This window comes from Schistocerca piceifrons, chromosome 1 (genome assembly GCF_021461385.2).
Source record: "Schistocerca piceifrons isolate TAMUIC-IGC-003096 chromosome 1, iqSchPice1.1, whole genome shotgun sequence".
NCBI classification, from domain to species: domain Eukaryota; kingdom Metazoa; phylum Arthropoda; class Insecta; order Orthoptera; family Acrididae; genus Schistocerca; species Schistocerca piceifrons.
Window position 1 is genome coordinate 80,415,609 of NC_060138.1, and position 72,089 is coordinate 80,487,697.

Genomic DNA, 72,089 nt, shown 5'->3' on the forward strand with positions numbered 1-72,089 from the left:
CCCCATGTTATCTTTTCAGGGATGCATTCGGCCTTGACTCCATTTTGTGGATGACAACGTGCGAAAGGATCGAACAGCGCAAGTGGAGGAGCCCTTGGAACAAGAAGATATTCGGCGATTGCACTGTTCTACCCGTTTCCCCTACTCAAATCCCATCGAGCGCGCAAAGGATGCGGTGGGGAGACGTGTTGACCCAGCGACCATCCACGAGTTGTCACCAGCACTGGTGGAGGAATGAAACGTCCTACCAAAAGATCCGGAACCGCCTGACAGCTACGGTCGCAGGTTCGAATCCCGCCTCGGGCATGGATGTGTGTGAGGTCCTTAGGTTAGTTAGGTTTAAGTAGCTCTAAGTTCTAGGGTACTGATGACCTCAGATGTTGTCCCATAGTGCTCAGAGCCATTTGAGCCTACCAAAAGAACTCCTTACCAACCTCTTGACGAGCATGGAAGCAAATCGCACGGTTAGCATTGCTGTCCGTAGAGATATGACATCCTATTAAACAGCATGCCACACATTTTGTAATGCCTCGGGGACAATCACAAACATCAGTGACTTCGGTATAACTATTATCTTCGAATAAATTTGAATTTCTGTTCGTCTCATTGCGATTGTCCTTCAATTACCTTTTCTACAACACCGCAGCAGGTCCTTCTATGTATGGTCCCAGTTTCATCTATACATGTTACTAGGAAGTTAAACTGCTAGGGGAAGATGACTGGATGGTTTCTCTGATTCTCCTAAATGGGTGGCGGTCGGACGTGCCGAGGCCGATTTTAAGGGCAAGGTTTTGCCACAAACACACACAGTGTTGAATGCCTGCAAAGCAATAAAGGAAGGTGCGTAGGGCAGAGAAGGGACGCACTGTAAATACTCGTATTATGGAAAGTTAATGTCGCCCTTATATTTTGCAGGTCCGTGTTATAAGTTGACAGTCACATCTGCACACAGTTTCCGTCAGTTACGTTAAAAAATGTAATGTAGCAGAATCTTTTATTTTTTAGTGTCCTTCACCAACCGAGGTGAATTCATTCGTTTTACACTAAATTTCAAATGCTTCCTGGAGCCTCATGGAAGCCTGGACTACCCGCTATTGTAGTCGCGTCAAGCAGGTTTCGGCTGCCAGGGGAAGATGACTGGATGGTTTTCTCTGATTCTCCTAAATGGGTGGCGGTCGGAGTTGCCAAGGCCGATTTGGCTGCCGAGTTGCTACCACAAACAAACACAGTGTTGAATGCCTGCAAAGCAATAAGGAATTGTGCATAGGGCAGACAAGCGGCGCATTGTAGATATTTGTATTACGGAAGAACTTGAAATTCACACTCCAAAAATCCTGGGAATGGACTGACCGATCAGAATAGTTTCTCCCAGAGTTCTTTTTTCAATGTTTTCGACGATCTGATCCTCCAATGAAACAAAGACGGATATGGTGAGAAGTGGCAGATGACAGAGCGGAGCGACTATATGGAACATCGTGGCACTTGCTTATTGCACACAACTGAAAACACGGAAATAAACACAGCTACAGCTCAGGCACGAGAGCATCGTTATCAAACCTCCCAGTATAGGAAGCTGTTACCCTCATGTCAATCAATTCCCAGTTTTTAAGAAGGGACGTCGAACAGATGTGCAAAACTATAGACCAATATCTCTAACGCCGATCAGTTGTAGAATTTTGGAACACGTATTATGTTCGAGTATAATGACTTTTCTGGAGACTAGAAATCTACTCTGTAGGAATCAGCATGAGTTTCGAAAAAGACAATTGTGTGAAACCCAGCTCGCGCTATTCGTCCACGAGGGCGATAGACACGGGTTCACAGGTAGGTGCTGTGTTTCTTGACTTCCGCAAGGCGTTCGATACAGTTCCCCACAGTCGTTTAATGAACAAAGTAAGAGCATATGGACTATCAGACCAATTGTGTGATTGGATTGAAGAGTTCCTAGATAACAGAATGCAGCATGTCATTCTCAATGGAGAGAAGTCTGCCAGAGTAAGAGTGATTTCAGGTGTGCCGCAGGGGAGTGTCGTAGGACCGTTGCTATTCACAATATACATAAATGACCTTGTGGATGACATCGGAAGTTCACTGAGGCTTTTTGCGGATGATGCTGTGGTATATCGAGAGATTGTAACATTGGAAAATTGTACTGAAATGCAGGAGGATCTGCAGTGAATTGACGCATGGTGCAGGGATTGGCAATTGAATCTCAATGTAGACAAGTGTAATGTGCTGCGAATACATAGAAAGAAAGATCCCTTATCATTTACCTACAATATAGCAGGTCAGCAGCTGGAAGCAGTTACTTCCATAAATTATCTGAGAGTACGCATTAGGAGTGATTTAAAATGGAATGATCATATAAAGTTGATCGTTGGTACAGCAGATGCCAGACTGAGATTCATTGGAAGAATCCTAAGGAAATGCAATCCGAAAACAAAGGAAGTAGGTTACAGTACGCTTGTTCGCCCACTGCTTGAATACAGCTCAGCAGTGTGGGACCCGTACCAGATAGGGTTGATAGATGAGATAGAGAAGATCCAACGGAGAGCAGCGCGCTTCGTTACAGGATCATTTAGTAATCGCGAAAGCGTTACGGAGATGATAGATAAACTCCAGTGGAAGACTCTGCAGGAGAGACGCGCAGTAGCTTGGTACGGGCTTTTGTTGAAGTTTCGAGAACATACCTTCACCGAAGAGTCAAGCAGTATATTGCTCCCTCCTATGTATATCTCGCGAAGAGACCATGTGGATAAAATCAATTAGAGCCCACACAGAAGCGTACCGACAATCCTTCTTTCCACGAACAATACGACACTGGAATAGAAGGGAGAACCGATAGAGGTACTCAAGGTACCCTCCGCCACACACCGTCAGGTGGCTTGCGGAGTATGGATGTAGATGTAGATAAGAATTTGATTTCATCCGTTCTAATAACATTTTGTTGCACTACTACTTTTTAGTAATGACTTACTTTTGCCGCAATTTTGCATTAATGTTAATTAATGGTTCTGACTTACCTTCTGATTTGCTCTCTTAAGCCCTTCCAGTACTTGCTGAAGATTATCTGCACTAGATCCAAAACAACGTTGACACAATAACGAATTAGGCCAGATATGTTCCGTCAAACATGTATTCCAACTCCTATGGTATCCACCTCCTACGGTAACCCAGCCATTCCCGTGCTGTGCGGCATCTTTGTTAGTAATAGTAAAATTTAGAACTCCACCACAGAATATTGACGGACCATGGAGAACAACTTGAGCACCTACATAGTTAGAGGTAGTAATGGAAACCGTAAGGATCCCAAAACTTCGTCCTAGACTGCTGACAATACCTTTCGATGAAACGGAAGCACTTTACCTGATTCCTCCTCTGTCAGTCCTAGATTTCTGATTATAATGATTACGTATAATGGCAGCTGAAGGACTGAAGTATATTTTCTTCAGTACTGACGCGCCTTCCTTCTCAAGGACTGCTTGCTTGGAAATCTTGGAAATTGATCCGAAAGCTTCCTCGAACTTTATCAGCCCCACGAAAAGCTATTACCCATACTCATACGTATTGGTCTATTTTATAATTTTGTGGACTGCTTTAAAAAATATTTACGGTGACGTATACATTTTTGAAACAAGCTTCTTCCTTTGTGCGACTGAAATCCAGTTAGTTCTTTAGCTGCTGATTATTCCACTGAATATCTTCTACATAGCAAAGAGGAGTCAGACTGTTCGGTAGTTTTTGTTATTTTGTCTGTCTCTTTTTTGCGAAGCAGAATAATTATAGTATCGTTCCAGCCTTGGAGAATTTCCTAAACTCTGAAAACAAATTTATGTGTTCTCTTTTTATTATATTACCCACATCTTTAACCATATCTTTCAACCACCATCATCTCTCGGCACATCTTCTCCTTTCATACCTCGAATATCTTTATTTGTCTCATCCGGAGTTACATCCGGTTTAGTTATAATCATCATTAACTACCGTTGTTTCGAAAACATTCCCTGGCATACACAGCCACTGCAACAATCCTTCGAATATATATCCCGTTTTCAGTTTACTAAATATTAAATATTTGCAGAAAAAGGAAGTCGCTTCTATGCCACGTGTAACGCCTGTCAGTGAATTTAAAAGCTACAACAGGCTGGACTGCCAGAACACAGTAATACGCATGTGATGCATCTTGAACAAAGCCCATGGAGCGTACCGGAGGGCAATGATTCATCGCTGGGATAGTTTCAAAGTCTCGGGTAACTCCGAAGTCTCGTAGCTAGTGGCCAGATTAAGGGCATTGGCCGTGACTGGAAGGCGTGAAATCCCCATTCCTTCCAGCAACCTCACTCAGCAAGCTTCTTGAGCATTTCTTCCTTTCTTTTGTAGAGGCTGTCTCAAGTATCGTGAACACATTGCTTCCACTTAGCCGTTCACGGTACAGTGTTCTCCGTTCCTATTGCAAGTGACGCGTATTGTGCGGTGTTCTTCGTGCAATGAGAAGAAACCAAAGAGCTTTAGATAGTGATGGCGTCTCTAATTAGTTGTGTCTAAATGACAGTTCTGTTTTTCTTCTTATCGTGGAAGATAAAGTAAACAGAAATATTTGAACCGAGTTTCGTTGGATCAACAAAGAAACCGTGGCACCTTAATGAAACTGTGTCAACTGTAAAAGGCCTTTTGTGAATTATTATTGAACGATACCATGTGTGATTAACTCTCGCCTGTTTGCAGATAGTACTGTTAAATACGTTTGTTACTCTACAAGTAGCTTTCTAAAGCGCTGCTGCATTGAACGCCTTCAAATGACGTGAGAAATGGAGAAACAACTAATTTCGATATTTGTGAGCTGTAGAGAGAAAGGGAAAGTTGTAGAGTTGTATGACAAGACGGGAAATAAACCATATTACATTAAGTAGCAAGTTAAGTGTCTTAGAAAATGAAAGCTGTACAGAGAGACACAAAATGAGAACACATTTAACATGCATTCTTATATAAACGGCAAGGAAGTTCAAAGGAAATGAGGCCGTTGTTAAAGAGGAGGCCAGAGTTTCAGTCAATCTGTAATGAAAGCATGACAGAATTCGCCGAATTACATGAAACTATTCTAAAATCTCATTGGAAGAAAGTAAAAAATAACAAATTTTCGTAAGAGATAAAATTGCAAACAAAAGTGTGAAGCAAATAAAACAGAAAGTTTTGATGAATACACTTCACATTTTTATCTATTAAAATGACAAATAACGCAGTGACGGTCAACACAAAGAATATGGCACGAGCGTTCAAGAATACCTATAAAGAAATAATACAATCCTCCAAAAAATATTAGTTAACAAAAGCGAACAGACAAGAAATAAAAATTATGATTGTTCCCCAACCGCATAGCCAAAACGTTACACGCTAATCACGAGACGGAATGCATTAGCTTTAGAAACACAAAATATCATTTGTGAATCGTGAAATCATAGAACGAAACGAGGAGTGTAAATAACCACTGACTGGTATTCATAAGCTTTGGAAAAAAAATGTTTCAGCCAAATATGTATTGGCAGCTTTGAGGTGAAATGTGTTACAGCAACCCATGTTAGTATGCTACAGCTTCCATCAGACGTCATCAGCAAAGAGACAAATTCAGAATTGAAAAACGATTCAGGTAGAAGTTTTCATATCGACAACGCTATATTCACCAGTCGTATTTGTCATGCCGTATTAGTTAGCTACTGCCTTTCGTTGGTGAAGTGTGCGGCTACGATGCGACAAATGCCTAAACATCCGTAGGTCCACTGTTTCCGATGTGATAGTGAAGTGGAAACGTGAAGGGACACGTACAGCACAAAAGCGTACAGGCCGACCTCATCTGTTGACTGACAGAGACCGCCGACAGATGAAGAGGGTCGTAATGTGTAATAGGCAGACACCTATCCAGATCATCACACAAGAATTCCAAGCTGCATCAGGATACACTGCAAGTACTATATCAGTTAGGCGGGAGGTGAGAAAACATGGGTTTCATGGTCGAGTGGCTGCTCATAAGCCACTCATCACACCAGTAAATGCCAAATGACGCCTCGCTTGGTGTAAGGAGCGTAAACATTGGACGATTTAACAGTGAAAAAACGTTGTGTGGGGTTACGAATCACGGCACACAATGTGACGATGTGATGGCAGGATGTGCGTATGGGAATGGCAGGTGATTGTCATCTGCCAGAGTGTGTAGTGCCAATAGTAAAATTCGGAGGCGGTGGTGTTATGGTGTGGTCGTGGTTTTCATGGTGAGGGCTTGCAACCCTTGTTGTTATGCGTGGCACTATCGCAGCACATACCTACATTGCTGTTTTAAGCACCTTCTTGCCTCCCAATATTGAAGAGAAATTCGGGGATGGTGATTGCATCTTTCGACACGATCGAGCACCTGTGCATAATCCACGGCCTGTGGCGGAGTGGTTGTACGACAATAACATCGCTGTAATGGACTAGCCTGCACAGAGTCCTGACCTGAATCCTATGGAACACCTTTGGAATGTTTTGAAACGACGTCTTCGTGCCAGGCCTCACCGACCGACATCGATACCTCTCCTCAGTCCAGCACTCCGTAAAGAATGGGCTGCCGTACCCCAAGAAACCTTCCAGCACCTGATTGAACGTGTACCTGCGAGAGTGGAAGCTGTCATTAAGGCTAAGGGTGGTCCAACACCATATTGAATTCCAGAATTACCGATTGAGGGCGCCACGAACTTGTAAGTCATTTTCAGCCAGGTGTCCGGATACTTTTGATCACATAGTGTAAGGAGTTACGAAGTAGAAGGAAGTTGGCATCCTACTGTATTCCAGTATTATTTTTATCCTTCTCATATGTAAAAGATTCTATGACATCCATATTCATTTAACAGTAATATGTTTTGCGATATACGATGCTTTAATATATAAGACTTTGTTCGAATCCTGCCCCGGGAATGGATGTGTGTGATGTCCTTAGGTTAGTTAGGTTTACGTAGTTTTTAGTTCTAGGGGACTGATGACCTCCCATAGTGCTCAGAGCCATTTGAACCATTTGAGTGCCACCAAATTTGTACTATAAGTTCTCCTACTCTCTTATAATGCAAAATATTTTTGCAACTATTATATTACCACGAAACAGCTTCTCGCTCTTCGAATACATTTATACGAGCTTCAAGGTGGATTAAATATTTATCAGATTTAGTGTCGGTAGAAAGTCCTGTGAATTAAATACTTCTATAAACTACGCATATTTCTCTTAACACAGATGGTTAATTCTTTAAGAAGCTCATATGAGAAGCGGTGGTAATGGAAGAACTGTGTCCATCATTAGTACGTTCTAGATCACATGAAGTGAACTTCAGACCAAACGTTGCAATCGAGAAGGTGATTTCTGTTTCAGGTGCAGTTGCTACTGAACGTACTTCACAACTCATTCTATAGCAAGTGATGAACTTTTGTTCAAGTTTTATTAACAGTATTTCTCTCATTATTGGCTATGGTCTCAGGGGACAGATCACGCGTCACACCTGATACGTGGATGCTTCCATTTATTGTTTTCTGAAGTTATCTAATTTACGAGGGTGAGTCAAATTAAAACTTTAAATTTGTAATCACAAATCGAAATTTCGCTCCGTTATCCCGTAAGTTGGTAAGCGTGCAACAAACAGCGTGCAGAATGGCCTGTAGGTCGGCAGCATAGTGCAGATGCACACATACCGTCGCAGTATCAGTATAAAGATGGCCGCCCCACTTGCGACTTGCACCAGGGAAGAACAGCGTGTATGTGTGAAACCTATTGAAATTCATCGACGAATGAAGGTACAGTACGGTGATGCATGTTTGTCACAGAAGCAAGTCTAAGAGTGGAGTAGGAAGTTCGCAAATGGTGTGACTTCAGTGGAAGATGCTCCTCGTCCAGGTCGGGCACGAGTTGTGGTTCCACAGAAAATTGCAGCAGTTGAAGCCATAGTGAAGGAAAACCGCCGAGTGACACTGAATGACACTGAAGCATGTGTACAGATTATTCATGGGTCAGCACACCACATCGTGCATGATGTGCTCCAGTTTCACAATGTGTCTGCAAGGTGGGTGCCATGGCAGCGGACTCCTGAAATGAGAGAACGACGTGTTGATGCTTGTGAAGAACTTCTTGGGCGCTTTGAACGAGAAGGTGATGGCTTCCTTGCAAGAATCGTTACTGGGGACGAAACCTGGGTTCGCTTCCACCAACCGGAAACGAAGAGAGCGGGCGAGGAATGGCAACATTCCTCATCACCAAAACCAAAACCAAAGTTTGGAATATAACCATCAGCAGGGAAAGTTATGCTGACTCTCTTTTGGGATGAAAAATGCATCATTTTGAAGCATTACATGCCTAGAGGGACCACTGTCACCCGTGCATCGTACACAGATCTAAAAAATCATCTGCGGCCTGCAATCAAATCAAAGCGACGTGCACTGCTGTCAGCAGGTGTCCTTTTGCAACATGACAATGCAAGGCCCCACACTGCCCGTACAACAGTTGCAACAGTCACAGGCACGCATTTTGAGTGTCTTCCTCATCCAACATACTCACCAGACCTTTCCCCAAGTGATTTCCATATGTTTAGGCCACTCAAAGACGCAATGGGAGGAAAGAAGTTCCGTTCTGATGAAGAGGTACGCCACGTGGTGCATGAGTGGTTGCGCTGACTACCAACAGAATTCTTTTCTAAAGGAATTTATGCACTCTGTAAGCGCTGGAGGACTTGCATTGAGAGTGTGGGAGATTATGTGGAAAAATAATACAGCTTTGCACCACTTCTGCACAATAAATAGTATTTAGGTTTTCATTCGACTCACGTTCATACATTGGTAAAAGGTTGCAAATACGGAATAAGTTATTCTAACAAAAGTGTGGTAGCCTTGAATCTGTGCCGGCCGGAGTGGCCGTGCGGTTCTAGGCGCTACAGTCTGGAACCGAGAGACCGCTACGGTCGCAGGTTCGAATCCTGCCTCGGGCATGGATGTGTGTGATGTCCTTAGGTTAGTTAGGTTTAATTAGTTCTAAGTTCTAGGCGACTGATGACCTCAGAAGTTAAGTCGCATAGTGCTCAGAGCCTTGAATCAGTGAACTTCTGCTGGTACCATGTAAATGTATTTACAGTTTTGCTGCTTACAAAGTGGAGGAGGTGACCAGGCAAAAGGGGTTGGGTTGGGTTGTTTGGAGAAGACCAGACAGCGAGGTCATCGGTCTCATCGAATTAGGGAAGGACGGGAAAGGAAGTCGGCCGTGCCCTTTCAAAGGAACCATCCCGGCATTTGCCTGGAGCGATTTAAGGGCCAGGCAAGATATCATATGTTCTAGTGCGTGAAAGAATGTCATATTTGGTAGTGTCTGGATATTCTGGGCTGAACATGAAACAGTTTATTGATATCCAGGTCACATAACTCATTGCGACTTAGAAGCGTTGTGTAATCAGATCTCGATTAATTCAGCCTACGCCTCGCGGGAAAAGTTCCTAGTATTATGCGACTCTCTCAGTTGGTTCACACGTCGACGTATGTAAAAATGGGCTTCAGGGATTTAGGGTTTCCAAGCTTGACATTTTTATCAAAGCATTAGTTCGCGACACAGGAGTTAACTCTTCTAGAAGCTACGTAAGGCGTATCTTAATACTTAACCATAGAACCATACTACTCATTTTCAGTGTCGTGCTGAACGTAATCTCTATCTCTACCTCTCGACCACGATCGTTACTTGTTTGAATCTTACTTCGTCTGTAAATACATGAAGACTTGTCCAACTGCAAACATGATCTTTAACTTCCTGATATTCGGACGTCTGTAAAATCTATTTTTTCCCCGCAATAATTTGTTGGTAAAACCTTGCATGCATTCACGATTTTTCTCTGAGCGTTACTTCATCAGTATGCTTGTTAATGAACGTCTTTTTTCACTTGTTGTCTTTGTGAACTGACCATACAAAGTGCCAGGACCATAGAGAGGATAGTGTAAATACAAGTGGATGTGACAGGGATGTTCTAGAAGGTTGGAGAAATTAGGTGGTCAGAAAAAAAACAACATAAAATTAGCTCGTTTCTGATAAATGTAACTAAAGACGGCCGAGGAGGACATAGGCGCACAGCGTGCTTCAGTCCATTGACTGCAGCCAGCAGAGGAGCGAAGCTTCACACAACGCAGACACAGAAATCGTACAATATTGTGACACACCTATAAAGCATGAAAGCGTTAACAGAGGAATTAATAAATTAAATGGAACGTATATCCTAATACCTCCACTTCATACTAAGTGTTCATCGCGTAGGATTCGTGTCGAAATCCGTATTTCAGTGTGAAAAAAAGGGTTATTTTCTGTGTATCTCAACGACGAACTACGCGTCTTAGTGTTACTCCTGTTTTGTCAACTACGAGTGGCCGGAGAGGTGTGCTTCCAAACACAGCACAGCCGTCCGGAAACAGGTTTCCCACAGCCGCACTAAATCAGTCGCAGCGAGGTCTGCTATCATTCATCATCCGAGACAATGGCCAGTTGCCTCGAAAGCATCGTTGAAAGCTGACCTCGTAGCTCACGCTAATGGCCTACACGTCGACAAGGCGTTAGGCATTTATCAGACGGCTGCAGTTCTACTTCAAGAAATAGCCTCGGTTTACTTGACGTATAGCTCCCCTCAGAGTATTCTGAAGAGTTTTCAACGGCGAAAAACAGCTACCTCGAGATTATTGGATTTAACGAGACGAAGTGCAGCTGTAGTGCTAGCAGCCGTTTAAAATACCCTCATTTGTTTTATGCCCCTCATTTAGGCCGGGATACTCAGATTATAAAGTGGATTATATCCACATCTACATTTACATAAGAAGGAGTACTCAGCAAAGTGCATCGTGCCGATATTATCAGCTTGCTTGTATAGAGCGAAGTAAAAACGACTTCCTGCATTATTCTACACCCTATGTAATTTCTGTTATCTTTCTCTCGCGACTACTACACGTGTTACACGTTTCTGGCAGAATAATGATCTTAAAACCGTTTTAAAATGCAGATTCTCTAAATGTGTCCAACAGGGTTTCGAGAGAATGTAATCGTTTATGTACCAAGTTTAAGTTCCTTCGCATTCTCGCTAAGCTTTCACACGTGCTATACACCTAACTGTCACGTTCCTACTGCCACTTACATGAATTATATCTGGTCATTCCTACTTGATAAGGACTCCAACGTTTGGATGAATATTCCGGAAATGGTCGCACTAACATTTTGTATCCGGCTGCCTTTAAGATGAAACCCGCTTCCCAAGACCTGGCAACAAATCTGAGACGGGGATTTTGCCCATAATTCTAATGTATGCAGGGCTTGGCCAGAAATGGAAGTAACAGATTTTAAAGCTCCAGATGACCAAGCGTTTAGAAAAAAAAATAGCATTTTTGGTGCTGGTCGGGTGGCGTTCGAGCCAATTGTATTGCCTCAGTTAGCACTAGGTGACCCGGGATTAAATTAATTGTAAGCCCGACAAGAGTCGATAAAATTAGGGTGACCTCCAAAGTAATGAATGAGGAAGGTTATTACTATTGAATTAGATACGAATCACAGTTACTTTGATTTAAGGCGATGAAAATTATTGACAAAACAAATGACAAATAGTGGCAACATTAATACACTAGCGGCCATTAAAATTGCTACACACGAAGATGACGTGCTACAGACTCGAAATTTAACCGACAGGAAGAAGACGGTGTGATACGAAAATGATTAGCTTTTCAGAGCCTTCACACAAGGTTGGCGCCGGTGGCGACACCTACAACGTGCTGACATGAGCAAAGTTTCCAACCGATTTCTCATACACAAACAGCAGTTGACCGGCGTTGCTTGGTGAAACGTTGTTGTGATGCCTCGTGTAAGGAGGAGAAATGCGTACCAAGTACCGTCACGTTTCGGACTTTGATAAAGGTCGGATTGTAGCCTATCGTGATTGCGGTTTATCGTATCGCGACATTGTTGCTCGCGTTGGTCGAGATCCTATGACTGTTAGCAGAATATGGAATCGGTGGGTTCAGGAGGGTAATACGGAACGCCGTGCTGGATCCAAACGGCTTCGTATCACTAGCAGTCGAGATGACAGGCAACTTATCCCATGGCTGTAAGGATCGTGCAGCCACGTCTCGACCCCTGAGTCAATTGGCTGCGGTTACCCTTGACGCTGCATCACCGACAGGAGCGCCTGCAATGGTGTACTCAACGACGAACCTGGGTGCACGAATTGCAAAACGTCATTTTTTTCCGATGAATCCAGGTTCTGTTTACAGCATCATGATGGTCGCATCCGTGTTTGGCGACATCGTGGTGAACGCACGTTGGAAGAGTGTATTCGTCATCGCCATACTGACGTATCACCCGACGTGATGGTATGGCGTGCCATTGGTTACACGTCTCGGTCACCTCTTGTTCGCATTTCAGCAGGAAATGCACGACCGCATGTTGCAGGTCCTGTACGGGCCTTTCTGGATACAGAAAATGTTCGACTGCTGCCTTGGCCAGCACATTCTCCAGATCTCTCACCAAATGAAAACGTCTGGTCAATGGTGGCCGAGCAACTGGCTCGTCACAATACGCCAGTCACTACTCTTGATGAACTGTGGTATCGTGTTGAAGCTGCATGGGCAGCTGTACCTGTACACGCCATCCAAGCTCTGTTTGACCCAATGCCCAGGGGTATCAAGGCCGTTATTTCGACCAGAGTTGGTTGTTCTGGGTACTGATTTCTCAGGATCTATGCACCCAAATTGAGTCAAAATGTAATAACATGTCAGTTCTAGTACAATATATTTGTCCAATGAATACCCGGATCTTCCAAGTGCCAAACAATAGAATTGCTCCTTAGAACACACTAGCACCTTTTCCTGGGCTGTCCTCTTTTGATTAACCAATAACATTCGTCTTACTGTCTTGCACAGAAAACAATCACTTGACTCTCTCTGTATCTCCTTTTGTGACCCATGACTTGCTCTTTGTCGCCACAGCCAAACTTCCCTGTCGAACCTGTATTTTATTTAAGTGAGCCAGTTCTTGCGATTCTTATGTCGTATAAACTTTTGTTTTTTGCAGCGTCAATACGTTCGGTAATGTCTCACATCTTCAAAGGTCCAAAACTGTCCCCAGTCCAAATTCGACATCTTTACCTGTAGCGTAAAGTGCCGACCAGAGAATAACGATGCGTTCTACATTTGTGCACAACAGCGCTGTCTGTTAAAACATTTCTCTCTTTCCAGGCTGTGAAATGGTGGCGGCCGGACCTCACCCCACAGGAGGTGCAACCTGTGTGTCCACAAAGCCTTAAATGCCCCAGGGTAGCTTCACAAAGAACTGCCTCGCTATATGCTATTGACCATCGCCTCACCCTTGAGAGACTCTGTGAAGTGGTTCTAACGGTGGTGGCCAACTCTTACTGTTCTTGCACCGTCCAGAATGCTTCAGTATTCTCTCATTTCTACAGGGCATGCAAATCTGAATCAGGAGTAAATGAAGAGCAAGGTTTCGATAGTCAGTTGCTGATAAGCACTGGTACTGCTGTGGTGGCTCTCGTGATCTCGATAATCCTTGACCAGCAGGTAGTGGCTGGACGTCGTCAATATTCATGTCTTTCTGATCTCGGAACAGGGCAATAGTTAACTTTTTTGCTAGGGGACGCTACAATTTACTGTCTTTAAAATTCATCGCAAAACAGGATTCGTAGTGTAACTGATTATTGCGTAGTGTCTTTCTCTCTTTAACTTTGATGGATTAATCAATGAATAAAGACGATAATCTTTAAGCACGTCTGTTGCAAGTAAGTTAAATTCACGTCAAAAGTTATTTTTGCAAGTTGTTATAAAGTCAATGCTCATTAATCATGTAAATCAAAGATCCTATGCCTGTGTTAACCTTCGTTCGATCTGATGAAAAAATGACTATGGCTGTGCAGCAATGTGTAACTTAGTGATCGAAAATAAAATAAAGTTCTCACAGTTTCAGCTATGAATTAATTCCTGTCCACTGAAACTCCCTATCTCACTTCCCTGAGTTCATCTTAAAAATTTCTTATCAGTTCTCTTTAATAAGAAAACATGTTTCCATCACAAAGATAATTACTTCCTGAAAAAATGAACGGCACTTCCGAAATTTAAGTTTTGAATACTTCAACAAAATATATTATCACAATAAGCGCTTACACAAGCTAACACAATACAGACAACGTGGCCGGCCAGAGTGGCCGTGCGGTTCTAGGCGCTACAGTCTGGAACAGAGCGACCGCTATGGTCGCAGGGTCGAATCCTGCCTCGGGCATGGATGTGTGTGATGTCCTTAGGTTTGATTAGTTCTAAGTTCTAGGCGACTGATGACCTCAGAAGTTAAGTCACATAGTGCTCAGAGCCATTTGAACCATTTTTGAACAGACAACGTGAGACAAGATGAGCTGAGACAAAATGACAAATGAGAGCGAGACGCTATTGTCTCGACTATTTATAGACTTATACAAAAGTTGACGTAACTATAACTTCTTACGCGTAGAAGTTCTTAGTACAATACTTGTTCTTTTGAAATGGTTATTCTCAAATACTTCAGACTTATACAAAAAATTACTGAAATTATTTAAAACCATGGGTTACGGACGTAAAAGAATGGCTTCACTGCCCTTTATGCTACACCTCAGTGTCAATTAAATATTCCGATGGAACGGGTCTTTCATTATGATTCTGAATACGTTAAATTACTGATTCCATAAAAAAGGTTTATAACACAAGCAGGCAGTGCTCACGCAGTGTTAAGAGTAAAGAACGAGATTCTGAGGGTCGCGGGATCGAGTCTTTTTGCAGTAACTTTTTTTCATTTTCAATTTTTACATTACTTTGCAAATAAAGCGAAATAATTCTCAAAATATTGCATTCATTAACATTATCATAAAAGGCATGAACATGAAAGGCAAAAGAAAATTTGGTGTTGTAAATAAATTGCCAGGATGGGATAGTAAGATAAATATGAGACATTCGTATACAAAATTAGATATTGTTGTTATTTTACAGCTGATGATTTATACGCATTTGCTGATATTTATCATAAAGTAGGGATTGCAGCAACTGTCTCAGGATCTTGCACGCATTGTAAACAACGCGTTTTTACATTAACATAGTTGCTTTATGGTTTCTATACAAAAACAAATTTGACTTACATTTCTAAAAGTTTCCCTCTTATCATACAGTTTGGCAGCAACACCACGAGTAATGAATTACTTCGCTAAATATTGGCAAGGACGGCTTGTGATCTGTAATGGAACGTATTTTTATGCAGTCTTCTCGGGATGTGATCTCACTTTCTCTCTCGATGTGCTGATTTTATTTGCAACGAGAATCTATTGTTCGCTTGCGGCTGCGGAAGGCTGGTTGAACGACATGATGGAACTAAAGGAATATGAATTCCTGTACAGTTTCATTACAGTCTGTTCTTGGAACGCTATTTGCAATGACCTCGTAGATGCTGTAAGTACAATCCTGTCTTGAAAATCTATTCGCAGTCCCAAATTTCCTCTGCCTCTCCTTTTCATGAAAATTTGATAAATACAGTACACTGCACATTATTTCGGTTTATTTTCATTATAAATAACGTAAAAATTGGAAACAAAAAATAGTCTCTGCATAGAGACACGACCATATAATCCTCAGCTTACCATTCTGTACACTTTCTGCTGCATCAGCCGCTGCCTGGTAAATGTCCTAATATACACTGAAGCGCCAAAGAAACTGTCGTAGACATATTCAAATACAGAGATATGTAAACAGGCAGAATACGGCGCTGGTGCTGGCAAAGCCTATATAAGACAAGCGTCTGGCATAGTTGTTAGATCGCTTAATGCTGCTACAATGGCGGGTTATCAAGATTTAAGTGAGTTAGAACGTGGTGTTACAGTCGGCGCACGAGCGATGGGACACAGTATCTCCGAGGTAGCCATGAAGTGGGAATTCTCCCATACGACGATTTCGCGAGTGTACCGTGAAATCAGAAATCTGCTAAAACATCAAATCTCCGACATCGCTGCGACCGGAAAAAGATGAACGACGACCGAAGACAATCGTTGAACATGACAGAAGTGCAACCCTTCCGCAAATTGCTGCATATTTCAGTTCTGGGCCATCATCAAGTGTCAGCTTGCGAACCATTCAACATAAGATCATCGATACAGGCTTTCGGAGCCGAAGAACCACTCTTGTACCCTTTATGACTGCACGAAACAAAGCTTTACGCCTCACCTGGGCTCGTCAATGACTGGAAACATGTTGCCTGGTCGGACTAGTCTCGTTTCAAATCGTATCGAGCGGAGTGAGTGTACGGGTATGGAGACAACCGCATCAGTCCATAGACCCTGCATGTCACCGAGGGACTGTTCAAGCTGTTGGAGCCTCTGTAATGGTGTGCATTTTGAGTCATATGGGACCCACGATACGTCTAGATACGACTCTGACAGGTGACACTTACGTAAGCATCCTGTATGATCACCTGCAGCCACTAAAGTCCATTGTGTATTCCGACGGACTTGGGCAGGACAATTCGACACCCCACACGTCGAGAATTGCTACAGAGTGGCTCCAGGAACACTCTTCTGAGCGCTGAACACATCCGCTGGCCACAAAATTCCCCAGACATGGACATTATTGATCTAGGATGCCTTGCAACGTGCTGTCCAGATGTGATCTCGGCCCCCTGGTGCTGTTACGGATTTATGGACAGCTCTGCTAGATTCATGGTGTCAGATCCCTCCAGCACTACTTCAGACATTAGTCAATGCTACGTCGTGTTGCGGCACTTCTACTTGCTCGCGGGGGTCCTACACGGTATTAGGCAGGTTTGCCAGTTTCTTTGGCTCTTCAGTGTAAGTTGCTCATGGCTGCCCCTACCTGCGCCGAAGGCTATTTCTTCCAAACGCTTGACCATCTGGAGCTCTCACTGCTGTCAGTTTCATTTCTGGCCAACCTCAGAGTGTATTACAAATCTGGACGAAGTCGATGAGTAGATGCGGTCCCATTGTCAGTTTTTCATTTCGTGTCGCTACTCAGTATTATCACTAAATACTTATATGAAGTCAGGTGGTCAAGATTTTCTCCACTAATCTCGTAATCAAATACTATCGTGTTATTTCTCTTTATTACAGACATCCTCTCAGTTTTGGTCACACTTAAAGATAAGTCTGCATTTCTGCACTATTATACCAGTTGGAAATTTCGTCCAAGTTTTTCTACAGTGCGTTACGATCCTCCAACGATAAAACTTTGTCTCACACAACTGCATGATCTACGAACACAGACGCCGATTAATCCCCTGTTGCCGGCCGGTGTCGCCGAGTGGTTCTAGACGCTACAGTCTGGAACAGTGCGACCGCTACGGTCGCAGGTTCGAATCCTGCCTCGGGGAATGGATGTGTGTTTAAGTAGTCCTAAGTTCTAGGGGAGTGATGACCTCAGAAGTTGTCACATAGTGCTCAGAGCCATTTGAACCAATCCCCTGTTCGGCCGCTGAAGTGCGCCTTAGGGCGTGGGCACCATACATCGCGGATCGAGGGGAGACGGGATAAAAGTTGGCCTTGCTTCCTCAGAAGGCTATTTCGTCAGTGCACCCGACGATGGTGACACATCTGACAGCCCAAATATTGTACCTGTTCGACTTTATAAACCGGCAGTACGTGTGTGGCTCAGCTAAAAATGCCGAGGGAATATGTAGCATCTGTAATTACGATTAATCAGGACCATAAAAACTTAATCTCTATGAGTAGTGAATCTGCTTGATTGACGATTTTTCTCACGTAATAATAAACATAACAAGACTATTACAAAGACACATCAAAGCATAAAAGAGCTCAAACTTGTAGGGGAAGACAGAGTTTGGGACACATCTAACAAATAACTGAGGATATAGGGTGCGAGTGCTGGTCTGAGAAGAAGAGGATGGCCCAAGAGAGGGATTCTCGTGACGGACTATATCAAAGAAGTCAGATGACTAATGACTCAAAAAACATGAGGCAGTGGAGACATTAAAAAATACATCAGTACAATGTATGTTGTGATGGTACATATGGTATTTGAAAACTGAATCAAACTCTAAAACCATTTATTATAAATTACGAAGAAAGTTAAAGCAAAATACACTTTTTCCAAAATCCTAAACATTTCTTTGCAGCGCTTAGCAAAACCAAAATTTTATCCAATATTTTGCCTGTCAGTCGGTTTCTTTGTTGATACAAAATCTGCACGTCTGTGAAAATACTCTGCTGAGATGGAAGTGACGTGGCAATATACCATAGTATAATATTTAAAGGAGATTTGATTACAGTTTGGAAATGGCAAATGTCGTGTGACTAGGGCTTCCCTGCGCGGAGAAAATCTCCGTCCCAGCCGGGAATCGAACCCGGGCCCCTAGGATCGACATTCTGTCGCGATGGCCACTCAGCTACCGGGGGCGGATAGTTTGGAAATCTTGTTCAGTGATCTACCTAACTTTCCTACGAATCTTCGTTCTTTCTACAGGAGTTCTCACATAAATAAAAGATACATCAAATGTATTACGTTTCAGATTTAGATGCACTACTTTATGACGATCACACTTTGAGGAGACGAACAGGATTTAAGAAAAAAAGAAAAGGATAAGGAAGTAGGTTCGCCAAATCGATCTATCGGACGAGAGGAATATCAGCGAATCGATTATATGGTGGCGTTAGGAGTACGTCAGTACGAATGCTCCAGCCTAACGTCTGTCGTGTATCGGCGAGCAGTGCAAAGGGGGGAACGGTAGGCTTACACCACTCCATCCTCTGCTGGTAAGTGGTACGAGCATCAGGATGCTCTGTGATTGTGTTTTTAGGACCAATGCCCTCGCTGTAGTACTCCTAAAATACCAGCCGAGAAAAGCCACAAAATTTTTTTGTACAAAAGCGGCCAAAAGAAAGCGAGCTTTCCCACTTCTGCTTGCGCCACACACAATTTCCTTTACGAAGGTGAAACCTGGCTGAAACCAGCATGTCGCTATAGGTCACCAGTCTCGACAAAATTCATCTTATCTAGCACACCTATTTGCGACAGCACGCGCCGGCGATAGAGCCAGAATGAAACATCCACAACACATCGGTTTGAGATACCGGAATGTGATTTTGGCGAACGTCAGTACACACATGTTTTTACCACATGGTTAGTATGGAAAACTTTGTTGCCTACCACGTTATTCTACTAACTACAGACCATTTCGATGAAAAAATGTAATTTTTAAGGGCTATTGGTAACTGGTGAAACGAGAGACTGTGCGTTTTGGAACAACATAACTAAAGCTATTACTCGCGTACTTTTGTGCCGAGGATGGTCTTTTCCATAAGCTTTGACCTTACTTTTTCCAGTTCCTCACTTAATAAACCACTGCCGAACGGGGTAGCCGTGGGATCTGAAGCGCCTTGTCACGGTTCGCGCGGCTGCCCCCGTCGGAGGTTCGAGTCCTCCCCTCGGCATGGGAGTGTGTGTTGTCCTTAGCGTAAGTTAGTTTAAATTAGATTAAGTAATGTGTAAGCTTTGGTACCATGGAACTTACTACAAATTTAATTTTTTTTCAGAATTCTCTTTCTGTGGCGTCTGTGCAACATGGTAGTGAGGTGACGCTGTGTAAACTCCATTGTTTTTCACTAAAAGAATCAAATTTTAACATGACAATAAGAGAAACGTAGGTTTCATTCAAAATCTGCCACTAATTACGCTTAAGTTAAAAATGGTTAATAAGCCAGGCAAATATAAATTGCTGCGTTCGTTGAATTTTCAGCGGAATTATTTTTCGGTAGTAACCAAACCAGATAAGACAGTAGATCGTTTTAGTCGCCATGCAAGTGTGGGCGTGGATAGGCTCCACTTAACATTTACAAAAAATGTGTTTCAGTTTAGAATGGCTCTTCCCCTCCAGCGCTCGGCATTTCCCCTACAGCGCCTGCACCTGCCCACGACCCCCACCACTAACGCTCTTCCCAAGCACCCTCTACCGACTGAGTTGATTGCTTCCTTCAAGTTGTTGCACAGATTTCGTACAAAATAATGAGTGCATAATTCACCCGATGTCTGAAGCTGCAACTGAATGAGGCGATCGTTTTCGAACAACCTAGTGAGCTCATTGTTTTAATTCGGTTGTTTCCATGACTACTGGCTTCACAGGTGTCAGTGAGGACTGGAAATGCGTGTCCAATTACTGAGGCTCTTGGATGTTCGAAAGTGTTCTCAAGATGGGTATCACAAAAGCTCCCAACAGGCCATAAGATTCAAAGACACGTCATTTCATGTCAAGTGTTTGAGCAGTTCGAGGTCTTTATGTCATTGATTATTACAGGTGACGAAACCTGGGCGCATCATATTGACTCTGAAGCAAGAAGACAGTCACTGCAGAGGCACCATCCGCTATCATCAAAAAGAGAAGATGTCGAAGGTAGCTCCCTCTGCTGGGAAATACATGGAGACAATCGTTTGGGAAAATGGTAGTGTCATTCTCGTGGAGGTGTCGCCAAATAGGTGAACCATGAATTCAGAGACATAAGCGAAGACCCTGGACAAATTCAAGAGTTCTTTCCGACGTGTTCGGACTGACAATAATCCAAAATAAATCTTTCTCCAAGACGTAAAAGCTCGTACACAGAAGCATCAGTACCCGGGAATACCTCATTACCTTGGGTCGGACATCATCGCCTCATCCAGACTGTAGCTCAGGTTTGGTGCCTTCCGACTTCCATTTCGTACTGCCACTTATACATTCTGTACGAGGGCACACTTGGAAGCGAAGAGGGCGAAATTCATGCAGTGAAAACAAGGCTATGAGCACAGCACAAGTTCTCTTACCAACATGGAAGACATGCGCTTCCACAACGCTGACGCAACGTCGTAGAATGTGAGTTAGTTAGTTAGTTACATGTTCCATAGATGATCTGAACGTTTATTTCATCGAAGTGATGTAGAACGGGTCAGTTTGCAGGTTAAATATTCATGATTGCTATTAGCATTCATGATGATTTTAATTATTTTAGTCCATCTCATGGAACTACATTTAAAAACAAGTTTTTTTTTTCAGAAAAAAGGATTGAAATTCATCGGTGAAACAAAAGGAGGTATCCAGAAGAAATTATTTAAATTTAGATTTAATACTTGATTTGCGATCTGTCAGACATTTAATGTTGTTAGGCAAATCAAAAATTTTTGTTGTTGCATATTGAACTCCTTTCAAAGCCGCTGACAGTTCTAATAATGAATGATAGAGGTTATTCTCCCAACTACTGTTGTACGTATTGACGTCACTATTTTCCTCAAACTGTGATGGATCATTTATGATGAATTCCATTAGGGAATATATGTATTGTGAAGGAGCAGTTAAAATGCCTAGATCCTTGAAGAGGTACTTATATGACGTCCGTCGGTGAACTCCAGATATTAGTCTTACTGCTCGCTTTTTTCAATCAGTACTGTCTTCCTAAGTGATGACATACCCGAGAAAATTATTCCATAAAATATTATTGTGTGGAAATTTGCAAAATATTCCGGGAGACCGATTCGTTTATTTGCAAGATTAGGAACTATACGAAGACCAAAGTAGCTGAACTTAACTCCTCAAGTAATATGGTTCTTCCAGTTAAAGTTTTCATCAGGATGTGCAAGCAAAAATTTGGAGTATTCTACCATATTTATTGACTGCTGCTCATGTTGTACGTCAATAGTTGGTACTGTATAACTCCATTTGCTGTCCAGAACTAAATACAGTTTCTTTTTTCCAAAAGTTAGGGAGAGGGCATTATCTGAGAGCAACTGTATAATTCTTTGGAAATATCATTTATCGTCGAGACTGAGATTTTCACTCTGCAGCGGAGTGTGCGCTGCTATGAAACTTTCCTGGGAGATTAACACTGTGTGCCGGACTGAGACTCGAGCTCGGGACCTTTACCTTTCGCGGGCAAGTATTCTACCATCTGAGCTACCCAACCACGATTCACTCCCGGTACTCACAGCTTTACTTCCGCCAGTACCTCGTCTCCTACCTTCCATACTTCACAGAAGCTCTGCTGCGAACCTCGCAGAACTAGCACTCCTGGTAGAAAGGATATTGCGGAGACATGGCTTAGCCACAGCCTGGGGGATGTTTCCAGAATGAGATTTTCACTCTGCAGTGGATTGTGCGCTGATATTAAACTTTCCTGGCAGGTAGGAGACGAGGTACTGGAGGAAGTAAAGCTGTAAGGAGGGGGCGTGAGTCGTGCTTGGATAGCTCAGCTGATAGAGCACTTGCCCGCGAAAGGCAAAGGCCCCGAGTTCGAGTCTCGGTCCGGGCACACAGTTTTAATCTGCAAGGGAAGTTTCATAATTTATCGTACTTTCTGTTGCTTCCTCTCTATAACACTATATCGTCTTAAAAAATCACCAATTCTGCTTGTTGAATGTTAAGTGAAGTTCATTCACGTATAGGTACATAAGGAATAGGAGTGGACCAAAATTGAACCCTAAGGGACGCCGTTTGTGATTTGTCCTCAGTCACTAAATTTTCTAGCCTCCCGACATTGTTTGAATTTTGATGGAGACTATGCGTAAGAACAGGAAGTGATACAAAAGAATAGGAAGAACAGGAAGCGTTAAGTGCCCTCTGCTGTTTCGTTGTCAACATTAACGATTTAGGCGACAACCTCATCTTATATTGGTTTTAGATTATGCTGCCATTTACCATCTAACAGAGTCGTCAGAAGATCAAACTGCAAAATTCCAAATGACTTCTTCATGTTCTCTGAATGGTGCGAAAAGAGGCAGTTACCTTTCAATATGCGTACAAAAAAAATCCTTTAAATTTCGATTACAGGATGAATCATACAAAATAAAGTCTGTCAGTACGGCTAAATACCTAGGAATTGCAATTATGAACTCAAGCTGGGACGACCACACAGATAATGTTGTGTGGAAGGCAAACCAAAGACTAGGTTTTATTGGCAGAACACTTAGAAGGTCAAAAAGTCTACTAAAGAGACTACCTACACTACGCTTGTTCGTCCTCTACTGGAGTACTGCTGTGCTGTATGGGGTGCTTACCAGATGGGATCGACGAAGGACTTCGAAAAGTTTGAAGGAACGGGAGCTCGTTTGGTATTATCGCCAAATAGGTGAGAGAGTGCCATCGATAAGGTAAGCGAAATGGAATGGCAATCATCAAAACAAAGTTGAGATCTCTTTACGAAACATCAGTCACCAACTTTCTCCTCTGAAGGTGGAAGTATTTTACTCTCGCCAAACTACAAAGAGAGAAATGATCATTCAAATAAAATAACAGAAATCAGAGATCGTGTCGAAAGACTTCAGTGGTCATCACCCCCCCATCCCGCCTCCCCCTTGTCGCACCTCCCCCGCCCCCACCCCTACCGGAGCTGTTAGAGGGTGGAACTGCAGATAAATTGTCTTAAGGTGGTTCCCTCTGCGAGGAACTTAAGTGTGAAATGCATAGTAGTCATGTAGACTTAGATGTAGGCAGGTCATGTAAAAGAAACATTGACTGATATTATCAGCAGATTCTAACTTTTAGTAATAAAAGATTTCAGACAACAAATTGTGGGGAATTATTTGCTCTGTTCCCCTATTAAACGGCAGAAAATCAAATAAAAAATACTGCAAAGGGAGTGTTTTTAGTACATCGATGTAAATTATCCGTCGCCAGCCGGCGGCAGAAGTTGTGGTACGGATTCGTGTCCGACCGCAGAGTCAGTACCGTCACTTCGAGTTAAACTGAATCAAATGGACGTGACAGGTGGCTCACTTTCTGATCGGTGACCTCATTACGGTGCGGTTAAAAAGTTGGTGGAAAGAGGGGGCGGCTGGCGCACAGTGGATGATGGCCAGAGAGAGGGATGAGTTCCACGGTTAGCCGGCCGATCGCAGGCTGCGGTTTATCGCTCTCAGCAATCCGTCACCGGCAGATGGCGCGTCGTCTGCGGTCGGCCTCGACCGCAATGCCGTGGCCACCAGCCGGCGCCGAAACCCCCCACCTCCCCCCCTCCCCCGCCACCGGACGTCCAATTGCCGCCATTTATTTAGGGGCGTCGCCGATCTGGGTCACGACACCCACGCCCCGCGACCACTTCTATTCTCTTTTTAATCTGTCGCCGGCGTCTGCCCTTTCGGCCTCTCTGTCTCACTCCGTATTTCGTTCTACCTTCCCTCTCACGCACTGCGGCGCCCCTCTACCGCCCCACAAACCCTCTATCGTCGATACGAGCGTCGCTGGGGGATGGAGGGGGCGGGGGGGGGGGCTTGCAGCCCGAGCGATTTCTGTCTCTGGCCCACCACTAGCTCCTTGGCTCGCGCCGTAAAGCAGCGTGACGACCCGCGGAGAGAGGACGTATTTAGTATTTGTTCCGACCACTGTGCGCCGTATATCTGCCGGCCAAACACCCCCTCCCCTCCCTCCCCCCCCACCCCCCCTTCCACCCCGCCCACGCTGACCACCGCTTCCCTGCTTATGCTGCCTCTCTCGCTGCGCTGTCCTGTATTTCTCCGGAAATATCGCGCAGCCGGCTCGCGCGGGCATGTCCGTTGCCGATAGCGACCGGGAAAACAATTTAGCGACGTCCGTACATCGGAGATTTTCATGCGCAGGGCACGTCGAACGAATACCTCCGCGACCGGCCAATCCTCTCTCGCTCTCCTTCTTTTTCCCCCATTTCTCTTTCTACCCCATCAACTTGTCCCCCCCCCCCTCCTGCCTCCTATCTTTCTGTCTCGGCTACTCTTTCTCCCTCTGTCCACCCTATCGCGTACTTGCCGTCCCTCCTCTCGACCCCCACCGTCGATGGCCAACCCCGTGCGTTCCAGCAGCAAAAGCCGCCGGCATCCTCCCTGAATTATTCCGACGCCCCCGGCGGGTTCCTGCGCGGCCTGCTTAAATTAATTGGGCGGATTTAAAGCCGGATGGCGGCAAACAAGCTGGCGCCCGCTGGCTTCGTTAGACCGCCGTAAGCGGCCGCAGTGTTTAACGGCGTGCCTCTCCTCGCTTATCACCGCCATCGCCACCTCGGACCAGCCTTCAGCAACGCCTAGTCCTGCTCCCTCGTAACTGTCACAACCAATTAGATGCGACGTCCCGGAGCTGGTTTAGCATCTGAAAGCGGCGCGGTGAAAGTGAAACTAACTGAAAACATTCCGTCTGAGTAGCAAGTGGGAGGTATTGGACCTCTTCCTCTGCCTAGTTAATGGAGACTCTTTTGTAGAAAACAGAAATACACCAATCCCAGAATTTTATCTGCAGAAAAGTTTCGGAAAAACGATTTTCATTCTCAGTGCTGTATTGTGCTACAGTAGGAAGTGTAAGACGTGTGTATTTCTAATGTCTATTCTCAAACCACAATTTATGAATGATGTTTATATTTCATTAATAGGATTAAGTAGGAATAATTAATATTTGTCGTGTTGGAAATAATTGTGGTAGCAGGTAATGTCTGCACCAAAGTATTGTTGGCAGGAGAGACCGCACATTGATGTAATTTTAAAGAGGTCGGGAGAGACCGCGTATGGATACATTTTAAGAAAAGAGCGGGAAAGACCGCGTATTGATACATTTTGTAGTGGTAGCAGGGATTGTCTGCACCAGAAAGCATTGTTGGTGGGAGAGACCGCACTTTAGCGTTCGTAGGAAGTCAGTAGTAACCGTGAAATGAAGCGAGTCGGTAGCAGGTCTGAAGCGAGAGGCTGAGAGGAGCGGTGTGCCTGCCAACCAACAGCTATGATTTACAAGAGATTATAAACGGATGTACAGAGACATCCGCTACCTATTATCATAAGAGGAACTAATATTATTGAATTATTTTTCTTTTGAATAACTCAAGACTACTAAAGGTACGTTTGCGCAATGCTAGTTGTAAGATTACTGTAAAAAGTAAGTCCCATTTGAACGTTTGTAAAATCATTTCATTCAGAATATAATTAATTGTTGCCAGCAATATTGCATTACTGATTATAACCCGTCCCAAAAACCATCAACGTAAAACTTTGCAAAATTTTATTGTTGTCAAGAAAATGGTTAACTATGAATTACGTAACTCCAGTCAAATTAATTAAAGAATAACGTCAGCTTTGCTATTAAAGAATAACGTCAGCTTTGGTAATAAATACAGCCACTTATTATGACAGCCCACCAGCAGATAATAGAGTATAGTAAAACAAAATAAGTATATTCATGTCACAGTTCGATGTAGCAGTCAGATAACGATCCAGTAACAGTAAAAAAGGTGAGGAACAGTTTTGGGTTATTGCAGGTAACGAGTGAGGGCCACCACGACGACACATTCTACGTTTCGTCGAAATAATCAGAAAATCCCTTTCAATAAGCAGCATTTAAATTTTATGCGAAGATCGAGAAAGAGAATTAATTTCGAAGGAAAGATTTCAATTGTTATTACTAAGCAAGAATAGAAATCCTAAGGGAACGTTTCATAGGTTATTGTAGAAGGGAAGGTTGCATAACAAAAGAGATATAGAGGAGACGAGAAGGTTTCAGAAGGAAGAATTCCCTCCGACACTCGAGACTGGGGGGGTGGGGAGGGGGGGGGGAAGGGTGGTAGGAGGGTGAGGGCGTGCACAGTACAGTACTGAGAATGGAAATAAACTTCCCGAAACTGCTTTGCAAATGCAACGACGGAAAAGAAATGTAGCTATTTGGTCGACTCCTTGCCCCTACAAAATGAGCCACCCAGCTGCAGATCCAACCAGTCATCCTTCTTGTGGAATTGATCCAAGATTCTACATCTACAGCTACATGGGTACTCTGCAAATCACACTTATGTGTACGAATGCGGTACTGCATCAGTGAACCGCCACGTAAGGTGGACCGGAGCGCTTTACTGTCAGTATTCACGGTTGGCTCCTAAGATAGCTCAACCGTTTGCAGCCGAAAAGTTAACATACGACGAAGTTTCGTCTCGTGTCAGTTACCACAATTTTATGGCTCTAATGGGTAGCAGTTTTCGGCAAGAACATGTATATTTTGAATTATCCCTTTTTTTCGGTTAACCGTGCAGTCTCGCGTCCGCATCTACATCTACATATACTCTGCTAAAGTGCCCGGTGGAAAGTTCACCGAACCTTCTTCACAATAATTGTCTATTATTCTAGTCTCTAACAGCGCTCGGAGAAAACAAACATCTGTATCTTCCCGTGCGAGCTCTGATTCCCCATATTTTATCATGATGATCGTTTCTCGCTATGTAGGTCGGCGTCAACAAAATATTTTCGCATCCGGAGGAGAAACTAGGTGACTGAAATTTCGTGAGAAGATTCCGCCGCAACGAAAAACGCCCTTCTCTTAAACATGTCCATCCCAAGTTCTGCACCATTTCAGTAGCACGCACTCCCCCATTTCGGATTATTACAGAACCTGCTGCTCTGCTGAACTTGCTCGATGTACTCCGTTACTGCTATCTGGTAAGGATCCCAGACCGCGCAGTGGCACTTTGAAAGTGGTGATTTCAATATTAATTGTATAAGTGATTGTGCAAGGAAGAGGATGCTGGTAGACCTCCTTAATTCATATAATCTTATGCAAACCGTATTCTTTCCAACGAGAGTGCAAGGGAACAGTAGAACAACCATAGACAACATTTTTGTACATTCCTCATTACTAGAAGGGCATTCTGTTAGCAAAAAGGTGAATGGCCTTTCAGATCATGATGTACAAATTTTAACTCTAAAAGATTTTTGTGCTGCAACACGTGTTAAATATAGTCATCAGCTGTTTAGGAAAGCTGATCCAGTTGCTGTAGAGACATTTGTAAACCTTATCAAGGAACAAGAGTGGCAAGATGTTTGTAGCGCTGATACAGTAGACGATAAATATAATGCTTTTCTCAAGCCTTTTCTCGTGGTTTTTGAAAGTTGCTTTCCGTTAGAACGTTCAAAACAGGTTTACTGGCACAAACAGGCAGCCTGGGTGGCTGACTAGAGGGATAAGAATATCTTGTAGAACAAAGTGGCATTTATATCAAAACGTTAGAAACAGTCAATATCTAAATGCAGCAGCCCATTACAAACAGTATTGTAAGGTGCTTAAAAATGTCATTAGGAAGGCAAAAAGTATGTGGTATGCAGATAGAATAGCTAAGTCTCAGGATAAAATTAAAACCATATGGCCAGTCGTAAAGGAAGTGGCTGGTCTGCAGAGACAGGTCGAGGATATAGAATCAGTGCGTAGTGGGAATGTCCGTGTTACTGATAAGTCGCATATATGTACAGTATTTAATAATCACTTTCTGAATATAGCAGGTGAACTAAATAGAAACCTAGTCCGAACAGGGAATCATATAGCGCTCTTAGAAAAAAGTGTTCCGAGACGGTTACCTGAAATGCTCCTCCCTGATACTGACAAGAGGGAGATTGAGTTAATAATTAAATGACTAAAGACCAAGAACTCTAATGGATATGACAGGGTATCTGGCAGAATACTGAAGTATTGTTCTATGTATGTTAGCTCAGTACTTAGCCATATCTGTAACTTTTCCTTTAGGAGTGGTCGGTTTCCTGACCGAATGAAGTACTTGGTAGCGAAGCCACTTTATAAATAGGGAGACATTGATAATGTTAACAATTTTAGACCTATTTCTGTGCCATCGGTGTTTGCTATAGTTATCGAGAAGGTCGTATATACAAGGTTACTGGAGCATTTAAATTCACATAATTTGCTGTCAAATCTTCAGTTTGGTTTTAGAAATGGTTTAACAACTGAAAATGCTATATTCTCTTTTATCTGTGAGGTTTTGGACGGATTAAATAAAAGGTTGAGAACGCTAGGTTTTTTCTTTGATTTAACGAAGGCTTTTGGCTGTGTTGACCACAAAATATTACTGCAGAAGTTGGACCATTATGGAGTAAGGGGAGTAGCTTACAATTGGTTCGCCTCTTACTTTAAGAACAGAAAGCAGAAGGTAATTCTCTGCAATATTGAGAGTGGTAGTGATGTTCAGTCCCAATGGGGCACTGTTAAGTGGGGCGTTCCCCAAGGGTCAGTGCTGGGGCCACTGCTGTTTCTTATTTATATAAGTGATATGGCTTCTAGTATTACAAGTGATTCAAAAATATTTCTGTTTGCTGATGACACCAGCTTGGTAGTGAAGGATCTTGTGTGTAATATTGAAATAGTATCAAATAATGTAGTTCATGAAATAAGTTCGTGGCTTGTGGAAAATAATTTGATGCTAAATCACAGTAAGACTCAGTTTTTACAGTTTCTAACTCACAATTCAACAAGAACCGATATTTTGATCAGACAGAATGGGCGTATTATAAGCGAGACGGAACAGTTCAAGTTCCTAGGCGTTCGGATAGATGGTAATCTGTTGTGGAAAGCTCATGTCCAGGATCTTGTTCAGGAAATAAATGCTGCTTTATTTACCATTAGATCAGTATCTGAAATAAGTGACACTACAACACGAAAAGTAGTCTACTTCGCATATTTTCATACGCTTATGTCGTATGGTATTATTTTTGGGGTAATTCTTCTGATTCAAAAAGGGTATTTTTGGCTCAAAAACGGGCTGTTCGAGCTATATGTGGTGTAAGTTCGAGAACCTCTTGTCGACCCCTATTCAATAGTTTGGGAAAAATGACATTGCCCTCACAGTATATATTTTCTTTAATGCCGTTTGTTGTTAGCAATATTAGGCTATTCCCAAGAGTTATCAGCTTTCACTCAGTTAGTACTAGGCAGAAATCCAATCTGCATGTGGAATGCGCTTCCTTGACTCTTGTGCAGAAAGGAGTACAGTATTCTGCTGCATCCATTTTCAATAAGCTACCACAAGAACTCAAAAATCTTAGCAGTAGCCCAAACTCTTTTAAGTCTAAACTGAAGAGTTTCCTCATGGCTCAATCCTTCTATTCTGTCGAGGAGCTCCTGGAAGAGCTAAAAAATTAAGCAAATTCCAGTGTTACATTATTGATTTTCTTTATTTGAACTTACGACTTGTCACCTGAATATGTTTTTTTATATTTCATTTTATCTGTTTCTAATATCGTGTTATAATTTCATGTATTGACTCGTTCCACGACTATGGAGACTTCTCCTTAATTTGGTTCCACGAAACAATAAATAAATAAATAAATAAAATAAAAAAGTGGACGGACTAGCGTAGTGTAGGCAGTCTCCTTGGTAGATCTGTTACATTTTCTAAGTGTCCCGCCATTAAAACGAACACTTTGGTTTGCCTTCCCCACAATTTTCTATGTGTTCTTTCCAATTTAAGTTGCTCGTAGTTGTAATGCCTAGATATTTCCCGTACTTTACGGCCTTTATATTTGACTGATTTGTCGTGTAACCGAAGTTTAATCAATTCCTTTTAACACTCATGTGGATGACGTCACACTTTTCATTATTCTGGATGAGCTGCCAATTTTCGCACCATACAGACATCTTTTGTAAATAGTTTTGCAATTTGTTTTGATCTTCTGATGACTTTACTACACGATAAACGACAACATCATCTGCAACCGACCTAAGACGGCTACTCAGATTGTCTCGTACGTCGTTTATGTACACAAGGAACACCAGAGGGCATATAACACTACCTTGGGGAACGCCAGAAATTATCTCTGTTTTACTCAATAACTTTCCGTCAGGTGCTACGAACTGTGATGTTTCTGACAGGAAATCACGAATCCAATCACGAAACTAAGGCGAAATTCCATAAGCATGCAATCTGACTACAAGTCGCTTTTGTGGTACAGTGTCAAAAGCCTTCTGGAAATCTAGAAATACGGAATCAGTTTGAAATCCTATGCCAGCAGCACTCAACACTTCTTGCGTAAAGAGCTAGTCGTGTTTCACAAGGGCGATGTTTCCTTAATCTGTATTGACTGTGTGTCAATAGACCGTTCTCTTCGAGGTAATACATCATGTTCGAACACAATATACGTTCCAAAACCCTGCTGCATCTCGACGTTAATGGTAAGGATCTGTAATTTAGTGCGTTCCCTCTACTACCTTTCTTGAATACTGGCGTCACCTGTGCAACTTTTCAGTCTTTGGATATGGATCTTTCGTCAAGCGAGCGGTTAAACATGATTGTTACGTATAGAGCTGCTGCATCCGAGGACATCTACTTCTGAGTTACTCATGTTGGCAGCTGTTCTTGATTCAAATTCTGGAATATTTACTTCGTCTTCTTTGGTGAAGGAATTTCGGAAAGCTGTGTTTAGTAACTCTGCTTTAGTAGGTTAGAGGAAGTATCTGATTCTCCGAACTCTTCTGTCTCTCATATAAACTGCATGACATGAAAGATGGAGCACACAGAAGGCGAGGAGGGAACGGGATGAAACTCCACGGATTAAGAGCTTGTGTGGTGTTAGTACAGTTATTACAAATTCGAGTCAAATTTACAGAGAAGTTGGCAGTATGAGGCTACTTATCAGTATGACTCTGCACCATCCGTAGCGTGGATCCATGCACTGATCCGGTTGGGAAGGGTGTCATAAAGCCGCTGTATTCTCTACGGAGACAAGCTGGTTCACAGCTACTGCACCCAGTCCTAGATACCCTGCTTACTGATGCTGGGAAGGCGTTGACATCTAAAATGACCCCACAGTGTTCTTTTGGGGACAGATCTGGGAAACTTGCTGGCCAGTGGTGTATCTCAGTATCATGCGGACAGTTCATAGATACACATGTGTATAGACGAGCATTCTCCTGCTGATAAATGGCACCAATGTAGCGTCAGATGAGAGGTAACATATGAGGATGTCAGGTATCTGTGACGTTACGTTGTGCCGTTGGAGTTCCTTCGATTACTACCAGCCTTGAGCCGTGACTTGAGCTCACAATTGAAGCCCCCCCTCCCCCCTCAACGTCACACTATAACGCCAGGTGTAACACTGCTCTAACCTGCAAAATATTACAAGAATGGTATCTATCACCTAGTCGCAGCCATAGTCGCCGAAGATGGTGATCCAGGATATGCAGAACAGCGATTCATTCTTGAACTCAGTGCGACACCATCGGCAACCAAATTTTCCCATCACGGCATCACTCCAAATCCAGCCGTTTGTGTTGCAGTGTTAATGGCAGCCTAGGCATGGAACCATACTTCGGATGCTGCTAATCGAGACAGGAGGGAGACCATTCTTTGTTCTCGGATAGCAGCCGAAGAAATGAAGGGGTACGATGTGATTGGTGTACAGTAAAGCGATCCTGCCTTGTGGTAGTCAGACGTGATCGACGAGGACCTTGAGGAGGAGTATGCCGCTCCTTATGTTAATATGCGTTTCAGTATTGCCCGACTGTTAGTACGAATGCCCCTCAAACCCGTATACTCTGCAATTAGATTAGTCAGGCAAGTGGAGGCCCAAAATAAGGCCTCTTTTAAAGTCTGCCAGATGCTAATAACGTTGTCTCACACGATACATATCATCTGTGTCCATTGCAGTCATTACTTGCGACGTTATGGCTGAGCCATCCACACACTCCTGTGGACGCGAGAAAGAGCTGTACCGGATGATGTTACCGATAATCAGTTCGTTCCACATAGAAACCCGCGAATTTAATTACAGGTGTTGCACTGTGGATAAGTTTATGCATTTACTTTATTAAACAGGTGTGCTCTTAGCATACGTGGAATATGGGTGCTCTAACTCACAGGTGATCAAATAGAGTTTCATTAAGCCACTCACTGGTCACTATAACACCCTATTTATTACAATTTCCTGCAGACTTCAAGTTAAACCAAGTTCGATATAACATGAAATCATTGTCTTCCTTAATGGCAGTTTACAACGGAGAAATAACAGCGCCTTGGCAAAGATAGGGTAGTGAGATTGAGGTGAATATGTTAAACTCATTAAAACATTTGATGGAACGGTTAAGTTGCTGGAAATCGGACGAGGATTCCCAACTTTTAATCAGAGAAAAAGGAAGGACTGGAGACAGAATAACGCATGCACCCGCCATCTTGACTGAGTGCACGTTTAGTTCGAGATTTCCAATAAGTAAACTTGAACTGGGAACGTAACAGCTAACGTTACTGGTGCCTGTGAACTGCGGCTGTGTTGGCTGTAAATTCTAAGTCATCTGGGCTGCACCGAAGGCTGCTCTGCCTCAGCGTCCGGAATGGAATGGAAGTAATTTAAGAGATTTGGAGAACTTGGGGTAAATAACAGTCCATCGGAATTTTTAAAATCATAGGGGAAAGTGGCAACAAAAGGACTATACAAGTTGATGTGTAGAACGTATGAGTCTGGCGACAAACCATCTGACTTTTGGAAAAATATCATCCACACTATTCCGAATGCTGCAAGAACTGACAAGAGAGAGAATTATCGCACAGCCAGCCAAACAGCTCGTGCATCCAAGTAGCTGACAAGACTATTATACAGAAGATCGGAAAATAAAACTGAGGACGTGTTAGATGATTACCACAGGAGCCAAGGGGGCATAACAACAGTGGACGGCGAAGAACGAAGTGCTCGGATTGAAAAGGGTGTAACACAAGGATGTAGTCTTTCGCCCCTACTGCTCAATCCGTACATCGAAGAAGCAGTGATGGAAGTAAAAGAAAGGTTCAGGACTGGAATTAAAACTCAAGGTGAAAGGATATCAATGATACGAGTCGCTGATCACATTGTTATCCTCAGTGAAAGTGAAGAATAATTACATGGTCTGCTGAATGGAATGAACAGTCTAATGAATTCACAATGTGGACTGAGAGCAAATCGAAGAAAAACAAAAGTAATGAGAAGTAGCAACAATGAGATCAGGCCTGATGCTCACAGAGCAGATGAAGTTAAGGAATTGTACTACCTGGGCAGCTAAACAACCCATGACGGACGGAGCAAGCAGGACATCAAAAGCAGGCTTGCACTAGCATCAAGGACATTCTTGGCCAAGAGAAGTCTACTAGTATCAAACATAGGCCTCAATTAGAGGAAGAAATTTCTGAGAATGTACGTTTGGAGAGCAGCATTGTATGGTAGTGAAACATGGACTGTTGGAAAACCAGAACAGAAGAGAATCGAAGCATTTGAAATATGGTGCCATAGTCGAATGTTGAAAATTGGGTGGAATGATAAGGTAAGGAATGAGGACGTTCTGCTCAGAATAGGAGAGGAAAGGATTATGTCGAAAGCCGGCCGAAGTGGCCGTGCGGTTCTAGGCGCTACAGTCTGGAACCGAGCGAACGCTACGGTCGTAGGTTCGAATCCTGGCTCTGGCATGGATGTGTGTGATGTCCTTAGGTTAGTTAGGTTTAATTAGTTCTAAGTTCCAGGCGACTGATGACCTCAGAAGTAAAGTCACATAGTGCTCAGAGCCATTTCAACCATTTTTTTGATTATGTCGAAAACAATGACAAGGAGAAGGGGTAGGATGACAGGACACCTGTTAAGACATCAGGGAGACTTCCATGGTACTAGGGGGTGCTGTAGAGAGCAAAAACTGTGGGGGAAGACAGAGACTGAAATACATCCAGCAAATAATTGAGGAAGTAGGTTGCAAGTACTATTCTGTGATGAGGAGGTTGTCATAGGAGAGGTATTCGTGGCGGGCCGCATCAAACCAGTCAGAAGACTGATGACTCAGAATAAAAAGAAATTGACGCGACCTAATACATAAAACGCTTGTACTGAAGCTAGTGGTTTGTTGTCACCATCCGTACTCATGAGACGCAACTCCGTGTGACTTCTTCCGCAGCAAGGTGTAAATCGAGTTGAAGGGTGAAAATACGATTCAGTGGAGTATATTCAAGTGGAATCGCAGATTGTACTGAACGTTGTTAACAAAAAAGTCTTCTAGGATGGCTTTCAAATGTGTCAGATACGTCTGACTCAGTTGTTCGCTACTAAAGAGATTACTTTCCAGGTGACCTTATTTTTAGACCCAAATATGATTTAATAATTTTTATTAACATATTTAGTGAATTTTTGGATACATGAAATGAGAAAATAACAGCAACTACGCCTGGGCTCAAATGACTCTGAGAACTATGGGACTTAACATCTGAGGTGATCAGTTCCCTACAACTTAGAACCTAACTAACCTAAGGACATCACACACATCCATGCCCGAGGCAGGATTCGAACCTGTGACCGTAGCGATCGCGCGGTTCCAGACTGAAGCGCCTAGAGCCGCTCCCTAAACTACGCCTGCTTTTTTCTGCATTAATAGTTAACGAACTCAAGCACACTGTCCGCTGTAATACGAAAGAAAGATTCACTTCCCACGTAAGTATGATTCTTAAATATTTACAACTTCATGTCGTTCACAAAGTGCTATATTGCTACTAACTGAGCACCGATCACCTCAAAATAGATGCTTGTCTGGTGGCGTAATTTTTGAAGTTATCCAAGTTGCGTAGGTCCGACACTATCCGAGGGTCCGACAGTCGTAACCCTCAGATAAAATATCAGTTTTTAACGGAACGCGGAGGAGTAAACCGTACTTTCTGCTTATACGTCATACCATTACCGTAGCGTTTTGAGAACGGACAACCGCTGGTCACGACTCGGTTAAGCTATGCGTGCATTCTGGATATTCAGTACTCCTAGTCACGGGGCAGGAAGCGTTTCTGAGGCTGTTACCAGCTGTTGTAAAAATTGCACTTAGGTCTTACGGCGATCAGGCGCTCTACGACACCCGCAATTTTTGCTTAGGTGAGTTTAGATAAGGGGGGCATTTCGAATTTTGCATACAGATAACACAGGGAGGAAACAACAGCGAAATAGCAAATGATGGCTTGGTTACCCATTAGGTAGCGAGTCGAAACGTATATTAAATAAAAGCCAGCTTTTATCTCGCCTTTAATAACCTCATTTCCTCTTTTAGGACGTAAAATATCACGCGGCCACGTTCATGGACCTGTGTCCAGTATCATAACGGTGCTTTCAACGTAGTCACTTTTACAGCCAACTCGTAAACCCGGGTAAAGTGGCCAAGACTAATGCCCACGGTGTTCCGCAGCGGAAAATTTATAGGACTGGATTACGCGCACGAAATGTTTTTCGACGCGTGTCTGACGGCGGCAGGCCTTTCCCGTACAGGTACTAACGATTTTGTAGGACATGCCTACCGAAATCAGTGTTCATGTCGATGGAGATGGGAAAACTGGCGTCTGATAAAGGCCAAAAATATGAAAGTAGGTTATCAAATAATAGGAATGTTGGTGGAATTTTATTGAGAAACGTTTGCAAACAAATATGTAAATATATTTTATCCATAGAGGACGCTACTGAACTCCGTGGCTGTTTCTGTGTAGGGAGTAGAATAATAACCGCTACCAGACACAGTAGAAGGTGATTTTATTTAACACACGTCCTGTTTCTGACTTGTGCTCATCTTCAAGTGGTTTACACTCATGTACATGTTTCCATACGCAGTGTTGGAGGGAATTGTTTAGCTCAAACACAGATAATGTGATGGTGACTAAACACAAATGAAACATCTGGAAGTGGCTAAGCGGCAAGTGTAAAACATTACAATACGTACATGGATCCTCCACTGCGAAACCTAACGCAGTTGGCCATGGCAGTGGAGTTGGTGTAGAGTCTTGTATCGCAACGAAGCAAGAGAATGGATGCTGTTATGGGTGGCCGGTATCCTCTTTCTACAAGACAAATGCACACGTGTATTAATACGGTTCTTTATTTACACGTACTGGAGGTATTTACTTACCTTGGATAGAGTCCATGTGTCGTGGTACAAGCTCATCAGTAATGGTCTTCTTGCAGACAGTATCAGTAATCTTCCTATTACAAACTTTAGTCTCACTGCTAGTCCCACTAATCTGGTAGCTATGTACTGTCGTAGCCTGTGATCTGTTCTCTGAATAACTGACAGATGCCAAATTAGAATGAGTGAGTCCGTGAGAAATTGAGTCCCTCTGGTCAGCGGCATCGGCCTAAATACTTGATGTCGAGAGGGCGTTGGCGGTTTGTTGCTTGTCAGTGTGTCTCTAGCCTCTCTCGTCACAGGCACACTTGAGCCAGCGTCTACTAATCGATCTTCACTTCATCTTTGCCTACCATTGTACTGGCGACAGCTTATGCCAGCACAGTTGGCATGACTCCACATCCCTGTTGGTACCTTCCAGAAATTCACTGTGTCTCTTCATGCTGGCCTCGCAGCAGGTTGCGCCGCGAAAAGTGGTTATTCAGGCTTCTGGCAGGTGGTCACTGTACAAAGTTTGATGAAAATGATAAGTATATCAAAGACATCTGTTAGTAATGCGGATTCTTTGAAAATGCTGTTATTGTTGTTGTGGTCTTCAGTACCGAGATTGGTTTGATAAAGCTCTCCATGCTACCCTATTCTATGCAAGCTTCTTCATCCCCAAGTACCTACTTCAAACTATATCCTTCTGAATCTGCTTAGTGTATTCACCTCTTTGTCTCTCTCTACGATTTTTACCCTCCACGCTGCCCTCCAATGCTACATTGGTGATCCCTTGATGCCTCAGAACGTGTCCTACCAACCGATCCCTTCTTCTAGTCAAGTTGTGCCACAGATTCCTCTTCTCCCCATATCTCTCCAGTACGTCCTAAGTAGTTACGTGATCTATCCATCAAATCTTCAGCATTCTACTGTAGCACCACATTTCGGAAGCCACTATTCTCTTCTTCTATAAACTATTTATCGTCCATGTTTCACTTCCATACATGGCTACACTCCACACAAATAGTTTCAGAAAAGACAAAACGCTGTTATCTCCCCCCGGCCGCTGTGGCCGAGCGGTTCCAGGCGCTTCATTCCAGAAACGCGCTGCTGCTACGGTCGCAGGTTCGGATCCTGCCACGGGCATGGATGTGTGTGATGTCCTTAGGTTAGTTCGTAGTTCTAAGTCTAGGGGACTGATGAACTCAGATGTCAAGACCCTTAGTGCTTAGAGGCATTTGAACCATTTGTTATCTTCCGTGAACTAGAAATTCATAAATCTTACTACATTTACTCTTCCAGTACAGTCCGCAGCTCGTGGTCGTGCGGTAGCGTTCTCGCTTCCCACGCCCGGGTTCCCGGGTTCGACTCCCGGCGGGATCAGGGATTTTCTCTGCCTCGTGATGACTGGATGTTGTGTGATGTCGTTAGGTTAGTTAGGTTTAAGTAGTTCTAAGTTCTAGGGGACTGATGACCGTAGATGTTTAGTCCCATAGTGCTCAGAGCCATTTGAACCAATCTTCCAGTACATGTCAATAGAGCTTTTTCTTTTCCGAAATATGAAATACGGAATATTCGTTACATTAATTAACACGTTTTCGACAACGATCTGTGTGGTTATAATTGATGGTTTTTAGCTAGCTTCAAGGAATTGCAAGATACGAGAAAGAAAATTCCTACTCATTACAGTGCTACCCGGTGTATATAATTCCTTGATTATTTCTTTACAAAGTGACTGTTACACATATTTCCGTGATTAGTTCTATTAAGTGGTTCAAATGGCTCTGAGAACTGTGGGACTTAACTTCTGAGGTCATCAGTCCCCTAGAACATAGAACTACTTAAACCTCACTAACCTAAGGACATCACACACATCCATGCCCGAGGCAGGGTTCGAACCTGCGACCGTAGCGGTCGCGCGGTTCCAGACTGTAGCGCCTAGAACCGCTCGGCCACCCCGGCCGTCTCTATTAAGTCTTTGGTAAAATGTCAGAGTCATACGGGGATTGTTACCTACATATGAAGGGCCTTTTTCAATAGTGGTACAAGTCTATTTTTGTTCATTTTGAGATACAGAGTCCTAAAGTTAAATGAGTGCTGAAAAATATGCAGTTGAGGTACCAGAAATATTCCATTATATGGCTTCTTGCTAGAGATGAACTTTTCTTTCTGTTTGTTTGGTTCATTAATTTCAGAAGCGTTATAATCTGAAAATTGGAGATAATGGACTTGTACCACTATTGGAATAAGCCCTTCATAAATTCTCACATAATGAAGAACTGGTTCAAGAACAGTACGTGCCTCGTTACCAGAACATAATTAATTAGTCGATCAGGGTACCTGCTGACGAGATATAAAAAAAGGATAGAAACAAAATTCTGATTTGCACGATAGACAAGAGAATATATAATTTCGATCTGAGAGTAGGCGACCTATAAGTAGTAAACGGCAGAAGGCAGCTCTTTCTCCTAGCAGCCACGCCCGAATTCTCGGGGGCGTTTTTTGTCCGGTTGATATCTGTCGTGGAGAAACAAATTGAGTAAATTTGTCGTGAGCTGTCGGCCCGCTAATGAAATTTATGGCAGCCGCCAGCCCAACACAATGGCGGCCAACGGCCTGTGTCAAGGTCCACGCCGGACAGCGCCGAGTCGCCGCGCCATCGAGACCTCCGCCTGCTTTGCGAGTAAACTCACCTGCCTTCTCCACTTAGCGGACCACTAGATCCATAACTTTATTTACGAGGTGGAGAGCGTTTATTCAGTGCTGACCGGTGGTGCGACAGTGGGCCTCCCCAGTGGAAATGCACTGCCGATGCGATCTGCGGTTGCATCAGTAATTTACGCGAGCTCGCCAACCATAAACGCAAAAGCTTGGTTCCCCGGAATGGTTCGTAAACAGCTCTAGGTACCGAAGCGAAGTGTGATATTTGCAAATGGGTAGCCAATTTTTCTGCACTACTAACACATTGCTACTTCTTGCCTTCCAAGGTATTAACCATTAACGGAATCACGAATTTTTTAGTGACATTCGAAACATCTCTGAAAGCGAAATTCGGAGATTTTATGTTTGCTAACGTGTAGATTGAAATTTACAATAAATTGGATACATAAATTTTTGAATTTAAAAAGTTTCGAATGCTGTTTAAAAAATTTCGTTTTCATTTGAAACAACACTATAACGTCAAGAACACGAAATGAACAACGCAAATCAGTAGGAAGTCCAGTCCGAGTTTCCTGCATTATGTACGATGGAATGTAGCATCATCTGTGTAACTATTAAATTGTACTCACTTTTATGTACTCCTATACAGTGTCTAACGGGGATGAGTTCAAATACTTTCTTGTGTAGTACCTCAGTGTGCACACACATCAGAGTGTTGCTTGTTTTTTCTCTGTGTCTAACAGTTTTCCTGCATACACGTCGTGCAGTTTAATACCTGATGTGTTCACTGTCTTAACTACACCATTAAGTGGACTACGACTGTCAGTATAGACTTAACATTTTGCTCCTATGCGTCCACACTTCAACACCCGACCAGCTGCTTAGGGTAAAATAAGCATTAATGGTTCGCTTTAGCAACATACACTTGGAGATACTAACCAACCTAAAAACATGCGACTTGCAACAGCTATAATCATTAGTCTGCAAATCACGTAAATACTGGTATAACATTGATTAGTAAGCCGCCCTCAGTCACCAACAAGAATTTCTGCACTTAATCCTGTTACACCCTGTATAAGTGTTTTATTTCCGAAAGATTGTGCACCAGATGTTTTCATTAAGATTAGGCCTCTACTTTCCAGTAAAACAACTTCTACTGTTGAAAGTGTGCGGTTAACGTCTGTACGATATTCAAGTTGTAGTATGGGTGACTGGTTAATTTTTAAACTACATCTGTAAACGTTTGAGGTTCAATTCCTGGTTGGGCCTACAATATTTTGTCTCACTTAGTGTTTCCTTGACTTACACCAACTGTTTCTTTGACGAAAAACAGTGAGTGCTACCTTCGTTCTGGTCTCTTATAAATGATCAGTCGTGTTTGTTCAAAGGTCAGAAATTAAGAGGGCACACCAACTCCAACTATGGATAGTAGAGGACTGTGACGTTAAAACCCACTTTCAGGTTGAGGAAGCTTTAGTTCAAAATTATATGTCTGTGCTAAATTGGAATATGCAGGATATCCAAAACCATTAGAATCAAAATTATGGTGTTATTACAGTCTCCTCTTTGGTATGAGGAACTCCCTCAAACATCTGTGACGCTAATTGTATAATAACGAATGCAGCAAATATCCTAACAAGTTATTCCTCTTCGTCTTTCAAAAGCCGTTTCATTTCCCAAGGACTTCATATGACCTCACAGGAACAAATCCTCCGTGAACACATCACTAACGACTGCGTATTGTTTTTGAAGGTAGCACTATGTAATGAGCACCTCTAGATTAGTTCCACATTGTGAGCCACTTAGTGCAATGGTGAATTTGTTCCTATTGTTAAGACTCAGGTTTGGAATCTAATTCACGTAGTGAGCTATCTGTTAGCTTCCCTACTAGAGTAATGAAGTGATGCTGGGTTAATTGCACTATTCAGTTTCTGAAGTCGATTTAATACAAATGCTATTTATTAATTAATGGTAGCAACTAAGAGAGGAAAGAAGATCAGATGTTACGGTATATTGATAATTTTTTACTTATGGACCGTCTGACAGCAACTGAATAAAACACAATTTTAGTGCCATACGCGTTTCGCCTTTATTTTCTGCAAGGCATCATCAGTGGCCTGGAATATGTACATATGATAGCTATTTTATTTACATTTTTGTCACTATGCCTATAGGTTATAAACAGTTCAGGTGGTTGCTATTTCCTATTAAGTAGTAATGTTTCGATCTGTACTTAGAGGTTGCGTGGACATTTTCTTACATATTACGCTCCTGTTACATTTTTCTTCTTCTTATGAACGCCAATTTGCGGTTTTTTCCACATTCCACAGCACTATGCACTGAACGCTTGTTTTAATGCAATGTTTTGGTTTCTGTTGCCGACTGTCAAATGTTTTTGCCAAAGATCGAAACTTAACGAGTGTAATTATTAAAGTATCTATGGTCTGTTCGTGTGTGCATTTGTGTGTGCGTTTGTGTATGTGTTTGTGTGTTTGTGTGTGTGTGTGTGTGTGTGTGTATGCGTGTGTGTGTGTGTGTGTGTGTGTGTGTGTGTGTGTGTCTGAATTTTGGTGTGGTATAATTTTTTCTTTTTTTCTTTTTTTCTTTTTTTCTCTTTTTTGTATGTGTGTGTGTGTGTGTGTGTTTGTGTGTGTGTGTGTGTGTGTGTGTGTGTGTGTGTGTGTGTGTGTGTGTCCAGATGGTGTGAGGAAGAGTTTTTTTGTTTTATGTCATCATTTCCTTTATTAGGTGTAGTAGGGAGCCTGTGCTGATGTGTGTTTGTTCATTTATCACATGTTTGTTTTCTGCAATGGCTTTCTGGATGTGGAAGTTTTCTTGTGTTTGTATAAGATGTTTGTCATGGTTGCTTATTCTCATTATTTTCATTTCTTTTTCCATGTTTGTAGGATGATGGTTGTAGTGTTTTAAATGTTCTCCAAATGTGGAATGGTTTGTTTCATACTTCCAACATCTGATATGTTCTTTGTATCTTGTTTCAAAATTCCTGCATGTCATGCCTATGTATACTGCATCACAACTTTGACATTCAAGTTTATATATTCCTGATTGTTGGAATTTGTCCCTCTTGGTAGCTGGCTGGCTTAGATGTGATTGAAGGGTTTGCCCAGCTTATATGCTATTTTGAAGCCCTGTCTCTTTAGGATGTTTGCAACTCTGTGTGTTAGTTTATGTGTGTAGGTCATGGTGTATCATCTGGTTCTTTTCTGTGTGGTGTTGTCATTGTGTGTGTTATTTGAGTGTGTTTGTTTCAGCTTGTGAGTTCTTTTGTATTCTGGAAATGTGTTTGTTTTTTATTTGTGTTTTTATTTTTTGATTGAGCCTGTGTACCACATGTGTGTCATACCCGTTGTTCCTAGCTATTTGTATGATCGTGTTCATTTCTTGTTCATAGTTTCCCTTGCTGAGTGGGATTCTGTTTAATCTATGTAACATGTGTCTTACTGTTGCAAGTTTCTGGCTGTGGGGGTGGTTGGATGTGGAATGTATTATTGTGTCTGGGGCTGTTGGTTTTCTAAAGATGTTAAATGTATGTTTGCCATTTTCTTTTTTCCATAAGTAAAAATTATCAATATACCGTAATATTACACGCAACTGAGGAAGACAGGACTACAAAAGCTGAAGATCAGATGTGTTATCTACACTAACGTACTTCAGCTACGTGATGTACAAGTGTACTGTAACTAACGTTATTTCCACTATACGAGCCAATAAAAAAGGACTACTGCCCGCCGAGAGATGAAATGCTGCCTAGTGACGTTGATGGCACGTGTCGCGGTAAAGATAGCACATATCTAGAACAGAGACGAACGGGGAGTTACCTTAGCCACGATACTGGCCGCAAATTGGAAATTCCACTGGTGTAATTAACTGATTGTTACGGCCCGACGTCTGGGTACGAAATATTCAGGTCTCTTCATTTTCAGCTGTAGCACCTAGAACTTTCTCAATAAATTATTCATTTTTCAATTTTTGTCATTAATTTTTACTGTGATGAGGTGAGCAGCATATTTGGATAAAATAATTTTCTCGTGATAAATACGGGATTTGGTACTTAGAACGTTTGACATTTCAACTCTTAATTTGTCCGTCATACGCGATTTCTTAAGGTTTGGTATACGGTGGGTTTTTCTCCATAGGTGTCCTAGTTTTGTTATAGGCGCCACAGTTTACAATACTATGATTGTTTAAGCACACTGACAGATTTAATTCTCTGTTCTGTTACGTCTGCGCAGATAAACCTAATATGAGTTCTGTTCAAAATATTCCGGAACATTCGTCATTTAGTGCCGGCAGCATGTTGGAGAGAAATGCGGTTGGCGCTCTGCACTCGCCTGTGTTTATTCTCTAACTGCCGGAAGTTACATTGTATGTCTGTTGGTCATTGTTCGGTGCCGTATAAGGCAGAACGTTGCGTCGCAGTTTACGAATTTCGAGGTGGCAGAGTCAGGGTAGCAACGCGTCTGCATTAAATTTTGCGTGAAACTGGAGAGAACCTTTGGAGAGACGCACAAAATGATGCAGGAAGCCTACGGTGATCAGTGCTCAAGCCGTACTCGACGTTACGAATGGTTCACACTGTTTAAATAAACGGTTCAAATGGCTCTATGCACTATGGGACTTAATAGCTGAGGTCATCAGTTCCCTAAACTTAGAACTACTTAAACCTAACTAACCTAAGGACATCACACACATCCATGCCCGAGGCAGGATTCGAAACTGCGACCGTAGCAGCCGCTTGGTTCCGAACTGAAGCGCCTAGAACCGCTCGGCCACCGCGGCCGGCTCATGCGCTATAAAAAGGGCCCGACGGAAGTTAAAGATAACCCTCGTTCAGGGCGCCTTTCGATGTCTACCAACGGCGTTCTCGTCAATAACGTCAACGTAATTGTGCGTGCCAGTCGAAGAATGACTGCCGAGAGATTACATAAGAATGTAACATTTCATTTGGATCATGTCATGAAAATATGAGAAGGAAACGGTCCGAAATATGGCGAGACAATACATGTCTCTTGCATCACAGTAACGCACCCACACATTCATCCCTGTTGGTGCGTGACTATCGCACAAAAAATGAAATCACTGTGCTGCCTTATCCTCCGTACTCTCCGAACCTGGCCGCCACGGACTTTTTTTTCCAAAGTTGAAAATTTGCAACGATTAACGAGATTAAAGAAAATTGGCAGACGGAGTTACGCGCGATCCAGCAAGACACGTACCAAGACCGCTTCCGGAAGTGGAAACGACGTTGAGAGCGGTGAATCAATTGTGGAGGAGAGTATTACGAAGGAGACCATGCATAGCAAGTGAAAGGTAAGAGTAGAAAAATTGTGTGATCGAAGTTTCGAAACCTTTTGAACAGACCTCGTACAGGCCTTGTCACATTAAGCAATGTATCATGCACCGGACGGGATATACATGGCGAGCTCTACTTACAGATTATGGTTTAGTATACAAAAATAAACTAAAACCCACCGGTAACCCTTCAAGACGGTCGCCACGACTGCCGGAATGCCCCGCTCCAGTTGAGGGGCCTGCTAGTATTCCAGTGGCCTGTGGCGTCATCCCTATGACGCCAAACAAGCACTACTTCAGAATTACGACGCCTCTTACGAAACAAAACCACTTTCACACAATTTTAAGCTATACGGAAGGCCACAATACAAGTAATTCAGTGCATCGAAATGCTGTGAGCAGTACCTCACAAACTGCCGGTTCTGCTCAAATGGTTCAAATGGCTCTGAGAACTATGGGACTTAACATCTGAGGTCATCAGTCCCCTAGAACTTAGAACTACTTAAACCTAACTAACCTAAGGACATCACACACATCCATGCCCGAGGCAGGATTCGAACCTGCGACCGTAGCGGTCGCGCGGTTCCAGACTGCAGCGCCTATAACCGCTCGGCCAGGTTCTGCTCACACACGCATCATATTTATAACATACTGATGAAAAAGCTTTGCCAGAACGAGTAAAAACCTATAAGAACGGATACGACTAGAGGAACGCTAAAATAAAAATCAAAGAGAATGTATTCGTAATGTATATCAAACGATTCCGTATGATCAGACGATTATCAAACCGAAACTGGATTTTGTCTATGCAGACTATTACTAGAATTATCGATGTTAGTTAGTAGTAACTAAAACATCGTTTATTGATTAAATGCAGTTATCAGAATCGAGATATTTTGACGCTATGCTTCGACAGAAACGCATCAGTTGCTTCAAAAGGCTTTTCTGCAAAAAGTGTCAAAATGAACATGTGCCGTGCCGTGGTATCAAGTTTCGGCAAGATTAAATGATGAACACCATCGGTCATAAAACCTATTAAGTCACTGCAAATAAAGAAGTGGTCCTAACTTCCGTTATACGTTAGTAAAGTTTCGGACAATTTACAAGAGAGAAACCAAATCTAAAAAATGGAACCATTCTAGGAAAGCTGGTAAGGCAAATACAAGATAATAATCGATAAAGAAATAGAAGGCTAATTTCGAGCAGTTGTCTGTAATGGACAAAAGCGTCTCATACAGGGACGAAAACAAAAATCCCAACACCGAAAAGGAGCTGGCGACACAAAAACGAAAGTTGGTAGGCGTGTTTCTACATTTGATAGATGATATCTCTTCAGATTTCGCTCCCTTCGCATAAATATTGGCGCAAGTAGCACCACAACGAGGGTGAAAACCAGGCTTGCTTTAAATACACGCGCTAACGGCCGCGAGTGTTAGTTACTTTTGAGACTGGGCGTGGCTAGTTGATATTAAGAACGCATCTAAGACGACAAAGATGCCGCTACGAACATCTCAGTTAGTTTGAACGAGGTCGTGTAACAGGGCTACAAGAAGCTGGATGTTCCTTTTGCGATACTACATGCGCAGTGCGTGTGTCTGATTAGCAGTCAGTCCTCGCCAGTTGACGCTGATATCGCCTGGACGAGTTTAAATCGATAGTAGGTCGGTGGTCATAAAGTTCTGGCTGATCAGTGTATGAATTGACCACTTAATTTGACTGACATCACAAGTTCAAAAGGCACAGTTAGCATACACATTCAAAGCTCACACTTAAATATTATTTACGGATACAGAAATTAATTGGAATATTATTATTTTGAATTGTGAAAGGTATCTGAACAGCAAACATTAAGGACGCCCTTGAACGCCACTTTTTTCGGGCCTCATTTATCTTTAAACTTTTTACACTGCCTAACGGTAAATGTAAAGCACCCACAAGTCACGGCCAGAAGACGACGTATCTCGTACATTTGCACGCCATAAGAGTATGTAAAAGATTAGCATTGCTACTCTGTGTGACAGATATGACGGCCACCAGAGTGCATTAGTGTTATTCGTGTTTTTACCAGACCTGGTACAGTATGTAAGGAGCATGAAAACCATCAGATGTTCACTGATAACTGTGGAGGACACAAAGATGTCGCTTATAGAGCACGTAGAATACCGTAGCTGGTAGATACGCAGACGGCAGGGCGCATGGGAAAGTGGTAGTGGTGGGGGCTGCGGGCAGGAGCTGTAGGGGAAATGCCGAGCACTGGAGGGGAGGTGTAGTTCTATACTGAAGCCTATGCTCACATTTTCTGTAACCGTTAAGTTTGGCCTTTCACACCCACACTTGCATGGTGACCATTGAAAAAGATCTCTCATCTCTTCTTTGATCAGTATCTTAGTAATCTAAAAAGAATTCCACTGTGATTTATTTTCACCTGGTTTGTTAATCATTTGTAACCTCCAAAGAAGTGTCACGAGGGGGAGTTTTGAGTAAAATCTTCACATTTCTCATGTTGTCATATTAGAATTTGCTTCTTTTACCAAAAGTCAGCAGAGTTCACACAGTTGCACTTCACTAGCATATTGTGCAGATGCAGCTCGAAGACAATTTTGAAACAGTGGTTTGTTAAGTTTATTAAATGAGAAACTGAGAAAAAGTATGGTCAGTATCTGATGAAAAAGGACATCCTCAGTACAAAATAAATATCTAATGGCATCATTTACGTTGCTCCAAAACCCATAGCATTTCACCAGCTATCGATGGACCTTAAAAATGACATTCTTTTATCGGAAAAGTCTATAGTTACTGGAACAATACAGTAGATATCGAAGTTTCGCATAGCAAGCATATGGCTTAATACTCTCCTCTTTGTGTGCTATCATTGCCGAAATCTCATTTCGATATCTCAAGCTGCTTCTGAACTACGAGGAATGTTGTGGATATTTCTCTGGCTTTACCTCTGGCACGGTATGACCACATATGAGTGCGCTACGTCAGATCAGCTTTCTCGAGGTTGGCTACAAGTCTAAAGAAAAATTCAATATTCTAGCTAAATTGCATATGCAGCAACATATTGTGTAATATGCAGCAAATGCAAAATCATACCGACCCCCATTTTTCATTGCAATTTTTTTTCGAATTTCGTGCATTGTCTTACTTCCACATAAATACCACGATAACTATGAGCATTAATGAGATTAATGAATCTGACGTATAAAGTTACAAGTAAGACAAAAACAATTTTTTTACAATAAAGTTTCTGTAAAATCATTTCAGAGAGATTGCAGGGCTTGCACGTCGACTCCATCATTGCTGGCCAGCCAAAAGGTGGCAAACGCTTGCCAGCCTCCCCTTTTCAGCAAACGAATGAACTTGCCCAGTGCTTTGGACGAAAAGTGGTCACTGCACATTTGCCACCGTATCCTGCACGACTTATATTAGTGTGACACAGTGATACCCAACCAGGCAGAGTTTGAAAGGGGCCTCATTGTCGGACTTCATTTGGTCGGCTAGTCGATTTGTGCAATAACTAGTTTTGTGTGGCATTCGGATGTGATAGTGTCCCAATGTTGGACTGCACGGAAACGTGAGGCCAGGCAGGCTCTGTCACGATCACGTCTGACCACCACACTGGAAGATTACTGTACTGTGCAGCAAGCACATCGAAATATTTTCACACCTGTGCCAGCCATCCAAAACAAGTTATGGACTCTGCTACATTCTGTGTCATCCCATACCATTGTATGTATGTATTAAACTAGGGACCTAGAGGCGATGGAGAGGCTACGTCCCACCATAGCCCTCAGTGGTTCACAACCCCACAGCAGTCCATCCATCCCACCACCGCCCAACAACAAACCCAGGGTTATTGTGCAGTTCGGCCCTCAGTGGAACCCCTCCCCCCCCCCCCCCCTCCCCCAGGAACGTCTCATCCAAACGAGTGTAACCCCAAATGTTTGCGTGGTAGAACAATTACGGTGTATGCATACGTGGAAATGGCGTTTGTGCAGCAATCCCCAACACAGTGTAACTGAGATGGAATAAGGGGAAGAAGCCCACATGCGCCGAGGTAGATGGAAAACCGCTTTAAAAACCATCCACAGGCTGGCCGGCACATCAGACGTCGACATTAATCTGCTGGGGATATTCGTGCCAGCGACCGGCACGCCTTCCCACTCAGGAAGCAGTGCATTAGATCGAGTGGCTATCTGGGCGGGCTTCCCATACTATTGGTAGCCGGACAAGGGAATTACAGTTCTGTACATAGGCTGCCGGTACCACCACAACACAAACAGCTGCATCTGCTGTGTTGCCGTAACAGGGGAACACAGACTGCTGATGAATTGCGTGACATGGTGTTCAGCAATGAATCACTGTTCTGCACACGCCAAACGACCTTGAGCAGAGAGCATAACGGCGGCCTGTGGAGGAGACCCATTCTTGCGATGTTTTGAAGAGGCATAGTGGTATTTCCCATAGCGTCATGATATAGGGAGCTATTGTCTATGAGTTCAGGTCGCGGCTGTTAGTAATTACGGGTACTGTTAACGCACAATGGTACGTCAGGGACATCCTGCATCCTCACATGTTAGGCCTCCCTTTCATGTGACAGTATCGTGGTGACATTTTTCGACAGGTCAGTCCTCGTCCACACATGGTAGAAGTGTCTATGAACTGTGTGCCTGGCACATGTATGGCCAGCAACATGCGCAGATCTTTCCCTGATAGAGCATGTGTGGGATCAGTTTAAACGTCACCTCCCACCAGTATGAGTATCGAGGATATCAAGGACCAGTTTATACAGTTGTGAGCCAGCTTAAACAACGGCATTATGCATCCTTCCCAAACAAATCAGTGCATCTTTCCAGACCATATGAGCAGCTGGTTCATACTGTTAAGTTCTTTGTAAATGTGATTTGGTTTTGTAATCACTCAAATATCACATACCCTCTCAACCTGTGAATTTTCATTTCGTGTCCTCTTCCCTTTCCGAATGGTTCACTTCTTGTCAGGCAGCATAGACACATGAGCAGCAGCCTTTATATGAAGCTATATAGTACAACGCGGATTATCTGCGATGAACTACTACAAACATACTGTTAGCCACATTATAGGCCGCACCATTACTTAATTTCTAAAGCTTTTGATGCCGGAATGCACCTTTACGACTATACAACCCCGCTCCCTCCCCCGCCACATAAATCACAAGATCCGATTTCTGAAAACTTGTGATAAAACTTACTCTGGGAATTTATTTCTAAGAAAATACTATACCGAAATTCAGGGTTCGAAACATAATTTCTTTTAATCGCAAGAAGAAAACTGTAAGATTTAATATAAACAAAAGGTCCTACCGTCTGTCCCCATAGCACTGTCACTTTTCTCGCTAGATTAGCTCGATATATATCGGCACAAGACGGTAGCCTTCGTGACAACGACGTCGTATTTTTAACTGCTGCCAGTCACAGGCTTGAAAATTGCACTATAGTTGCGCAGATAAATTTTCTTGGGTGTACTGTACACACACACACACACACACACACACACACACACACACACACACACACACACACACATCCATTTCCTCGTCCCACGTCCTGCCCATCGCATCGCGTTGGTCATCCGCTGCTACGATCACTTGTACTGCCGCAGCTTTTCAGAGCATTCACACACGGTTGGCGCCGGTGGTGACACCTACAACGCGCTGACATAAGGAAGTTTCCAACTCACTTCTCATACACAAACAGCAGTCGGCCGGCGTTGCCTGGTGAAACGTTGTTGTGATGCCTCGTGTAACGAGGGGAAATGTGTACCATCACATTTCCGACTTTGATAAAGGTCGGATTGTCGCCTATCGCGATTGCGGTTTATCGTATCGTGACATTGCTGCTCGAGTTGGTCGAGATCCAATGACTGCTAGCAGAATATGGAATCGGTGGGTTCAGTAGGGTAATACGGAACGCCGTGCTGGATCCCAACGGCATCGTATCACTAGCAGTCGAGATGACAGGCATCTTATCCGCATCGTAACGGATCGTGCAGCTACGTCTCGATCCCTGAGTCAACAGACGGGGACTTTTGTAAGACAACAACCATCTGCACGAACAGTTCGACGACGTTTGCAGCAGCATGGACTATCAGCTCGGAGACCATGGCTGCGGTTACCCATGACGCTGCATCACAGACAGGAGCGCCTGCGATGGTGTACCCAACGACGAACCTGGGTGCACGAATGGCAAAACGTCATTTTTTCGGATGAATCCAGGTTCTGTTTACACCATCATGATGGTCGCATCCGTGTTTGGCGACATCGCGGTGAATGCACACTGGACGCGTGTATTCGTCATCGCCATACTGGCATATCACCCGGCGTGATGGTATGGGGTGCCATTGGCTACACGTCTCGGTCACCTCTTGTTCGCATTGATGGCACTTTGAACAGTGGACGTTACATTTCAGATGTGTTACGACCCGTGGCTCTACCCTTCATTCGATCCCTGCGAAACCCTACATTTCAGCAGGATAATGCACGACCACATGTTGCACGTCCTGTACGGGCCTTTCTGGATACAGAAAATGTTCGACTGCTGCCCTGGCCAGTACATTCTCCAGATCTCTCAGCAATTGAAAACGTCTGGTCAATGGTGGCAGAGCAACTGGCTCCTCACCATACGCCAGTCACTACTCTTGATGAACTGTTGTATTGTGTTGAAACTGTATGGGCAGCTGTACCTGCAGACGCCATCCAAGCTCTGTTTGACTCGCCCAGGCGTATCAAGGCCGTTATTACGGCCAGAGGTGGTCGTTCTGGGTACTGATTTCTCGGGATGTATGCACCCAAACTGCATGAAAATGTAATCACATGCCGGTTCTAGTATAATATATTTGTCCAATGAATACCCGTTTATCATCTGCATTTCTTCTTGGTGTAGCAATTTTAATGGCCAGTAGTGTACAGTATATTACGATACTTGGTTGCTTAAGTACAAGCGTATCTAAATTTACATTTATACAGAATTTTGCACATGAGGGACTTACTGGTTTTTGGAGCTAATGCCCTGGCAGCGACAGTTAATCTTGGGATTAGGACAGAACGACGATGAAAACGAAAAGCCACACGTAGTTGAGCTTTACCCTGGCTGCAAAGAAGTGACGAAGGCAGGGGATTATATCACTGTTTAAGAAAGATCTGAGGCCCGAAGATCCGCAAGAATTGTTGAACTTCGTGAGGATGAACATGGCCTGTTTTGAGAAGCTGCTGTCTATGACAATGTCATTAGCAAGTGTGACACAGTCTTGAGGTAGGATGTCTCACATTCTCTAAAGTAAGAATTAAATCATTTGTTTATACGTTTTGTAATCATACCAGCCTAGATCATGAACAAAATATTGGTAAATGCCCTGTTATCATGTAGGCTGGTTGTAACACTACGTTTTCAGGCGACTTTTAGCCACAGAAAGCATTGTCCACCATTTACGAAGGTGTTGTGAATGTATGCACTCCAACTTGCAACACTTTAAAGGACCAATACTTAAACGGACACTTGTGATTATATATATATATATATATATATATATATATATATATATATATATATATATATATATATCAGGGTGAGTCACCTAACATTCCTGCTGGATATATTTCGTAAACCACACCAAATACTAACGAATCGATTCCACAGACCGAACGTGAGGAGAGGGGCTAGTGTAACTGGTTAATACAAACCATAAAAAAATGCACGGAAGTATGTTTTTAACACAAACCTACGTTTTTTAAATGGAACCCCGTTAGTTTTGTTAGCACATCTGAACATATAAACAAATACGTAATCAGTGCCGTTTGTTGCATTGTAAAATGTTAATTACATCCGGAGACATTGTAACCTAAAGTTGACGCTTGAGTACCACTCCTCCGCTGTTCGATCGTGTGTATCGGAGAGCACCGAATTACGTAGGGATCCAAAGGGAACGGTGATGGACCTTAGGTACAGAAGAGACTGGAACAGCACATTACGTCCACATGGTAACATCTTTTTATTGGGCTTTTTCACTGACGCACATGTACATTACCATCAGGGGTGAGGTACACGTACACACGTGGTTTCCGTTTTCAATTACGGAGTGGAATAGAGTGTGTCCCGACATGTCAGGCCAATAGATGTTCAATGTGGTGGCCATCATTTGCTGCACACAATTGCAATCTCTGGCGTGATGAATGTTGTACACGCCGCAGTACATCTGGTGTAATGTCGCCGCAGGCTGCCACAATACGTTGTTTCATATCCTCTGGGGTAGTAGGCACATCCTTTAACATACCCCACAGAAAGAAGTCTAGAGGTATAAGATCAGGAGAACGGGCTGGCCAATTTATGCGTCCTCCACGTCCTATGAAACGCCTGTCGAACATCCTGTCAAGGGTCAGCCTAGTGTTAATTGCGGAACGTGCAGGTGCACCATCATGCTGATACCACATACTTCAACGCGTTTCCAGTGGGACATTTTCGAGCAACGCTGGCAGATCATTCTGTAGAAACGCGATGTATGTTGCTGCTGTTTGGGCCCCTGCAATGAAGTGAGGACCAATGAGGTGCTCGCCAATGATTCCGCACCATACATTTACAGTCCACGGTCGCTGTCGCTCTACTTGTCTGAGCCAGCGAGGGTTGTCCACGGACCAGTAATGCATGTTCCGTAGATTCACTGCCCCGTGGTTTGTGAAACCCGCTTCATCGGTAAACAGGTAGAACTGCAACGCGTTCTCTGTTAATGCCCATTGACAGAATTGCACTCGATGATTAAAGTCATCACCATGTAATTGCTGATGTAGCGACACATGAAACGGGTGAAAGCGGTGACGATGCAGTATGCGCATGACACTACTTTGACTCAGTCCACCGGCTCTCGCAGTGTCCTGTGTACTCATGTGTGGGTTCATGGCTACAGCAGCTAACACACCAACTGCACCCGCTTCTCCAGTGACGGGCCTGTTACGGACCCGTTTGCGTGCTACGACCATACCTGTTGCATACAGTTGGCGGTAGATGTTTTGCAATGTGCGGCACGTTGGATGCTCTCTGTCTGGGTACCGTTCTGCATACACCCTGCAGGCTTCAGCTGCATTTCGTCGACACTCGCCATAGATGAGTATCATCTCCGCCTTTTCATAGTTCGAATACACCATGGTCACAGTTCCTACAGCACTACACTATCACAGACGTCTGGTAACACGGTGTACTACAGTTGGTCTGCGTGCGGAGACGAATGCAGAATAACAATAGCAGCAAGCGCTACATGCGGACACTGCGACAGCTAGACCAAACCACAACAGTGCACTACAGCCTCACTCGTAAACACGGTCGTCATCGTAAACATGTCCCTGCAGATGCTGCTCGCCGACCGTGGCCCGTGTTTGTTACAACATGCAGCTGAACGTCGGAGGTTTCAAGCGTCAACTTTAGGTTACAATATCTCCGGATGTAATTAACATTTACAATGCAACAAACGGCACTGATTGCGTATTTGTTTATATGTTCAGATGTGCTAACAAAACTAACGTGATTCCATTAAAAAATGTAGGTTTGTGTTAAAAAACATACTTCCGTGCATTTTTGTATGGTTTGTATTAAACAATTACACTAGCCCCTCTCCTCACGTTCGGTCTGTGGAATCGGCTCGTCAGTATTTGATGTGGTTTACGAAATATATCTAGCGGTAACGTTAGGTGACTCACACTATATATATATATATATATATATATATATATATATATGTGTGTGTGTGTGTGTGTGTGTGTGTGTGTGTGTGTGTGTGTGAGTGTGTCACGCACTGGGCCAAACTCTACGGACTTTCTCGCGTATCACTGCAAGTTTCTCTTCTCTGGCATGCTGAAATAATGCAAGAGGTGCAATCAAATCAAACATGAACTTAATGGAAGCTAAGGCATTACGATACAAATCGAAAATCACTGTGTGACGTTAAATACATGTTACTCAAAAAAAAACGATTGCCGACTGGCAAAAAAAAAAAAAAAAAAAAGTTAATTATTCTGTATATACGAAAACCTACTTCCTGAAACAAATGCGGAAAATCCCCAACACGAAAACCTGAAATTCGCCACTAGCACCTAACAATAAGCAAATAACAAGCAGATAGCACTACGGTACCCCCTTCTGCACATGAGCGAGATGTCGCTGCCTAGTGCTCATATGCGGATTGACGCTAGTTCAGAACTACTCTCTCTTCAGGCAGACGGATAATGTGTCTGCTAATTATCGTAGTTTCACCTGTTCTATCCCTAGATAGCTGTCACGCTAGACCAGTACTTTTCGCGATAGGTCGTTGTGTAATAGCCGCTTCACACTGATGTTGGGATTTAATAAACGTGTGCCAGTCTGCAGTCTTCCTTGATCCAGTAAGTTAATAAAGAAGCAACCCTGAGAAGCGCCAGAACGATGTTCCAGTATGTCCTGACCGAAATTAATTCGGGCTGCACGCAAGAAATAAAGCATCTCTTAAATAAGCTGTAGTCGTTCACTTTTTATCCCTGAAATATGTTGCTTACGAAATCTGACGTAAAACAATTACCTCCTACACACGAACCGCTGAAACCCATGTTTCCTACAATATGACGCGTTCTTATACCTACAACAAAAATTATGATCTATGCAGAACGATTTAACATCCTGCGACATCGCACGCACACACGCACACACACACAAGTGTGAATGATGGATACTGACCAGTGGCAGGTATGCCAACAGTCATTTGACATGAAATCCCATCTCAAAAGTATTTCCCCTTGCAACTGAAAATGTCAGACGATTTCGGGTAACGTTGTACTATCTGTGCGTGGCGCGTTTTTTTCATTGCATTACCTAAGAACGTCAGAAACTGATGAAAATATGAACATATAAACTGTTCACATGTATCTGATCGTTACCTCCCTGATGGCAAAATAATAAATATGAATCTCACGGAGATAATAATTTCTATCGATAAATATTTCACGGATCTCTTGCGGATTCAAAGGTGTAAAGTGACAGAACGCCCAAAAAAAATTGACAATCGGCGCGGTGGCTGATGGGAGCGACTGCAAAGGCATTTCCCATTTACAACCGCTCCTATCAGCCAGCGCGCCGAGTTGTGCGAGATAAACGGAAGTTGATAGTCGTGTTTCCACATATGAAAGACGATGTCTATTTCAATTTCGCGCCAGCCGCATGAGACGGTGCAAGTCAGGTTTGCTTTAAACACACGCTGCAACGGTCGTGATCCCTAGTTAAAAGAGATTGGATATTGATGTTCGTCAATAATACCTTTAAGGCGACAAAGGCGCCATTCTCAACACATCACTGAGTTTGAAAGAGGTCGAGTAATAGGGTTACGAGAAGTTTACTTCAAGGAGATCTACAATACAGTAATAGGGTTACGAGAAGTTTACTTCAAGGAGATCTACAATACAGTAATAGGGCTACGAGAAGTTTACTTCAAGGAGATCTACAATACAGATGCCTTTAGCGTGCATTCCACTGACACCTGGCCGCCGCCGTTTGCTACTTCAGTGAACCGCGCGACTGCTACGGTCGCAGGTTCGAATCCTGCCTCGGGCACGGATGTGTGTGATGTCCTTAGGTTAGTTAGGTTTAAGTAGTTCTAAGTTCTAGGGGACTGATGACCACAGCTGTTAAGTCCCATAGTGCTCAGAGCCATTTTTGCTACGTCAGTGGTGTGAAACGAGAACTCATTGGTGCGCCGGATGGGCGACTGTTGTATTTTCTGATGAAAGCTTCTTCTGCCTCAGTGCCAGGGCTAGTTGTGTGTTGGTTAAGAGAAGGCTAGCTGAGGGCTTGCCGAATAACCTGTCTATGTGAGAGACAATGGTTCAAATGTCTCTGAGCACTATGCTACTTAACATCTGAGGTCATCAGTCCCCTAGAACTTAGAACTATCTAAACCTAACTAACTTAAGGACATCACACACATCCATACCCGAGGCAGGAATCGAACCTGCGACCTTAGCGGCCGCGTGGTTGCAGACTGAAGCGCCTAGAACCGCACGGCCACACGGGTCGGCTGTGAGAGACACACTGGACCTGCACTTAGATTTATGCTCTGAGATGCGGTTTCATATCCCACATACCCCGACTGCAGAATTGAACGCCGGTCTGCTGAAACAAATGGTTCAAATGGTTCTGAGCACTATGGGACTTAACATCTGTGGTCATCAGTCCCGTAGAACTTAGAACTACTTAAACCTAACTAACCTAAGGACATCACACACATCCATGCCTGAGGCAGGATTCGAACCTGCGACCGTAGCAGTTGCGCGGTTCCGGACTGCGCGCCTAGAACCGCTAGACCACCGCGGCCGGCGATCTGCTGAAACGACCTGCTGTGCTGCCACTCATAAATAGCATTCCAGGGGGTGTTTTCGAACAGGATAACGCTTACCCACACACCGCTGTTGTAACCCAACATGCTTCACAGACCGTTGACGTGTTTCCATCTCAAGCTTGATGTTCAGCGCTGTCTCCAATCGAGCACGTGTGGGACAACATAGGACGGCAGTTCCACCGTCATCCACAAACAGGATTAACCGTCCCTGTATTAACCGACCAAGTGCAACAGGCGTGAAATTCCATGCCACAAACTGATATCTGGTACTTGCATGCACGTTTGCACGTTGGCATTCAGCATTCTGACGGTTACACCGGTTATTAACGAACCAGCATTTCACACTTATCTCGCGGTTACATTAAACTGTGATCCAGTATGAATCACTTAAATATGTTACTTAGACAAATGTATTCACGAAATTTCACTACTCTACATTAATTATTTCTTTCGCTTTGCGATTTTTCCTGTCAGTGTATTTGCATGGAAACGGGCGCTTGACTCTGAATGGGTACAGAGAAATAAACTGATTCATCCACCATCCAATGTAGTCAGAATCACTGAAGGTGTTACTCCGTCACGGACTACCGACGTATCTCTAGTAGTGTATGAAAGTTCGATGACTTCGTGACGTGCGAAAGAAATAAAGTTCTATATGAGCTGCGAATTGTTGAGGGTGATGACAGAGTAAACTATAGCAAGCTTGAGATTACGTACATCTACGACGCGTCAAGAAATCCATGAAGCAGTTACATAAGAATGTCGCCACAAAAAACTACGATGTCATAGTTATACTCCAGCAGCACGTACCTGTTATAAAGTGGTCTTTTTTATTAAGAAAAATAGTTTTTCAATGGTGTTCCGTTTTATTTAATAGGAAACGATGCTTCGTTTCTTCCACCGTTCCGCCTTCGTCCGCAGCTCGTAGTCCCGGGTTCGATTCCCGGCGGGGTCAGGGATTTTCTCTACCTCGTGATGACTGGGTGTTGTGTGATGTCCTTAGGTTAGTTAGGTTTAAGTAGTTCTAAGTTCTAGGGGACTGATGACCATAGTTGTTAAGTCCCATAGTGCTCAGAGCCATTTGAACCTTTTTATCTCGCAGGCGAAACAAACGATGAAGCATTGAAATAATTTGATTCATTGCCGTGGCTAAGGTCGGAGTTATGATCATAGAGTCTATTTTAGTTTAGTGTCTTCATGCAATAATCTATAATTACTGAAATGGTAACTCGGTTGTGGTTGAAACGGTTGTGAGAAAGTTGGATACCCTTCATATGCGTGGAAAATGTGGGAAACAACGAAAATCATAAGCATGTCGGCTTCCTACATGCATTATATTCAAAAGGAATCTGATAAGTAATACAGAATACTAGCGTTTCGCTTTCCACTTTATTGTAACTAAACGCTGACGTTCAACAGTTAACATATGGGCCAAAAGTGGGACACATCCTGCACCAACGACATCCTATCGCAAATACGCCAATATCACAACTTCAGTACCATATTTTAAAGTTCAAGAATTAAGATAAGTAATGTGGTGTCACCGCCAGACACCACACTTGCTAGGTGGTAGCCTTTAAATCGGCCGCGGTCCGGTAGTATACGTCGGACCCGCGTGTCGCCACTATCAGTGATTGCAGACCGAGCGCCGCAACACGGCAGGTCTAGAGAGACTTCCTAGCTCTCGCCCCAGTTGTACAACCGACTTTGCTAGCGATGGTTCACTGACAAAATACGCTCTCATTTTGCCGAGACGATAGTTAGCATAGCCTTCCGCTACGTCATTTCATCATGTACCGTCAAGAGCGACGTTCACCATTAATGGATTAAAGTTAAGTATTCCACCAGCTACGTCCGTTTTTCTAATTTCCTTGTCCTGTTCCAGACCTCACGCCAGCCTGCGTGAGCTAAAACGCGTGCCTTTCGGCCTCCTCTAGTAACACGGTGTTGGCTCTCCTGCCAACCACAACAAGTAATGCCTTATTCTAGTTCTGTTTGCGTGAGTTACTCTTTTTCTCTGCTTCGTACACTTCGTTGATAAAAGAAAGAAAGAAACTCGCAGTTAATAGTCTCCCACACGTCCGAGGCAGGATTCGAACCAGCGACCGTAGCGGTCTCGTGGTTTCAGCCTGTAGCGCCTAGAACCGCTCGGCCATTCCGGCTGGCTCACTGTCACAGTTTCTTTTAAGAAAATGGTAGTGTTGTTGGTTTGTGAGTCATTGTTTTCGCGTATCTCGAAGTGCTTGTCTTTGTGTCCCGTGGGGTAACATTGGAGTGTTAACTTGACAATGTGCTTGAAAGTTTGTTCTACACTTAATGACATTACTGAAACCGTAAATCATAGAGCATAGAGCCGAAAGAATAGCTTTAAGTGGAAATCTTGTTCATTAACAGACCTCGTACTTCCTAAGATGACATTATGCTCCTAGAGTCAAATGGTGCTCATCAAACTACGAATCATATAGCATAGAGTTGAATGAACACCTATACGTATATGTTAAAATTTTTTTAGTTTCCCCATTTCCTGAATTTGCTAGATGTGCCAGGGAAGTTCAGGAAGTATGTGTACTACATTTTCATACATTGACAGAAAAAAAAAATGCAGGACCGAGAAGGAGTTGTGAGACATGAACGAAAGTTAGTGGGCGTGTTTCTCCAGGGGCTATTTTCGAACAGGATAACGCTCTCCCACGTACCTATGTTGTAACCCAATATGCTCTGCAGAGTATCGACATATTCGCTTGACCTGCTCGATCACCAGATAGGTCTCCAATCGACCACATGTGGAATATCATCGATCGACAACTCCAGCGTCATCCACAAACAGCCCTGTACTGACCGATCAAGTGCAGTAACCATGGAACCCCATCCCACAAACTGAGATTCGTCATCTGTACGACACAATGTATGTACGTCTGTATGCTTACGTTTAACATTCTGGAAGTTACACTGGTTATCAATGTACCAGCATTTCAAAGTTGCAGTGGTATGTCTTGCACTTGCGTCAACCTGTGACCTTCCAGCCTCCATCACTTAATTACGATACCCAGATAAATGTATTCCCTGAGCCAGAAATTCGACAGAAATGATGCCATTTTGTTCCCAAACCATTTAAGACACGATTTTTTTTGTGTGAAATTGTGGTATCGAATATTTTGGCAGTTGGGGAATTGATGTGTCGTCACTGTGACGAGTGTGTTTTGGTCTCAGGCGTGTAATGAACCACCCACGCCCCGTCTCCAGTCGCAACAGTGCTCAAAAAATTCACACCTTCCAGTTCAAGTCGCTGAAGAAACTTGCGGTCACTGTTAACCTGGTTTCTCTTGCGCTGATCCGTCAACTGTTTTGGGGCCCATCTTGCGAACAGTTTTCCGTTCCCCAGTGTTTCTGTGTCTCGTATAACAGAGTTCTGGAAAGTTGTGGAAACACAGCAGTAATTTCACCCACTGTCAATGGGCGGTCTTTGCAAACAGTTTACTTGATTTTTTGTACCAACTCATCAGTCGAAGTGGAAGGTATTCCACTCCTTTGTTCGTCATGAACATTTGTTCTGCCTCTACTAAACTCGTTCTTTTCGGAATATCTTCGCCATAAACCGTTCCGATTCGCAAAAAATTTCTGAAGGTGTTAGTTCTTCGGCGAGTAGGAAGCGGATTATAGCACATGGCTCGTAGTTGGCGGGATTTCTTACCGTCATCTTTCACGTATCTGGACACTGCAATAGGTTTACGCTCGGTCTGGTGAGGGGATCCCCCTCTCCTCTCTACCACTGTGTTGCCAACCATAAAAAAAGAAAGCTCATTATGGTCACAGGATACTTAGTTTGTGAACATGCCTCGTTGTGTAAATCTTATCCCAATAAGCCTCTATGCTCAAATGTTATTGCTCCAACCGTAGATCTTGAAGAATCAAAAGAATACCTATTTTTCCCATTTTCGAATTCCTTGGAGATATTACAGTGTCAGCCCTCAGTCCGCCACACGTCTAGAGTCCCACCAATTCGGATCCACGTGTCCCATAACCTTATAAAGCAGATAATCCTGAACAAAATGATTACTTATTTGAACTAAAAAATTGCTGATATAAGTATTTTATCCCTTTTAGCATCCTAACTTCTCCTCAGGTCCAATGCACATTCCTGCCGTTCTTGATGGCTCTCTGTTAATTCGAATAATAGTAAACAGTAACTGTGGAATCCAAAAGCCTGTTGGATAATGTACCTCTTGATCCTATAAACGTGATGATGATACATTGAGAATTGCTTTTGATAGTAGCATGTGCAATAACTTCATATTGTGGTTATTATCAAACCTCACTCTGTTATAAACATATTGCACTATCTCACTTTGCAGTCCGTCTCCTATGATGCCTCAGTGTGTTGATGTGCGCGGCACCTAACTGAGATTCAGAGACAGAGAAAGAAATGAAATGAAATGGAATGATCGTCTGGCACTGATGGCTGGGTGGCTCCAACCTAAGGACATCACACACATCCGTGCCCGAGGCAGGATTCGAACCTGCGACCGTAGCGGTCACTCGGATCCAGACTGAAGCGCCTAGAACCGCACGACCTTATATTGGATGCGCAACTGATGTAAAACTGTTATGCGGCCATGTCAAAATTTCGATTTACCCCGCGTCTTGTTGCAGATTTCTCGAAAGCACAACAGCAAATAGTAAGCAGGCAACGGCTAAGTTAGATTTCTATTTTTTAAATGAAATTTCCAACGAATATTCAAATCGTTGCATACCACATGTTGCAATGTTGTAATGCGTAATACCAGACCTTCTTCGAACAATAGGATGCGGAGAATAACTTTTCCTGTTAAATGATATCCCAAGATCACAATTTTGGAATGAAGTATGTAATCAAAAAGACAGAGTCAAACTTCGCTCGATCTTCACACATGGCACTGGTGCGAGCATAACAAAGTGAACAATGATTTGAAAAGGGTACAATAGCAACAAAGAATTTCTATAAAAACGAAACAGCTTAATCAGTTGATATAGTAATGCATGTATCTCAGCTCTGAGCAAATTAACTAGCTGATAATAATAATTCCTACGAACTAGCTCGGCAGTGCTGCAGTCTTATCTCAAACTTCTTCTGTTCAGAAACAGTAACATTATGCAAAATTTATATTCTTTTCGCCTTTCAGTGCATACATCATATTCATCCTTGCTGTCCTTTACAATAAATATTTCTTCAACTAACAGACACAATCACAAGTCAACACAGCGCTACTGAGCGCTTCCAGCACCGACCCCACTTCAACTAAGAATGTATCATACTGCTCAGAGGCAAAGAGTGTGCTACAAGACCAAAGTTTATTCAACAGTAACGTAAGTTGCTCTCTCTCTCACTCTCTCTCTCTCTCTCTCTCTCTCTGACGTGAACATTGATAACATGCAAAATAAAAAATCACATGTCCATCTTACACCTTAGCTCAGTCCACGTAAGTTGATCCTCAACAGTTGCAATGGCCTGCACATCGCAGCCTCGCACGCCTATCTCAACCAATAATGGTTCAAATGGCTCTGAGCACTATGGGACTTAACTTCTGAGGTCATCAGTCCCCTAGACTTAGAACTACTTAAAAGTAACTAACTTAAGGACATCACAGACATCCATGCCCGTGCAGGATTCGAGCCTGCAAGCGTAGCAGCAGCGCGTTTCCGGACTGAAGCGCCTAGAACCGCTCGCAGCGGCCGGCAAACCAATAATGTAACACGATTGTATGGACATATCTATGGCAACGCCTCAGTCTTGTCACAGCAATATAGACGGATAATATTTTCACCTGCAGCCGCTTGCACTTCGCAGCTAAAATCTGGCAACCGCTCTGCAAGCTGTCAGAGGCTCTTCTTACGCTGTCCCGACTACAGCAGGAGTCAGCGCCACACTTCCGTCCGAAGGCAGCGAATTGAATGCCGCGCGCACAGCATTCTCACGCCGCCGCCACAGCCTCGTACAGAGCCGAGAGGCTGTCTCTTGTGTGGGACGCCATCGCAGCACAACAAGATGGGCCACTGACGTCAACGTCTGTGGCCTGGAGAGGATGCCGGCCTCAGTTCTGCGAGACACCTGGGCACAGCCCCAGGCAGGGTCAGTTAAGAGAGGAGTGCCTGCTTCATTAAGCCACATATCAAGATCAGTATAGTTCTTTGTAATTTCAACATGTTTGCCCTGGGCCCCAAGGCCTGTCACAGCCTCTCACTCATCCCACAGCGTGCCCAGCACGCTACAGAGTGCTGCCACTCCGCTTCTTTGCTTCGCGCGTGGGAGTTGGATACAAAACAATTCTCAAATATTCCCTCTGCTACTTCAGTACTGCCCATTAAAATTGCTACACCACGAAGATGACGTGCTACAGATGCTAAATTTAACCGACAGGAAGAAGATGCTGTGATATGCAAATGATTAGCTTTTCACAGCATTCCCACAAGGTTGGTGCCGGTGGCGACACCTACAACGTGCTGACATGAGGAAAGATTCCAACCGATTTCTCACACACAAACAGCAGTTGACCGGTGTTCCCTGGTGAAACGTTGTTGTGATGCCTCGCGTAAGGAGGAGAAATGCGTACCATCACGTTTCCGACTTTGATAAAGCAGAATATAGAATCGGTGGGTTTAGGAGGGTAATACGGAACGCCGTGCTGGATCCCAACGGCCTCGTATCACTAGCAGTCGAGATGACAGGCATCTTATCCGCATGGCTGTAACGGATCATGCAGCCACGTCTCGATCCATGAGTCTACAGATGGCGACGTTTGCAAGACAACAACCATCTGCACGAACAGTTCGACGACGTTTGCAGCAGCATGGGCTATCAGCTCGGAGACCATGGCTGCGGTTACCCTTGACGCTGCATCACAGACAGGAGCGCCTGCGATGGTGTACTCAACGACGAACCTGGGTGCACGAATGGCAAAACGTCATTTTTCGGATGAATCCAGGTTCTGTTTACAGCATCATGATGGTCGCGTCCAACTGTGGCGACATCGCGGTCAACGCACATTGGAAGCGTGTATTCATCATCGCCATACTGGCGTAGCACGCGGCGTGATGGTATGGGGTGCCATTGGTTACACGTCTGGGTCACTTCTTGTTCGCATTGACGGCACATTGAACAGTGGACGTTACATTTAAAATGTGTTACGACCCGTGGCTCTACCCTTCATTCGATCCCCGCGAAACCCTACATTTCAGCAGGATAGTGCACGATCGCATGTTGCAGGTCCTGTACGGGTCTTTCTGGATACAGAAAATGTTCGACTGCTTACCTGGCCAGCACATTCTCTACATCTCTCATCAATTGAAAACGTCTGGTCAATGGTGGACGAGCAACTGGCTCGTCACAATGTGCCAGTCACTGCTCTTGGTGAACTGTGTTACCGTGTTGAAGCTGCATGGGCAGCTGTACCTGTACACGCCATCCAAGCTCTGTTCGATTTAATCCCCAGGCGTGTCAAGGCCGTTATTATGGCCAGAGGCGATTGTTCTGGGTACCGATTTCTCAGGATCTATGCACCCAAATTGCGAGAAACTGTAATCACATGTCGGTTCTAGTATAATATAATTGTCCAATGAATACCCGTTTATCATCTGCATTTCTTCTTGGTGTAGCAATTTAAACGGCCAGTAGTGTAGTCTAACGGATTTAGACCTAAAGAACTGGAAGTCAAGAAATTTGACAGTTTGACCACCTTTTCCTATTCATCTGTCATGGATGCCCTTCTTTCGAAGTCGACAAACTTCTATATTTAACTCTACATCTACATTCATACTCTGCAAAACATTGTGGAGTGGCAAAGGGTATTTCTGCGGTGTCGTCGGACATCGAGAGCTGCGCAAAACGTATCGACCGCAATAAAGCAACTGCACAGTGAAGCGGTATCACGAGGCGCCAATGAGATGCTAGGAAGAAGATGTGCCTCCCGTATTTCCCAAGCGCCCCCGCTGCGCCTCTACCCTGAAACACAGTCGCGAGAGGCCAGCATGGCAGCGCTGGTCGAGGTCGGATCCTACTCGCTTCCAGGAAGTTCCTGTCGCAGTAACGTCGTTGTGCTGCATACTCGCCTAGACACAACGCTTGTCAACTGCTGGGGAGTGAAGAGACTCCTTTGAGCCGTAGCTAAGCGCCAACGCTGTCAGAACTGTGTCAACAAGTGTTCAAATGGTTCAAATGGCTCTGAGCACTATGGGACTCAACTGCTGTGGTCATAAGTCCCCCAGAACTTAGAACTACTTAAACCTAACTAACCTAAGGACATCACACACATCCATGCCCGAGGCAGGATTCGAACCTGCGACCGTAGCGGTCGTGCGGTTCCAGACTGTAGCGCCTTTAACCGCTCGGCCACTCCGGCTGGCGTCAACAAGTGTCTACGAACTTGCGTACTTTAGTGACTGTAGTGAAGCCACAGTGCCGTCTTCCTGAACAGGTACCAATCCGCCACTCAGTATCCGTGGCTCATTTAGTGTGTTCTGAACCTCAAGTTTGCGTGTCCAGTTTCATAGCTACAGCCGAGCCTGGCGAGCAGAAATAAGTTTTGTTGTAATCAGTAATGTATTACTTATTCAGAATGTTCTAATTAACTGTATCAATACCAGCCACCTCAGTGTCCTTGAAGTAGAATACACAATGTCCATTGCACCATTAAAAAGGGAATGTTTTGTCCAGCATTACAATGCTATCCTTGATAGCAGTTATTTTTGAGATTCTGTAAGGTCATTTGCGAACGGCCTTGCCGTAGTGGGTATACCGTTTCCCGTCTTATCACCGAAGTTAAGCGCTGTCAGGCTGGGCTAGCACTTGGATGGGTGACATCCGGTCTGCCGAGCTCTGTTGGCAAGCGGGGTGCATTCAGCACTTGTGAGGCAAACTGAGGAGCTACTTGATTGAGAAGTAGCGGCTCCGGTCTCGGAAACTGACATACGACCGGGAGAGCGGTGTTCTGACCACATGCCTCTCCATATCCGCATCCAGTGACGCCTGTGGTCTGAGGATGACACGGCGGCCGGTCGGTGGCCTGTTCTGGAGGAGTTTAGTTTTCAATTTAGTAAGGTCGTTTGGGATATCACATTTATAGCCTTACATGCCCATCAAATTAGGTTCACGTTGTAGAAGTGACCCACTAATATGGCGTTATTTCATTATTATTATGTGCAATGGGTAACTGGGATGAAACTCACTCACTGTGTGACAGGAATCTGAAAGAGGAGGAAAAGCACTGTGGGCTGTGCACGATACGTGACTTACATACAGCTTCACTAAATTGCCTCTTAGTTATTGATTCTTTCTCCATGTCCGCCTGCTTAGCTGAGTGGTAATGTGTTTGCCTATGACACAGAGGGCCTGGGATCGATTCCCAGCCGGGTTGGAGACTTTCTCCGCTCGTGCAATGAGTGTTGTGTTGTCCTCATCATCAACGACACACAAGTCGCCCAATGTGGCGCCACCTGAAATAAGACTTGCAGCCCGGCATGACCACAGATGTTAAGTTCCATCATGCCATCCAATATAAAGACAAGTTGTAATCAGACCAGTTACAGGTCAATTCAATTTAGGTTCCGTTTAGTCAAGGGTTAGCCTACGAGTTTAAGATAGGCGACAGTTTGCGGGCACTAGTTTTCGTGGTACTTAGATTTTTTTTATAGAGTGACAGGTACGGTTGGGCTAAATTTCATACAGAAGCATGTAGTGGGGAGGTTACATAGGTGTTCAGCATCGGAGTCGGTACGTTCGTACGGAAGATCAGCAGTGCTGAGACACCCAGTCCCTTAAAGGACTTAATGCAGATTATAGGTACAAACCCAGTCTCGAACCCATGACTCCAGCTGGCGGAGCCCTGTCGTCTCAGTTTCCGGCGTCGCTCTTTCTTCATGTGGTACTGCTGGCTTCCGGCTATGAGAAATGATCGTTGCCTGAAAATCCAGACTTATTTATATATAAGTCTCCAGTACCCTCATACACTACTGGCCATTAAAATTGCTTCACCAAGAAGAAATGCAGGTGATAAATGTGTATTCATTGGGCAAATATATTATACTAAAACTGACATGTGATTACATTTTCACGCAATTTGGGTGCATAGATCCTGAGAAATCAGTACCCAGAACAACCACCTCTGGCCGTAATAACGGCCTTGATACGCCTGGGCATTGAGTCAAACAGAGCTTGGATGGCGTGTACAGGTACAGCTGCCCAACCAGCTTCAACACGATACCACAGTTCATCAAGAGTAGTGACTGGCGTATGGTGAGGAGCCAGTTGCTCTGCCACCATTGACCAGACGTTTTCAATTGGTGAGAGATATGGAGAATGTACTGGCCAGGGCAGCAGTCCAACATTTTCTGTACCCAGAAAGGCCCGTGCACGACGTGCAACATGTTGTCGTGCATTATCCTGCTGAAATGTAGGGTTTCGCAGCGATCGAATGAAGGGTAGAGCCACGGGTCGTAACACATCTGAAATGTAATGTCCACTGTTGAAAGTGCCGTCAATGCGAACAAGAGGTGACCGAGACGTGTAACCAATAGCATCCCATACCATCACCCCGGGTGATACGCCAGTATGGCGATGAGGAATACACACTTCCAATGCGCGTTCATCACGATGTCGCCAAAAACGGATGCGACCATCATGATGCTGTAAACAGAACCTGGATTCATCCGAAAAAATGACATTTTGCCATTCGTTCACCCAGGTTCGTCGTTGAGTACACCATCGCAGGAGCTCCTGTCTGTGATGCAGCGTCAAGAGTAACCGCAGCCATGGCCTCCGAGCTGATAGTCCATGCTGCTAAAACGTCGTCAAACATCCATGCCCGAGGCAGGATTCGAACCTGCGACCGTAGCGGTCTTGCTGTTCCAGACTGCAGCGCCTTTAACCGCATGATCACTTCGGCCGGCGTTCAGAATTATAGAAGAGATTTCTGCTTATATCTGCATCCACTGGAATTAGATTTAATAGTGTGCAAGCTTTCATACAGCGTCAAACTTTAAATGGACTGGATATCCTCAGCTGCATAATAATTTATTATTAATGTTATGGACAAGTTTAGGAATAACTGTCCTGTAACGACTTCCAAATAACAGGTCTGAAATACGATTCCAGAAGGAAGCAACATCTTGAGATCAAGACGAAGACTGCAAATATTCCTTTACAAAGGAAAATCCAGGAGAATCGCCCCTATTTAACCCTCGTACCACTGAACAGATGAGTCAGTATCAGCGGCGTTGAGAAACAGCTGACATCATTGAAACTCAAGAAATCTCCATGGCCCAATGGGTTCTCTACCAAGTTCTATACTGAATTGGCGGCTGAGGGCTGAGTTAGCCCCTGTGTTAACTACAATCTGTCGTCGATCTCTCGAACAAAAAACTGTGGCAAGTAACTGGAAGAAAGTACGTGTCACATCCAATTACGAAATGGGTACTAGAAGTGATCCAGAAAACTACTATCCAATATCCTTGATACTGATTTGCTGTAGAATCTTAGAACATATTCTAGTCTCAAATATAATGACGTATATCGAGCAAAATGACCTCCTCTATGCCAACCAGTCTGGATCCCGGAAACATGGGTCATGTGAAATCGAACTCACCCTTTTGTCACATGACATACTGAAAGCTTTGGAACAAGGCAATCAGGATGATGCATTATTTCTTGATTTACGAAAAGCATATGACTCTGTCTCACATTTACACTTATTATCAAAAGTATAATCGTTCGGGTATCAAGGGAAATTTTGAGACTAGACTGAGGATTTTTGGGAAGGGAGGACGCAGCAGTATCGTGGTTGGAGAGTCATCGACAGATGTAGAAGGAATTTCTGGTGAGCCCCAGGGAAGTGTGCTGGGACCCTTTTTGTTGAACTTGCCGAAAATATTAATAGTAACCGCTGACTTCTTGCAGATGTTGCAGCTATCTACAAAGAAGCTGCATAAATATTCAGTCAGATCTTGATAAGATTTCGAAGTATTGCAAAGATAGGTAATCTTTAGAATGTAAAATTGCGCACTTCACAAAAAGAAAAAACATAGTATGGTATGACTGCGATGTCAAGCAGTCAGAATTTGAATCCGTTAACTCACAGATACCTGGGTGTAACACTCTGTAGGGATGTGAAATCGAATGAGCACATTGGCTCATTCGTGGGTAAAACTTGCCGTTTCAGGTGGTAGTCTTTTGGGTAGAGTACCAGGAAAATACAGTCTACAAAAGAGATAGCTTACAAATCACTCATGTGACACGTCCTAGAATGCTGCTAAAGTGTGTGGGATCTGTACAAAGTAGGACTAACAGTGGATATTGAGCGTATTTAGAGAAAGGCATATGTACGTTTGATCCATGCGACAGCATCACAGAGATGCTGAAGAAATGGAACTGACAGACTCTCGAAGATAGACGTAAAGTATCCAGAGAAAGACTGCTTACAAAGTTTCAAGAAGAGGCTTTAAATTGTGACTCTAGGAATATACTATAACCTCTGACCTATGCTCCCGTTGATATTGTGAGAACAAGTTTAGATTTATTAAACCACGCACAGAGGCATTTAAACATTCTTCCCGCTCTCTGCGGGTGAATGGAACGGGAAAGAAGCCTTAATTGGTACAATGGAACGTACCCTCTCCCATGCACTTCACAGTGGTTTGCGGAGTATTGATGTAGACAAAGATTATTAGAATAAATACTTCATTGATATATTCAGCGCTAGTAAATATGTGCAGTATGCTTAAACAATACAGTAGGATTACCCAAGAAATCAGAACTTCAGCCGAAAAACTGACAAAAACACAAATTCACAAGTCGAAATTCAAAAGATAAATGACTGGCCGTAAGTAAACATGTAGCTGACGTAGTACCGACACGCGAAATAAGAACTTTGTGATCAGCTGTATCTCTGCAGTCAATAAAACCTGGACTCATGGCATATGGAACGTTTTATTCCAATTAATGTATATGGCGACCTCCCGAAATACTCACTTTTCGCCCGGAAACGCGCTGCGTAGCTCGAAGCGCGAGGCCTGAAACTTGCCGCCTTCCCTCGGCGTGCTGGGACAGGGGCGGTCCAGCCCATTTATATGACTTTATGCGTCGCAGCTTTCAGGGAATCCCGTTACTGGCACGCAATTTCCATGCAGACACACCCTTAACAGGATTCCCAGTGTGGTCTCCGGGCACGAGACATTTTTGCTGTCATGCACGCCATCAATTTTCCCCGAGCGGCCTCCCCCAGCCAGCAATCTGCCAGCATCCTCCCACGTTTCTCCCTCCACACCGCCTCCCCCCTCCCATATTCACACTACTCCTTCTCCTACATCCTCAACACGTAAACTAGGTACTAACAAAAGAATGTTGAAGTTGTTACTGCGGTCGTCAGTCCGAGGACTGGTCAGACGTACCTCTCCACGTTAGTCTATCACGTGCAAGACTCTTGATCTCAGCACAGCAGCTACAACCAACATCTATTTAAACCTTTTCAACTGTATTCAAGCCTTGTCCTCCCTCTATAATTTTGGCTCCCACCACTTATATTTTATTATCAAACTGAGAAATCCTTGATGCCTTATGATGTATCCTGTCAGTTCGGATCCGTTCTTTTAGTCAAGTTGTGCTTCCTTTTTCCCATTTAGATTCGGTACTCTCTCATTGGTTGCTCGATACACCCGACTAATCTTCAGCATTATTGTACAGCACCACATTTGAAGACCTCCATTTCACTTGTCTGAAGTGATTATTTTCTACGTTTCACTCCTGTACAAGGCTACACTCCACTCAAATATATTCAGAACGGACTTCGTAACACTTAAATTTTTAGCGGACCAGCTGAGTACCCGTCATTGCCTGGGTATGGGCCGGCCGTTGTGGCCGAGCGGTTCTAGGCGCTTCAGTCTGGAACTCCGCGACCGCTACGGTCGCAGGTTCAAATCCTGCTTCGGGCATGCATGTGTGTGATGTCCTTAGGTTAGTTAGGTTTAAGTAGTTCTAAGTTCTAGTGGACTGATGACCTCAGATGTTGAGTACCATAGTGCTCAGAGCCATTTGAACTATTTTTTTTTAACCTGGGTATGTATACATTCCAGTCTTCTGTTAGTCCATCACCTCCTGCACTCTCTCTCTTTCCGTCTCCTCCTACACCCCCTCTCTGTCCATCTCCTGCATCCCCTCTCTGAGTCCATCTGCTCGGCTCTATGTACATCTGCTCCTTCCAACCCCCCCCCCCCCCTCCACATTTCCTCCTCCCCTCTCTATTTCTGTCCATCTCCTCTTCCCCACGTTATCATCCTCAGCCGAATATAAGGCTGGCGATTCTCCCCCCCCCCCCCCCACCCAGTATTTCTTTCGAAACCCTAATTTTATGTTTATCAAATTTTATTGAAATCGTTTAGAATGAGAATTTCACCCGTACCTTTGCCCATGTATGTCCATTTCAAATATACTTCACATATATTTAACACACTTCATGCGTATTTGTACATACATTTCACCTACATGTCTAACGAGTTTAGCTGTACAGTTTCATTTTCAAACAACTCAATGTTTATAACGTCGTATCTCCTGAACTGTATCTTTGCGTATGTTTGCAGGTGGGGATATTCAGGCGACAAATAATTGTTAAAACTCATGGTGAAACGTAGAGCTATACTTTATTTTGCACAATTCCCTACTATTTTCGGTCCGTGACGATTACTGTCCGCAACTCGTGGTCGTGCGGTAGCGTTCTCGCTTCCCACGCCCGGGTTCCCGGGTTCGATTCCCGGCGGGGTCAGGGATTTTCTCTGCCTCGTGATTACTGGTTGTTGTGTAATGTCTTTAGGTTAGTTAGGTTTAAGTAGTTCTAAGTTCTAGGAGACTGAGGACCGTAGATGTTAAGTCCCATAGTGCTCAGAGCCATTTGAACCATTTTTTTTTTTTTTTTTTTTTGACAATTATCAAGCTTAGCTGGCAGCAGTGTGTTACTAGCTGTCGATATGGTCTTGCTGCTTGACGAAAACTATTGTACACAGTTATTACTGTGAAAAAGTTTTACGAACTATGGTGGGCTCAAAAGAG

At 43.7% G+C, this 72,089-nt stretch overlaps 1 non-coding gene across 1 annotated transcript; it reads left to right on the plus strand.

Moving 5' to 3' along the window:
* The first annotated feature begins 22,266 nt into the window (after positions 1-22,266).
* On the plus strand, positions 22,267-22,340 carry Trnas-cga. The gene has a single exon. It is a non-coding gene; the product is annotated as a tRNA-Ser (tRNA).
* Positions 22,341-72,089: the final 49,749 nt, after the last annotated feature.